This window comes from Nelumbo nucifera, chromosome 1 (assembly GCF_055504915.1).
Source record: "Nelumbo nucifera cultivar China Antique chromosome 1, China Antique-T2T, whole genome shotgun sequence".
In the NCBI taxonomy this organism is placed as follows: domain Eukaryota; kingdom Viridiplantae; phylum Streptophyta; class Magnoliopsida; order Proteales; family Nelumbonaceae; genus Nelumbo; species Nelumbo nucifera.
Genome location: NC_142649.1, coordinates 56,935,426 through 56,996,373, shown reverse-complemented (window position 1 = coordinate 56,996,373; position 60,948 = coordinate 56,935,426). Strand labels below are relative to the sequence as shown.

Here is a 60,948-nt window from a genome sequence, read left to right as displayed (position 1 = left end):
TTAGTAATAATTGGTGATAATAATTATAATTAATAATAATTCGTATTATTAACTAATAGTAATTTAAAATACTAATAAATAGAAATAATAATAATTATAATTAATGAATGGTAATTGTTAATAATATTAATTATTAATTAAGAGTAATTATGAATATTAATAATTATTAGTATTTTTAATTATTATTAATTAATAATAATAATAATTATTATTAAATTAATAATAATTATTATTATCACTAATTATTAATTATTATTAATAATAGTAATAAGTAATAGTAATTATTAATTGTTAATAATAATTATTAATTAATAATAATAATAATTAATTAATAATAATAATTATTAATTAATAATAAAAATTATTAATTATTAATAATTAGTAATGTTAATGATTTAATATTAATAAGAGTTAATTATTAATGAGTTACAAAAATTTATTAATGACTTATTAATTAATAATTAATAGTTAATATTTTTTAATTAATTATTAACTAATATGTTAATTAATAATTAATTATATTTATTAGCAATAATTATGAATAATTATTAATCATTATACTATTTTTTAATATTATTTTTATAAATTATATAAACAAATTTCAGATATATGGTTAAAATAGACATTTGACAATTTGTAGAATTAAGAATTAAGAATTAAGAATTCACAACAACGTTCTCTACATTTAGAGTTTAGAGAAAAAAAATGTAGCAAACGGACAAACTCTTGAAATACGAAAAAATTAGGGCGAGTTTTACTTAAATAATATCTCTAAAATTATAAAAAATTATTAAACCACGTGTCAATTTTCATACTCTGATGTCGACGTCGACAAAAGTCTCTCTCTCTCTCTCTTAAAGAAAAACAGACAGGAGACGCACCCAACCGACCGAAACGAAAGAAAGCAAGCTGAAAGAACGCTAAAATCTTTAACCTTTTCTTCCCGCTTTCTCCCTCTTTCGTATCTTCAGGGAGATTTGCTTCTTCCATCTTTGTTTCAGTGCTCCTTTTCTTGGGGTTTATGTGTGTTCTCGAAGCCCCACGTGGGTCTTGTATGGCGTCTCTTCTTGGAGTTCCCATGGACGGCGAAGCCCTGGATTCTGACGGTGAAGCAGAACAAATCGATGAAGGGTTTACTTGCTGTATCTGCTTGTGAGTTTCTTTTTCCTTCAAGAGCTCTGTCTCAATCCAGTTATTCTTTTCGTCCACAAAAGCTCATTATAGATTTTTTTTTTATCTTGTGTAAATAAGAAAAGAAGGAATGGAAATGCATTTGGGGTGATTCTAATTTTTTGATATATATTCGTATAAGATGAAGTAAATTGGTTTCTTGCTTGTTTCTTGTTCAGCTTGAATTTTGAGCGGGAGTTCATAGTTAGGGATTAATTAATTCTACTTATCTCAGCCTTCTAATATGTTCTCTTATTTTGTTGATTTGCAACTCAATTTGGAAAATAACTTGAATTTCCAGGAATGGAAATGAGTGGTCTTTGATTTCTGGACATCATGCATGAGGGGCTAGAGCTCTGGTGCCTAGGCTGAACATTTCATTCAGATGCATTTGTGACAGGCTACTCTGTAGCAGACATTCTAGCTAGAGGAGGTATAGGGAGGTGAACGTCTTCCCCTTGCATAATCGAGAGTATAGACAGTCCTGTTTTGGTCTTTTCTTAGTTAATGCTTTGTCAACCTAAACTTTGATTGGGAATTTTCAGAAATAGAAACCCGGGACCAAGTGGAACAAGTAATATAATTTTTTTGTGATCAATAAAAACAAGTAATATAATGAGTATTGAGTTTATTTTCCTTACTCAGGTACTGAGGCCATTATTGTAAATTGGACACCCGGAGGATACCTATAGGGGGATTCTCTCATCTTGTGTTAGGATGAATGAAGGTTGAATCTAGGGGCTCTTGGAGACCATGTTACCATATTAGAAATTCAAGATATATAGTGAACTCCTTGATCCATTGGTTTTTAAATCAGTTAACTTGATTAAGGACAAACTAATGAAATAGGGAGTACCAAGGAATGGGCTATACTTGGGGGTTCCATTGCCAAGGTGAGAGCTAACTTGGAAATGGAAGTAGATCATATTTGGAATTTTCCGAACCAATCTGAATCTGACCCGATTTCTGCCCTACTTGATAGTTGTGTCCAGAAATGGTTCTGGATGAGGCATGGGTAAGAGAACCAGTAGAACCTATATTCTGCCTATCAGAAGTAGCTTGGTATGCCTTGTGAAGTTTCTTCCTTCCTTGAGTAGGTTTGCTTCTACACTCAGTCAAGATGAGCCCTTAACGTTTACTTTAAACACAATAATTTTGTTTCTTACAAAGAGAAGAAGTACGCCCAAATTCTTTGCATTCATGACATTGAACATGAGAAAGGTCATGTGTGCTACCACCTTTTCCTTTTGTTGCATGAGCAACAATGGCCGTGTCATTGTCTTTCTTCCCTTCAAAGATAGTTTGAGTAGTGATATGAGTTTCTTCTCTCAAGAGCTTTCCTAAAATAGAGTCCATATCAGCAATGACCCCTCTATTAAGGATACTAGCACAAATCAACTCATATTCTGGACCTAGTTTCATAAGAAGCTGCATAACCTTCCTTTCATTGTTGATTTTTTGAAACTTTTTATTGAAGGATAATTGGTAAAATATATAATCACTAAATCAGTCCAAAGGGAGAAGAAACCAACTTAGTACTTTTCAATTTTCTTGTCTCATTAGTGTAAATGAAAATATCATGTTCAAGTTGAAACTTTCAGGCACATGGTTTGTTGGTACACCCTTTCTCAGTGCTCTCTCATTGCTTTAGCAATTTAAAATCCTCTAAGTTGACATGTAATGATAGTATCCATCGACCCCAACAGCCAAGAAATGATTTTTTGCATTATCAACCTCCCATTCTTCCAAGTCATATCCAGATTTTTCATCCAATTTGTTTCTTGACCCATCAAAAAGGTACTAAAGTCCTTTCCCCTTGACATAGAATTGAAATTGGAAAGGCCACATGCTGTAGTTGGCTCCATCATACCGGATAAAGATCAAGTCATCCTTATCTAAAGCCATGAACTCAAGCACCAAAAGGAAATACCAAGAATCTTGAACAAGAGAAACCAAATATGATTATTGGAGATCAGAATTCCCTCAAAAAAGGCCTGTAAGACAAAGTTCAAACATCCAAAACACCAGGGAGTTAACAGAGAGGGTAGACAGAATGGTCTCTCCCTTGAGAAAAAAAGACACCCAAAAATACCGTGCTAGTGTTGGAAATATGGTCTGAAAGTGGTTATAGTTGACCAGCAGAATCTGTTTCCTTTGAACACATGATTTGTGAAGCTCCTACTTTACATAAAAATAGTAGAAAAGTGTAGAAAATCTATTTTGATATAAAATCTGTGTAAAAGAGAAGGTTTTTGTAGAGAAGAAAAGAGGAGAGAAATTGAAGAGAATGGGAGAAGTCAAAATTAGGTCTGGCCACCCCTTTTATTAGCTTATATGCTCACAAATAAAAGCTGAATACAAAGACAAATATGCCCTTAGTAAGTCGGTTACTTGTAAAAACTAAGTAAACACTCTTAACTTAAACATAAACTAATGGGCCTTGGGCCCAATAACTCTCTAACTATGCTATGCAAATAAAAACAAATGATATCAGCCCAAAATTCAACACTCCCCCTCAAGTTAGGAATAGATGTCACACATTCCCAACTTGCGTAGATCATGCTCCAACTTGTTTTTTGCAACACCTTTTGTAAGAACATCAGCAAGCTGCAAGTCAGATGCAACATTGGTAAGCACATATCTCTGGATGCCACCCTTTCCCTTATAAAGTGTCTACCCACTTCCATATGCTTTGCCCTATTATGCTGAACTGGGTTGTGGGCAATGTCAATTGCTGCTTGATTGTCACAATATAACATCATAGGTTCTTCGGTCTCAATTCTAATACCCCCTAACAAGGGATAGACCTAGAGGAGCTTTGAGACACCATGTGCCATGGCTCTATATTCAACTTTTGCACTTGACCTTGTCCAATTTAGGCACCCTGCCCAATCAACATTTGTGTAAGCCTCTAACTTCAAATGTCCATGGTCAGCAAGCATCATGTCTCTACCTGGGTGTCCCTTCAAATAGGAAAGTATCTTGTCAATGGCCTCCGAATGTTGAACGCGTGGGGCATGCATATATTTACTCACCACACTTACTACATAAGAGATGTCTAGCTGTGTCATACATAAGTATAGCAACTGGCCCACTAATCTCTGATGCCTTCCAACATCCTTCACTAGCTCACCTTTTGAAGCATTTATCTTGTGGTTTTGATCAATGGGTGTATCAGCTGCCCTTGCGTCAAGTTTTCTTGTCTCCTGTAGTAAGTCCAAAACATACTTTCTTTGAGAGATGAAGATCTCATGCTTGGACCTTGCCACCTCAAATGCCCATAAAGTACTTCAGCTCCCCAAGATCCTTAATTTCAAACTCTTTGTGCAGGTTCTTCTTCAAGGTATCAATTTCACTTAGATCATTTCCTATGACTACAATGTCATCCACATACACTATCAAAAATGACACCAATGATTCCCTCCTTTTCACAAATATAGTATGATTAGATTGGGTTTGAGTATAGCCAAATACAACCAATGCACTTATAAACCTGTCAAACCAAGCTCTGGGTGATTACTTCAAACCATATAGAGACTTCTTTAATCTACATACATTTCCTTTAGCCACATCATTGTAACACTAGCTGGAAGATCCATGTACACCTCCTCTTGCAACCCATTAAGAAAAGCATTATTTACATCAAGTCGAAAGAGGGGCCAAGAGTATATAGCTGTTAGTGATAGAAGAATTTGGACTTAACTCATCTTTGCCACTGGTGCAAAAGTCAACAAGTAATCTATGCCATAAGTCTGAGTGTACCCTTTTGCAACTAGCCTCGCCTTGTATCTCTCTATACTTTCGTTAGCCTTGTACTTCACTGTTTAAACCCATCTGCATCCAATTATTTCCTTGCTATCAGGTAGATCCACAATCTCCCATGTTTGATTTTTATTTTTATTTTTGATAACTATTCTCTTGTCTAGTTTTTAATCAATGTTTTAATTTCCTCCTGCATAGCTGTCTTCCACTCAGGTTTGGAGAGAGCCTCACTAACACTCTTGCGTATACCAGTATAAACACATAGTCGAGAGAAGAAAGGAAGGAGATAATCCACTGTAGGAAAGATAGTGTGAGATGCAATGAGTAGTACACTTCCTCTTCCCTTTTCGGAGTGCAATAGGGAGATCTAGGTCATCTACAATGGTGTTAAGAGCATGGGTAGTGGTATCAATAGGAAATAAAACATCAGAGGAAACAAAGGGCATATCTGGATCTGTGTCAGTTGAACCTGGAATCTTCGATTAGCTGATAGGGAGTGACGTGGGTTCCTCTATTGTGGAATCAACCTCCCTGTGCTGTTGTAGGCACTGTCTTGTAAAACACTAAGAGGTAGGACTTAATGGAGGTGGTAAAGTGGGTGGAGTAGGTGGGTTAGACACTGGAGTGGACAAAGGAGCTGGAATAGGAAGTGGTATAGATTGTTCACTTCCTTCCACAAAACACTCCCCCTGAGAAGAATCCCCCGAGAAAAAAGGTGTGGACTCAAAAAGGTGATATCCATAGTAACATACCGACTCCCGGAGACTGGACCATTAGCCTTTGCATCTCTTCCAAGAAGCCCCACTCCACATGATTGTACGCCTTCTCTATGAGTGGATTTCAAATGCAGTTAGGTGCTATAGAAATTGGAAAAATCTTCAGTTCAAGTGTCGAAAATTTTCACAAGGTTGAAGGGGGGGGATTGTTTATGCTTTTGTGGTTGGGCCTAACAAGAAGGTAAAGAAAGAAAGTAAAGAAGGCTAACAAGAGAAGAGTATGGGACCACTCTCTCAATGGTGGTGGTGTAGAATTGTCAAGGTTGTTTCTTGGATGGTATTAGACTATAGTAGGGGATCACTCTCTCAATGGTGGTGGTGTAGAATAATCAAGGTTGTTTCTTGGATGGTATTAGACTATCAGTTGGAGATCAGTGCTTTTGTTTGATCTTTTTTTTTGTTTTTTTTTTGGAGAGTAAATGAAAATTCATTAATAAAAAAAGTGAAATACAATCCAATAGGTGCAAGATGTCACCATAGCACAGACATCAAAATAAACTCTGTTCAAGAGCAGAAACTAATCCAAATTACTACAGTTGAGTTTCAAGAATGTTCCAAAAATTCTCCTCCATCTCTGATATGCTGATTTGATCAAAATCTGGTAGTTCCCAAACCCAGTCCAGTACTAGCTTCCCAACCAGAGCTACTAGTGTTTTGGTGCTTTTTGATTTGTCATCAAAGAGTCTTCTGTTTCTTTCATTCCATAGGACCCGGCACACTGCAAATGGAATGCAGCTCCAAACTATCCTTTCTTTCCTGCTCCCCCTAGAGTATATCTTGGCTGATATACTCTCTCCCAAAATAACGAGAAGTAGAACCTCCAAATAAACTTTGCTGTCTTGCAAGTGTAGAACAGGTGTAAAACAGTCTTTTTTTTTATCAGCAACTTAAAGAATATTATTAGAACTTAAAAGGAGAACAAGAAGTTGTTAGAAATAACACCCAATACAGCAAAGTCCCACCACCCAACTAACATCGAGTCCAAAATAAATGATGTCTATTCATTCCTTGTTTAGCTAATCCATCTGCCAAACCATTAACTGACCTCCTAACCCATCTTAACTGGATTTGCATGTCTTGACAGCATCTTGAACCGCATAAAACAGTTTCTTCTCCCATCCAGCATAAAACAGACACTTGCCAAGCAGATCCCTCTACTTTTTAGATGGTCAGCAGTTAGTATGCTGTCCAAAGCAACTAACCACGTGAAGACTTCCACTCTAGGTGGAATAGGGTTCCCCCAAATCCCTTCCACTTGATCTGAGTTCAGCTGATCCTTCACCAATGCCAAGTAGAAAGGCTTCACAGAAAACACCCCATTCCTGCACTCTTTCCACCACATCCTATCCCTCAAAGAGGGTGAGGCATCAATTCTCTGAAGCTTTTCCAGCAGCTGAACACATTCTACTACCTCCTGGTCCAGCAGAGGTCTTCTAAACTTGGGGCACTAAACAATCTGATCTCCCCTCATTTCAAAGCATTGGTCAACCTTGACTTGATCCTAAGTCAGCTTGTAGAGCTTCGGGAAGACCTCATAAAGCTTCCCTGCTTCACACCATTTATCCTCCCAAAATCTTATCCTTGACCCATCACCCACCTTAAAGCTAACTGAAGTTTTAAACACTTGATTGAACTGCATTATTCCTTTCCATACACTCACCCCCATAAGAAGTTGAGACCTCCCTTGATTCCCATCCAAATCTCACCAACCCATATTTCTCAGCAACTACCCTTCTCCAAAGAGACTCTCTCTCTCTCTCCCTTTCCTGCCCAAACCTCCTCAGCCACTTTACCCAAAAGGGCCTTGTTGAAAGCTCTGACCCTTCTAAATCCCAGGCCACCTTCCCCTTTTAGCCTACACACCTTTCCCCATTTTACCAAATGGAATTTCTTTGCTCCCCCTACACCTTCCCACAAAAAATCCCTTTGTAACTTCTCAAATTTTCTGTCACCTTTGCTGGAACCTTGAGTAGAGAGAGGTAATACGTTGGTATGCTAGAGAGAACACTCCTGACTAGTTGATTCTGTCCCCCAAGGACAGATATTTAGCTTTCCAACTCTCCAGCCTTTTCTCCACCCTTTCGACTATTGGCCTCCATATTTCTTCTGCAGAAGCTTTGGGCCCTATTGGAAGACCCAAATACCCGAAGATTAATTGGAATAAGAGTTTGTTGGTAGGCATTAATATTCAAGAAGATGTGTTGAGATCAAGGTTTAAAATGTCGATGTCGATGGAAATGTCGCTTACCAAAATATAGGACATATGTCAGAAATGTCGGAAATGTCGAGGGGAAATATTGTAAAAATTAGAGACATTGTGGAAATATTATGAAATGTGTGGAAATATGCAAAGATATGATAAAAAAAGCATTTATACATATTTCTAGACTATTATCTTATTCCCAACCATTATATAAAGCTAAGAAACTAAGATCAATAACAAATTAGTAAATGACAATTTACTGATTTATTATGCATTTTGATGTTTTTACAAGGTTATCTGATATTTTCTTTTCTTATTTTTAGTTCTGATTTATTATAAATTCTAATATATTTATTTCACACTAGTAAATATAAATACATTTATTCTGATTTTTTTAAATATTAAAGGTATAATACATTGTGTTTTATTATAGATTTAATAAACTGATTCTCCTTTGTGTAGTATTAAGATTATGATAAATTCTGATTTCTTATAAAACTTAAATGAATTTATTAAGATTTTTAATACTAAATTTATAATAAATTATGATTTAGTATAAAATTTATTAAATTTATTAAATTTATTCTGATTTTTTATATTAAATGTAGAATATGATTTATTATAAAATTTAATAAACATTTTCTGATTTTAATAAATATTTTAAAAAATACTAACTAGTTAATATTTTATTACTTGAAAAATATTTTATGTTTTATATTATAAAGTAATTAATTTATTCTTTTGTTTTTATATTTTGTTAATTATTTTTATAAATATTTTATTTGAAATATTAAATGGAAATATTAATGGAATAATCTATATTGATATACTGTATTATATTAATATAATATACTAATATATTATATTTTTAATGTACATTAGTTGACATCTTGTCGACATAATAGGAAAAATTGTATTTTTTTTTTGGCTATTTGGACCGATTTGGTCGACATTTCCGAAATATAGGAAATGTCAACCGACATAATGTAATTTTTATATTACCATCCATTTTCATGTCGGTGAGACTTGACATCGACATATGTCGGGCGACATTAGCGACATTTGAAACCATGGTTGGGATATATGGCTGAGGACTGGTTGGGAAGGAAATCCAAGTCTGTCTGGAATTGGAGGAGTCATAAGAGATAGGGAAGGAAATCTGGTAGCACTTTTTTCAGGACCGGTGGGGAATGGAGACTCTATAAGGGCTGAACTGTTTGCAGTCCTACAAGGTGTTCAGATTGCAAAAGGGATGAACTTGGAAAACCTGGTGATTGAAGGGGATTCCAAGGTGGTGGTGGTCTAGTTAAAAGACCCGGATTCAGTGATATGGTGCTATCGAGACGAAATGAAGAAATTCAAATGGTTAACATAGTAGATGAGCTTGATTATACAATGGGTGGGAAGGGAGGCAAATGCTATGGCTGATTCATTAGCTAAGCAAGGGGCAACTAGGGATTAATTGTTTTGAGCTCAGCTGTAATTTTTTGCTGTCTTTTCTTTATGAGTGAGGTTGCATCTCGTGCCTCCATTGGGGAAGCTTGTAACAGTTGCTTATCTTTTTTGATTTAATAAAAATTTAAAGAATCTTTTACTTACAAAAAAAAAACTGTAGGATAGAACAAAATGTTATGGGCAATCTATGTACAAAAATTGCATTTCTTTGGGTGGGAGAATTATTCTGATTAAATCTACCTTGACTAATCTTTTGATTTACTTCCTTTCCACCTTTGTTTGTCGTGGAGATCACTAGGAGAATTGCCAAGAGAAAGAGGTCACTAGGAGAATTGAAAAGATAATGGACTTTTTGTGGGATCTGGGGATGTTAAGGACCATATAGTTAAGTAGGAAAATGTCTGTACGAGCAAAGATCAAGGGGGGCTAGGGATAGTGAACTTGGTTATAGGAACACTACTTTGTTGTGTAAGTGGTTGTGGAGATTGCCTTTGGAACCAGATAGGTTATGGAACAAGGTTTTTGTGAGAATTCATGGATTGATTAGCAATGGTTGGGATGTAAGGTTTCCCCTAAGGCCTCCGTTGCCATTCCTTGGAAATGATTTAAAAGGCGCGCCTAGGCACACAAGCGAGGCACATTTTAGGGTATGCGCCTTGCCTAGGTCCTAGGTGCACCCCTTTCAAAAGGCGCATGCCTGGTGCGCCTGATGCGCCTCGCGTCTTAGCCTAGGCGTGCGCTTTTTTAAAATTATACACTGTTTGCTTTTTTTAGTCTAATGGTTGGGTCAGGGCTCCGCCCCCGGACCCCCGACCATGCCCCTCGAGGCAAGCCCGAACAAGTCCATGTTAGGGTCTTAAATTCTTATTTCTCACAAAAACTTCTAAAAAGGCAACTAAAGTTTAAAACCATTATTTTTTATGTGAGAAATAAGAATTTAAGACCCTAACACGGACTTGTTCGGGCTTCCCTCGAGGGGTGTGGTACAAAGGCAACTCATAGAATTAAGAATGCAATATGTTTTACATCACATTAGCTACTTAAAGTAATGCAATTTAGGAAAAAAAAGAGATTGTGGGTTTTACATGCTTGAAAATGCTTTATATGTTTGCTTTTATTTTTAAAATTTCATTTGAATACGCTTTACATGTTATGCTTATGTATTTTAATTTTAGATAATAGGTTTTTCAAAACATTTATTTCAAAATTTAAGTTTATATTTTTTATTAACACTTTGTTTAATATTTTTTTTTTGCATTTTTTTTTAATTTTTAGCATTTGTTTTTTGTAATTTTGCACCTTGCTTCAAAAAGGCGCATGCCTTGCCTTGCGCTTTGTGCCTCAAGCACAAATTGGCCCTTGTGCTTCTTTTGCGCCTTGCGCTTTTAAAACACTGATCCATCTCCGACATTCTCCCTTCTTAAACCATATTAGGTATGATGCTGGGATTGGTAACAAAATCTTGCTCTTTGGCTTGGGGATGCTTTATTAATGTACCCACCTTATATATTCTCTCCTCATATGAACTGGATCCTATCTCCAAATATTGAGCTCCCTCTTCTAGTGAGGAGGCTTAGGATTTTGGCCTTAGAAGAGGGCTTAGGGAGGGAGAGTTGGAGTCTTTGGCAGAGATGCTGTCCTTGTTAGATATGGTTTTCTTACACCAGTCTTGTTTGGATGGAAGAATTTGTTTAGCCTCTTCTTCTGGGTTGTTTTCCTATGATTCTTCTTTGACATCTTGGTACACTCTTTTTCTTATGTAATGACTTTGTTCCTTGTGAAAGAGATTGGAGCAATCCTGTGCCACCTAGGGTCAACCTTTTTGTTGGGAAGTGGTTCTTGGTAAAATTTATACTTGTGATTTGCTCCAAAGGAGGCCTCTTTGTTGCCTCTCTCCCCATACCTGCATCTTGTGCAAATCCACTCATTCAACATTCACATTTTGCTACACTCCTTTTAGCCTAAGTGGTATTCTTCTATCACACAATATTCCTTGTGAGGGTTGATTATTGAACCTAGGTAACAAAAGAGGTCATGTTGAGATATCTCTTGGTCTACAATCCTAAATGTTTGTTCTTCCATTTAACACTGAAATCTTCCACAAGCACTTCCTTTTACCCCATTGCAATAAAAGTTTGTATACACCCTGTATGCAACAGAATATCAATTAATATTAATCGACCACAATTGGTTTCAAGAAAACTGTTGGAAGGGTTAGGATCCATCATATGGATGGCTGAATCATGCTAGATGGCTAGGTGAAATTTCAAAAATTTCCTACTCTTTTTGGGAGTCGAATTCCTTATGTTTTGAAAAACTGTATTTTTCAGGATTGGTCTTGCACTGAACTAGACAAGATTTGAAACCAGACAGAGGGAGATTTGTACTTGATACAGATTACCACAAACACAGATCCCAAGGTGGGAAGTTCACGCCCAAATCAGTCCTAAAATCAACCTCCACTGAAGATGGCGTAGTGTATAGGTGAAACTGATTCAACAACACAATTTTCATCAAAATTGAGATCCAACTGTTTGGATCGAATTGAGGATGATGAACCTGATATTCTCTGAATTTTTCTTGCAAAAATCAGAGGAGAATTGATCTAAATCAGTCCCAAATAGTTGATGTCAAACTGGGAAAAAAACTAGGAGACAAAAGGGTGCAGAGAGAAGCAGAAATTGCAAAAATATGAAGCTGTCTTGGACTGGTCCGCCCCCTCCTCTTTTATAACCTCTTATGGAGCTATCTCCTAATTTAATTAGGAGATTATCCAGATCTAAATTAGATCTGGACTCTAATTAAAGATATACCGTATCTTCTTATAAGATTAGGTGCTTCATACCCAGATTCGTCCCTTGGCACATGACAACTTAGTTAATTATATTAATTATGGGCCTTAGGCCCATCAGCTATAAGGCTCACGACCCAAGGGTGTTGCATGGCCAACTTAGGCTTGATTTGTATGGAATGGGACCCCACAATGACCTCACATAAGTGCACATGGGTTCGGCCCAATCTTTGTGAAAAGGCTTAGCCGAATTCACTACTAAACGCAGTGAACCCCTGAATACATCACTATGGGTTCAATATGGGCCCAACATTTACACTTAATTGATCATTGAATTCAACCATCCTATGAAGATCCAAGGATAATGGACTTAAGTAAGATAAAACACATAAGGTAATCAGCCTTGTAATGGTCTCTTACACTTAACCTCTCGACCCATAATGATCACAACACTGCTCGACAAGGAAGGACCTCTCCCTTGGCTGCAAGCCTGCAAGGTACAATGTCACATTCTCTGCTCGGGTGAATCTCGGGAATTAAAACTTTTTTGCAAATATATATATATATATATAATCATATAAATATATTTTGCAAAACCAAATCTCAAACACAGTTGAAATTCACTGTCGGCAATTTAGGTTTTTTTCAGAGAGAGTGTAAGCCCTATCATTCACTTCGTCCGACAAAGAGGGCGACCTTATCACTATGATCACCCATTCAGATGAATTCTTAGACTGCCCCAACATACCTAGGTTTTGACCCTTAATGGATCTCACTGATTGGCATATCAAAGACTGCCAAATCCAACACCTAGTGAAATACCATAATCAAGTCTAGGGGTTATATGTAATTTTCCAGCTTTGCCCATAAATCTCCTAGGTCTAGGGCATAACTGGAAAATGATCCGAGTTCAGTGTTTCATCCAAACACACACTGCATGTGCATTGGGTCTAACCCTAGTAGTTGAGACAAGCTACCCCAACGGCTGAGAACATTCTAAACTAACACAAGTCTCATAAGTGTCTAGTTTAAGGGGTAATTGCATGAGATTTATTAAGCGAAAGCTAAACAATAGAAATGGTCCTTTACAAAAATACCCCTTATAGTTTCATGGATTTACTAAAATCTACCCTATAGTTAAAACTTTACTTAAACACAACTTATAATTTGCAATGGATTTAATCAATCTTCTATTAGATGATAGTGGAAAATGACAGTGTTGACCCTAATGTTCATTTAGATGAATTTAATCAAAAGAAAATAAAAATAAAAATACCATTTTTGCCCTTTATAAGACACGGGCAAAAATGGTATTTTTGCCCTTTATATTTAAAATAATATAATTTTTAGTATGGAAAAGTGGGAAATTTTCCATATTTCTTAGTCTAAAATGCTTTATATCATAAATCTAATTTTTAAATTTATTTTTTAATAATTGCACTATCATTTTTAAAATTAAATTTAATTCTTAAGTTTAAATCTTTTGAACCGACTGACCAAACCAAAAAATCGACCCAAATTGATACAACTTGAGTGTGTTGGTTTTCACAAAAGGCCAGTCGGTTTCAGCTGACCAACTCCCCAACCTGACAAGGTCAATTTGGTTGGCCAAATAGCCTATGACCGAACCGAACCAACTCATGAACACTCATAATTTCAACTAAATTAATAGTCTCATCTCTAATAAATAACAATAGTTTAATCTCCAATAATTATTGAAGATTTATAGCAAAAATACACAATTAGTGAAAATATACTGATAATGAAAAAAATACAATAATTACAAAAATACAATAAGTACTAAAAGTATATTAACTAGTCAATAAATAGTACAATCTCTAATAAATAATAATCAATAAGTTATAACAAAAATACAATAAATTAAATTTAAAAATTTCACTAACAGTAGTTTAATCTCCAATAATTATTGAAAGTTTTCTATTAAATAACAAAACAAAATAAATTTATACATAATCATTGAAATACATTTATCACAAATACAATAAATAATTACTGAAATACAATAACTATTAATTTTAGTATATATAATTATATAATAAATATAGATTAAGAGTTTAAAATTATTATTAATAAATATTAATTTTTTTTGAAAGTTATTTTCTCGGATTATTACTTGATATAAATGAAATTGATACAACTTGAGTGTGTTGGTTTTCACAAAAGGCCAGTCGGTTTCAGTTGACCAACTCCCCAACCCGACAAGGTCAATTTGGTTGGCCAAATAGCCTATGACCGAACTGAACCAACTCATGAACACTCATAATTTCAACTAAATTAATAGTCTCATCTCTAATAAATAACAATAGTTTAATCTCCAATAATTATTGAAGATTTATAGCAAAAATACACAATTAGTGAAAATATACTGATAATGAAAAAAATACAATAATTACAAAAATACAATAAGTACTAAAAGTATATTAACTAGTCAATAAATAGTACAATCTCTAATAAATAATAATCAATAAGTTATAACAAAAATACAATAAATTAAATTTAAAAATTTCACTAACAGTAGTTTAATCTCCAATAATTATTGAAAGTTTTCTATTAAATAACAAAACAAAATAAATTTATACATAATCATTGAAATACATTTATCACAAATACAATAAATAATTACTGAAATACAATAACTATTCATTTTAGTATATATAATTATATAATAAATATAGATTAAGAGTTTAAAATTATTATTAATAAATATTAATTTTTTTGAAAGTTATTTTCTCGGATTATTACTTGATATAAATGAAATTCGTTATTTACAATGTTATATAAAAATATTAAATTATTATTAATTTCAATATTACGTCATAATTAATTTTCTACTTTTCAGAATTTTTTTAAATTTATTACATAATTTCTTTATTTTAACTATTTAAAATCTAGTTATGTTAAATATTTTGTTAATTAAAATACCCAGTTATTTAAATACTTAAATAATATGTAAAATATTTAAATTTTAAAATATTTATTTATGGAATTTAATTATCCATAAAATCATAATTTATACTATTATTACATAATTTCATTATTAATTTTGTAATATATTAAATTATTATTAATTTCAATATTATGTTATAATTATTTTCCTGCTTTAAAGAAATTTTTTAAATTTATTACATAATTTCGTTATTGTAACTATTTAAAATCTTGTTATGATAAATATCTAGTTATTTAAATATTTAAATCATCTATAAAATATTTAAGTTTTTTTGTTATTTAAATTTTATTTATTTAAAACTATTACATATTATTAAATATTTTAAAAACATTTAAATTGATGATCTGGAAAAACATAATTTAAATTGTTAATACATAATTTCGTGATATATTTTGTAAAAATATAAAATTATTTATTAGATAATTTCGTTATTTTAACTATTTAAAATATAGTTATGATAAATATTTAGTTATTTAAATATTTAAATAATCTATAAAATATTTAAATTTTTTTGTTATTTGAGTTTTATTTATTTAAATTTATTATATATTATTAAATATTTGAAAAGAATTTAAATTGATAATCTAGAAAAATGTATTTTAAATTGTTAGTACATAATTTCGTGATATATTTTGTGAAAATATAAAATTATTTTTGTGTTTTTAATAAATATTTTAAAGTTATTATATAATTTTTTTAGAATATTTAAATAATTCTTAAAATTTTTAATCCAAACTTTCTTTAGATAAATATAGATAAAAAGTGGGGGAGGGGATAAACAGGAATTAGAGATAATTTAGGAGGGAAACTCTGTACTAAATTAGAGATAATTGTGGAGATGAATAGGAATTAGAGATAATTTAGAAGATAAATAGGAATTGGAGATAATTTTAGAGAAAGTGGGGGAGGTAGTTTAGGATAAATTTTAGGAGAAGAGATTATTTAGGTTATTGGGAAAGTGCATCTTGTTTGTTGTTTAAAAAATGGCATGGAATAAAAAAACAAAAATTCAAAAAAGGACATATATATATACCAATATCAACATGAAACAATAATAAAAGAAACAACTGTAGCTTCTTCTCTATTTTGTATAATAAAAAGAAACAACTTAGTGTTCAATCTTATTACCTCCACTAGGCATTTCGGATTCCACTTTGAAGATGCTCAGCTCACAATATCATCCATTTCTGGGTCTGCTTTTACAAATCTATCTACCAGACCAGACTGGCATCCAATAACTGTAGGTGCTGTACTTTCAAACCTCTGAAACTACAACTTTTAAACTTAATGATTTACTCATTTCAAAAAACATAGGTGCAACTTTGGTGACATCAAAGAGATTTTTAAGACAAGGAAAGAAGTAGAGAAGGAACCATTCAGGCCATCACAGCTAGAGTGATCCAGTGGGTCAAGTCTTTGAGCAGCTTTGATGACATCTCCACAAATGACTTGCTTAGGAAGTGGAAAGAGGTGGTAGACTCCTTTCTCCCAAAAGCTATTATCAGGCTGATTTGGTTCCCACCTCCTTATGGGTTTGTCAAATTGAGTTTCGATGGCAATAATGAGGGGAATCCAGGTCCTTTTGGCATTGGAGGTGTTTTTCGGAATGAGGAGGGAAGAATTATAGCTTAATGCTCAGGCCCAATAGGTGTGGGAGATTCATTGAGGACAGAAATCATGGCAATGATGGGAAGAATTCAAAAAGCGAAGGAGCTGAGCATTAGAAGACTGATTATTGAAGGGGACTCTAATTTGGTAATAAACTGGCTGCAAAAAGAAGATATTGGTTGGCGGAACTTTATCAATGAAAGAAGAAAGTTCAAATGCTTAACTCAAAATATAGAAATTCAGCAGCAATGGGTAAAAAGGAGTGCAAATGCTTTTGCTGATGCTTTGGCAAAGCAAGGGGTGGGAAGGGATCAGATATTCTAGGCTATGCTGTAAGCTATGTATTTCAATGTCACCTCGGAGAAAGCTAAGAGAGTTTATCTCTCTATGTGGTGCTCCATTGTATTTTATCTTTATCTAATGAAAATTTCATGTTATTGATAAAAAAATATAGGTGCAATAGATGATGAGGTGTTGAGTCCTAGTGAAGCTTCCCATCTCTCCCTCGTACAAACTTTAGTGTTGATTACTCCTTTGGTCCTTTCTTTTGGTGGCTTATCAAGTAGTTAAACAAAGAGTGTGGGCTTGGATGAGCTGGCCTAGAGTAGATCATATAAACAAATATAAATAAATATTTGTTTGTAAATAGATTTGAGGGTGGGCCTTGGTTCAATGGTTGGGTTGCTCCATTTCGACCTGGGTGACTAGGGTTCAAATCTTGGAAATAGCCTCTCTATATGTCAGGGGTAAGGCTGCGTACATCTGTCTCTCCCTAGACCCCGCATTGGTGGGAGCCTCATGCACTGGGCTGCCCTTTTGTTTGTAAATAGATTTCTAGCTGTGGATGGATCAATTTCGAATTCATGAGCAATGGGTTACCCCATTGTAGGTTGTTGCAAAGGAGGAATTGTAGAGTATTAGAATTCTACTCTTACGGGTTTAGTTCTGTAGTGATTAGTGAAAAGAAGTGTCTACCTGCATCATTATTTTATCACATCTGTCATTTCCTTTTCGATTTATCAATTGAAGTTTTCTTCTGGTTGATGTTTTTTCTTGATGAATATTTTCTTCTGATTGATGTTCAACCTGTCTAATGGTAAATTGGTAATTTCCTTTTTATATTTACAGGGATCTCCTCTACAAGCCAATTGTACTTGGTAAGAAGGTATATCGAAGACCATATCTTAAAATGGAATTATTACTTTACTAATTTTATATTTATATTATTGCAGCATGTGGCCACATTGCTTGTTTCTGGTGTGTTCATAGAGCCATGAACAGTATGTCGGGATCCCATTGTCCAATATGTAGGTGCTTGTATAATCATTTCCCTAGTATCTGCCAATTGCTTCATTTCTTGCTCCTGAAGATGTACCCCGTTGCCTATAAAAGAAGGGAAAAACAAGTTCTAGGTAAGCTTTTAACATCGGAGTATTACTATCTTCTATTTCTTTTCCCTGTAGTTTTTGATGTACTCAATATCTGGATTTAGTGCTGCTCTACTAACAGTGTTTAGGAAACCGGATCGGTCCTGCCAGTCAAATTGGTTGAATCATGACTTGGGACCATGGTTGGTTCGGTCACACCCCAATAACTGTATTTGCTAAAAAACTGGTGAAAGCTGGTTGACTGGCCAGTTTAACCATAAAACTAGTGAACCGGTCCTGGTTTTATGAAACCACTCGGGTCCTGGAATTATTGAAATTTTAAAATGTGTTTAACAAGACTTGAACCCATGACCTCTTATTTTCATATATTGCTTAATTACCACTAGTCCATCTCTTTACTTGTGTTATGTTAATTAATGACACTCTTGTACATATTACTTTATTAAGCACATATTTTAAAGAAAATGTAAATTAAGAGACTTGAACCATAGTCATCTGCTTTAATAATTAAGGAACTTGCCATCCATCCATCATATTTAAGTATATTAAAAGTTGTAAAATATATTATAGATAGTATTAGAATTCAGCCTGCCCTTGAATTCTGTTAGAGTGATAACAGCAGAAATAAGAGAAAGAGGAAAAGAGAGGGAGAAGAAGAAGAGAAGAGAATAGAAGGGGAGAAAGGTCTGGTTCGAACAAGAGAGAAAATCAGTCTCCCATTCGGCCAGATTTGTTTTTATATTTCAATTAATCTGGAAATTACACCTTTGCCCCTACTTAAGTGAGGGACATAAGAACTAACATAACTTTACACATCAACAACTTAAACATAAGCATAAAGACAAAATTACCCCTACATAGTTGACATTAACAGATAGATTTATATTACCCTTAACCCGTAGTATATATATGTATATGCCACATAATCATGGTTCGGCCCCAATTGAACCTCTAACTCTTGAACCTCTCCCCTCTCCCGGTCTGGTTCTCTGAACATTGTCTACTAGTGGAGTTCTGCTATTGGCTCATACAGTTAGCTTTCTTGAAGATTTGCTATTGTGTTTTCTTAAACATGACATTTCCATTATTGTGCCTGGAATCATTTTGTGGATTGTGAGTCTCCATTGCATGGGTAGTTTCCTGAGCTTCTTTTTTTTTGTTTTATGTGCAGATACGTGTAAGCTATCAGTTCTTATGTTTTGTTAAATGATTTGTTGGGGTGGTTTGATAAATAATGGCCTGTCCCAAAAATGGTGTGGCCATATGTAGCAAGACTTTCTTTTTATATTGCTAGAAGTTTATTTTTGGCAAATGAGTTCAAATTTGCTCCATAATATTTTTTTTTGGAAAAAGGTAACGTAATATTTATTTATTCAAAAGCAGCACATACAAGCTGGGATCAGTCCCAAAAAGGCAGACTGATCAACACAGCAATTACATACTCCACCAAGAACTAGAACGAAAAACAACAGACAAATTACAATTTCTAAACTCCTCAGAAACTGACACCCAAGAGATTAACTTGCCCACAACTTTCTGGATTAAATCTTCTGGACTTAAGGCCTTATTACAGAAAAGCCTACTATTCCTCTTGGACCAAATGGACCATAAGACAACACTAGGAATAGTCTTCCACACTATCTTCCTTTTCTTGTTAAGACCATTGATGTTCCAGCAACACAAAAGCTCTTTTACTGATCTTGGCATAGTCCATCTTAAGTTCATGGAGCTGAAAAAGTGGTTCCACAACTGAGAAGAGAACGGGCAGTGAATGCACAGATGGTCAGTAGATTCAGAATTGTTCCTACACAGACTGCACGAAAGGTCCAAAAGTTGAATGCCCCTTCTCACAAGATTAGCTCTAGACAGACATTTATTCAGAACCATAGTCCAGACCAGGAAGTTGGATTTAGATGGGCTAATAGGATTCCACACTTGAGAACAAGGGAAATCAGTGTCACCCTTTCTACAAAGTTTGGAAGCCAAAGAATTGACAGAGAAAACACCATCTGGATTCCACTTCCAATACCACTAATCTTCTAAGCAGAAATCAACCTTTTGAGACCGAAGAATAGTCAACATATTCATTATCTCTTCAATCTCCTAGTCGAAAAGATTCCTCTAAAGGTAGGGGACCAAATAACTGAATCTCCAGACAAGCTGCAACACTCAGCAACAGAAGCCTCTTGGTTAGATGCACACTGAAAAAGGGGAGGAAAAGATTATATTGCATTGAACTCGGGAAATAATAGACTTGCATCTGTCAAGAGAACTCAGTTTTCCTTGAGCTGTTTAGTGATAGGAAATCTCAAAGGAAGTACTTATTTACCTCTTGTGGGAAGTCGTGTAATTGGCACCAAGGTTTAAAATGTCGATATCGGTGGAAATGTTGGTTATCCAAATATAAGAAACATGTTGGAAATGTCGGAAATATTGTAAAAATTATAGACATGGTGGAAACATTGTAAAATATGCAAAATTAGAATGATATTTTATGAAATGACAAAAGAAGCATAAGCACACCTTTTGAAATTATTATCTTGTTCCAAATTATTAAACAAAACTAAGAAACTAAGGTTATAGACAAAAGAATATGTTTTGAAGTTGCCCTTTTAACCTTAAGCTTTAGAACTTCATGATAGAATTAGTTAAAGAAAAATTTAAACTCATAGAAAATGTAAATGGTTGTAATAGATCAACCAAATAATCTACTACAGAAACAAAAACTATTATTTAACTTCATGTTTGGAATGAATATTGAGCTAGCTCAAAGTTGTAATCATGCAAGTTAGGTGGACAATAACTTGTTACTTAACATATCTACAATATTGTCACCAACTTATGTTATAATACTATCTCTTGTACTCCACATAGTACTGGTAGTGTTCACTAGGGAATATGTCAATTCTAGTATAATTTTATGTTGCTACCCATGGAAGTGAAAATGGAAATATGTCGTGGATACTATCTCTTGTACTCCACAAAGGTCTGGTAGTGTTCATTGGGGAAATGTCGCTTCCAGTAAAATTTCGTGTTGCTACTCATGGAAATGGAAATATGTCGTGGAAATATTAGGGAAATTAGGGACATTTTAAACCATGATTGGCACTTGATAAGTAGTTGCTACAAACGCAAAAACCAACTCCAAAAGACACGGAGCTCTAACAATAAAAGTACGAACAGAAACCAGAGAACAGATCAACAAGAATTACAAGTATTACAAGTTCCCCCGGTCCTGGACAGCTTGATTCAAGGTTATTCTTCTGTACCCCAGCCTTGGTTAAGAAGTGTTGTGCCTACCGCGTTTTTAACTCCTAGGTACCCATTTGAATGAGCTATTCCATAAGGAACCCAAGTGTTGTGCCTGCTGCACCAAAGGTGGACTAGATCCTGCATCTTCAACCAGCATATTAAATTTTGACAATCACTTTTCACCTCCACATTTTTAACTTCTTTAGCCTCATCAATTCCAACCCCTGAATTAAAGCTTTCAGTTCAGCCTTTTGAGAGTTGCCAAACCCAATAGATCCAGAGTAGCTTAGTAGGATACACCCATTGCGATCTCTGATTACACCCCCAATTGGCTGCATCTATCAACATTCAAGTTGAGCTTACAATTATGAAAAAAAAAAAATTCAACTTGAGTTTATCTATTGTTGGAACACATCAACAGACCACCCTCTTTGGTCTACTGTCCTGAAAATCAGCAACGGTTTTCCATTCCCCTAACATATCATTTGGAGAAACACTTTTTGAATTCTTTACTCACCATGGCCCAGTAGGCAGCTCTAATCATAGTTAGTTCAATTAACTCCTCCTCCCTCCTTTTCTTCTCCTCAATGATTCTGGCATTCCTTTCTTGCCGGACTCCAAAGTACAGAACCTCTAACACATTGCCATAAAACTAAACATCTTTTTGACTTCTGTTGGAGGCACCCAAACACGCCCCCAAAAGAGATAAAAAGTGAACCCAAGTTGTGTTGCAAAAATACAATGCAACAAAAGAGATGGTTGGTGGTTTCCCCATTTCTAAAGCAAGGGACACAAATATAAGGTGAGAAACACCCTCATAGGTGTTAATGATTTGTATGGCAGCTTCCCAACAGAAAACCTTTACTTTGGGAGGAATAGGGCTGCCCCACACTTCTTTAATTGGGAAAGAGTCCGGTTTAGGAGGTTGATGAAAGGTTTGGAAAAAAGAATCACAAGAGACAACCCATTATTGTTAGGTTCTGTTGAAGGCATTTTTTTAATCCAAATAATATTTAATAATTTAATAAACCAAATAAGTGGGTTGGCTAGTCTGCTAGCCAAATCATCAAAACTATAAAAAAGTATCCCATATGAGAGTTCCCTCTCCTTAAGTGGGAGGGACAGGTGTCTTTCATCTAGGAGGAGGAGGTAGTTACATAACTACTCAACTCCCTATTTAAGCTCCTTAAGGGGAAGCTAGACATGGACACTCTCTTCAGGGAAAATTTTCTCAAGAGATTCTTAAGAAAAGCAAAGATAAAGAGAGAAGAAAAGAGAAGTGCTCAAGGGAAGGCAGGGAAGGAAAAGTCTCACTAGTACAGGTAGAAAAAGGAAAGTCCTCTCTGTGAATACTTCCTATATATGTCTTCTGCTATGTATCCTTATTTCGCTCTCTTATATTTTCACTTTTGAGAAAGGAAATAGAGGGAAATAAACCATCTACAACCAGGTGCCTCTACTTAGTTGATTGTGATCCCACTTTCAAGACAAAGTTAGGGATTAAACCATCTACAGTCTAATTCTCAAGGGCTGATTATGGTTCCCTTCAAATGAAAATGAAGAACAGAGGGATAAAAACTGTCTACAATCAAATATTCAGTTTGATTGACTATGGTTCTGTTTTTGTATGCAAAAAATCCAAGGATTAAGGCTGTCTACAGTCAAAATTTTATTTGATTGACTGCAGCTTATTATGAAGAAAGGAGTGAGAAGGAAATTTTCTTTGTATCAAAAAGAAAAGAACGAAATGTATTGTTGTATAGTTTCTCAATATTTTCTTTTTCTTTCTTCTCATTCTTGTACACTTAATGTAAAAGAAACACAAATGAAAAGTTCTTTTTAAGTACCCTATTGTTCTTTTCTTTTGTTCTATGCATTCATTTCTTCAAGTCAGAATCAAAAGGTGTTCTCTACTTTCTTGTGGAGATGTGATTAAGGGGAACAATCCGTATGATTCCCTGAATGGGCCTTACCCAAAATAATAAAAACTCAATCACTTGATTGACTGAATTATGTTGTGTGAGAATTTATTAAAATTTTCACAGCAACAAGTTCGCACACTCTCTCATCCACTTCTAAAGGATTAAAGCTTATTTATTGGAGAATATCAAGAAGAGAGGTCATTTCACCCATTTCTTACTCACTCAAGGAAGGCTCTTCTCAAACCCAAAGCTCACACGGTCACACCCACCCTCTTCCATCATGTGTTACTAGGTCAGCAATAGGTTTATTTTTAAGGGTAGAGAGGTTATAGATTCTTGGAAAGGCTTGACAAAAGGCAGCCATTGCCCACCAATAGCATCATACCTTATATGTTGCGAAAAGGTTGGGAGTAAGGTCATAATTGCTTTCCATGAACTTTTTAGAGTGGGATTTTTACAAGACCAGAAGTCCAACCATTAGGATGAAGACCATGGATGCTTTTAATAAGCAAATTCCACAATGCCTGAGGTTCATTAGGGAATCTCCATAACCACTTACCTAGAAGAGCCATATTTCTGATTGCCCCCTCTTACAGCCTTACCAAGTTTTTTCTTTTGATTCTTTGTCATCACTTACTTAAATTCACCTGCATCATCCATGCATCTAATGCATTTCTATATTATAACTACTTGGAATGAAAACACAACTTCTTGCTTAGTTCCATCTTCCACTATTCAATTTAAATGAATTTCTGTCATGGGCTCCTGCTCAAGCTTGAATATCGTTCACAATTACTATTAGCAATACAATTGTTTCTCTGTGCACATGATCAAGTATTGTTATTCTCCTTTATAATGTATATGTTCTCGTTCCTTGTTTCAGAGGAAGAAAAAACACAGGATTGCTTCTCACCTCACATTGATGATCATTTGTCTGGACAAGAATTAAATCTCCTTGGGTGTACTGCACATTCTTCCGCCATGGGTTCTCAGATCATCTTTTCTATGGACACTTGCTCAGCAGGGAAAATGAATTCTTCTGCCACTGCAGTGCCATCAGAGCTTGATACATCATTTCATGATACTTCTATTATTATTCCTAAAGAAGGTTTTGCAGACAATTTTGAAGCCAGAAGAAATCTGCCTGTTGAGAAAAATAAAGATGACATTAATGGTGGAACTTGCAAGAAGATATCTTTGCTGATGTGATGTGTCCTTCATGCAAACAACTTCTCTTTCGACCTGCAGTTCTTAATTGTGGCCATGGTAATCTTAGCAGTTAGCACCAATCTCACGTTGTACACTTTTGGAAAAACTGAATTCCTATTATTCTTGTTCTGATGTTTTCTTTTCTTCAGTGATTTGTGAATCTTGTATAGCTATCGATGTGGATGAAACACTTAGGTGCCAAATTTGTCAAAGTCTGCATCCAAATGGATGTCCAAAAGTATGTTTGGAGCTTCATAATTTTTTAGAGAAACAATTCAATGTGGAGTATGCACTAAGAAGAGAGGCAGTCCAGGACAAACAAGTCCATTGTCAAAGTGGGATTCCATCAACTAGTATGTTTCAATTGCTTAAAGTGTTCTCTTTTTATTAATGATGCTTAAACAACTTTGTATTGAATCACTAATTTTATTGTAAAATTTTCTTTTTATTTTTTTCTCTTCTTTCGTGGCTTTTTTCTTGAATGAGTTTTTTTTTTTTTTGAAGCATTATTAGACGTACAAGTAGTATTTTTTTGATAGTATATCTAAAAATTTTATAACATAGAAAAGGAAAGGTAGAGGGCCTTGTGGCCAAAGCAAAAGCAATCAAACTAATCATCTGGAAAGTTACTGTTATTAGTAAAAATCAAAATGACTATAAGTTGTAGTCCTATTAGGAGTTTCCAATTCGGGTTTCTAACTTGATTAGAAGTTATCTAACTTAGAAACCTTTCTAATCATAATAGAAACAAATAATATCCAAGCCCATTCCAAGTTTGACCCAAATAATCCAATTACCCAATTCCTAGTCAAACTTGGTATAGGCCTTATAGGACTAGTCAAACTAGTCCTAGTATATGTAGGGAATTGGATCAATTCACTCAAATCCTTTCATTAAAAAAAATTTGACTAACCAATTAGACCTGAATCATGTATGGAGTGGGACCCGCTAAGTCCTCAGTCCTCACACAGACACTTAACCATATGGGTTCAGCCCATGCAGAGAACCACATGGGCCAAACTCACTAGATCTACCTAGTGAACCTCTTGTCCAATCTAATTGGGCTTGGAATCGGCCCAACACTTAAGCATAAGTGGGCTTTGGGTTCAGCCACCCTATGAAGCTCAAAGCCAATGAATTAATATGAGAATTAAGCCCATCAGGTTTCAGCCCATAATATCTATACACTACTCATAGGGAAGGACCTCTTCCCTGACTGTGGAATGTAGTGTCACACTCTCTTCTCAGATGGATCCGAAGAGTAAAACCTTTTGCAAACCCTTTCATAAAATAAATTATTTATAAATATAAATACATTTTGCGAATTAACTTCAAAACACATGTTGGAATCCATAGCCGACAGTGTTAGGTTTCCATAAAAGAGAGTGTAAATCAAGACATTCTCTTTGTTTGACTAAGTGGCCGATCCTGTCACAATGATCACCTACTCAAGTGATATTCCAAACTGCTCCCACATACTCAAGTATTTAACCCTTAGAGGATCTCACTAGTTGATAGATACATCAAAAGTAGCTAAATCCAACACTTAGTGAATACCATTATCAAGTTTAGGGGTTAAGTGCAACTTTCTAGTTTTGTCCATTTGTCTCCAAGGTATAGGGCATAACCAAAAATGGTCATTGTTCAATGTTTTAGCAAACACCTACTGATTGTACCTTAGATCTAACCCTAGCAATTGAGACAGACTGCTCCACCAATTTGGCAAAACAATAGTGTCAGTCTTGGCAAGATAAATTCCCCAAGTTTATCCAATAACTGAGGACATTCTAAACTAGCATAAGTCTCATAATAATTATAAAAAAACATGTCTAATTGTTAAAGTTTGACCTGCCCTAGAATTCTGTCTTGTTCGTTGAGTGTAAAGTAAACAGCAAGAAGTAGGAGAGGAAAGAGGAAGAGAGAAAAGAGAAGAAAGAGAGAAAGGCTGGTTCGAATTAGAGAAAAAAGTTATCCCTAGATTCGGCCAGACCTGTTATTATATTATTAACTTATTGGAAAAGACTTAAGTGCCCTTCTTTAAGTAAGAGGCACTCGAACTAACATAACAGTACACATCAACATTCTCAACAAGTACAAAGACTGAAATACCCCTTCATTAACACCACTAACATTCCCCCTCAAGCTGGTGAGTATATATCATATAATCCCAGCTTGTTACATATGTAGTCCACTCTCCCCCGACTCAAACCTTTTGTAAACAAGTCTGCCCACTAGTTTCCCGTACTAACATATGCAGTTTCTATCACCCCATTCAGCACCTTCTCTCTCACAAAATGACAGTCAACTTCGATGTGCTTGGTTCTTTCATGAAACACCGGATTGGATGAGATATGAACCGCTGCCTGATTGTCATAATAGAGCTTCATTGGAGTACTGATGTCATATCCTATCTCCTGTAGAAGGTTCCTCAGCCACACTAATTCACAAGTAGTATGTGCCATGGCCCTATATTCTGCTTCTGCACTGCTTCTTGCCACAACAGTTTGCTTCTTACTTTTCCACGTTACCAGGTTACCCCCCAGAAAGGTGCAATAGCCTGTGGTAGATCGTCTATCAGACATAGAACCTGCCCAATCAGCATCGGTGTATCCTTCTACTACCAGTTTTCCACCACTCCTATACAGCAAACCACGACCAGGAGCTCCTTTCAGATACCTCACAATCCTTAGCACTGCATTCCAATGTGGGACCAAAGGTTTCTGCATGAACTGACTCACCACACTAACCGCAAATGAAATATCTGGCCGAGTAATGGTTAGATAGTTTAGTTTGCCTACAAGTCGTCGGTATCTGCCAGGGTCTTCAAATACTTCACCTATATCACTGCTCAGCCCCGTATTTGTTTCCATAGGTGCTCAGCCGATTTAGTACCCAACAACCCTGTTTCTTCCAGTAAATCAAGCACATATTTCCTCTGACACAAATTAATGCCATGCTTAGATCTTGCTACCTCTATGCCCAAAAAGTATTTCAACTTGCCAAGGTCCTTTGTCTGAAAGTGTTCCTGTAGGAATGCCTTCAATCTGTCAATGCCCATTTTATCATTCCTAGTCACAACAATATCATGCACATACACCACCAATATTATTTTGCCTGCCGACGAGTCAAAACTGAAGACAGAGTGATCAACTTGGCACTGTTTCATACCAAACTTCTTGATCACCTCACTGAACCTACCAAACCATGCTCGAGGGGACTGTTTAAGTCCATAATTAGCCTTCTTAAGTCTGCATACCTTACCATCCTCCCCCTGAGCAACAAACCCTGGTGGTTGCTCCATGTAGACCTCCTCGAGCAAATCACCATGCAAAAAAGCATTTTTGATATCTAGCTAACGGAGAGGCCAATCATACATAGCTGCAAGGGAGATGATGACACGAACTGACCCTATCTTAGCAACTGGGGAGAATGTCTCTGTGTAGTCAATGCCATAGGTTTGGGAGTACCCTTTGGCAACCAGCCGCGCCTTTAGGCGCTTAACACGACCATCTGGCAAGTACTTAACACTATACACCCACTTACAACCGACAGCCTGCTTCCCAGGAGGGAGAGCGGTAAGATCCCAAGTGTGATTATAATCCACTCTGGAGAGGTAAGGGCTTCCTGGACATCCTTAGGAACAACCACGGAGGATAACAAAGAGATGAACTAGTGATGGGAGGCGGAGAGGTGGGTAAGTGAAACAAAATTGGAAATTGGGTGAAGGGTGCAAGTACGTTTACCTTTCCGGAAGGCAATAGGAAGATCTAGGTCGGAGGCTGGTGTCGGAGCTGGAGTTGGATCTGTCGACGGTGATGAAGCTGGAGGAGCTGCAGCCGGTACACACGGGCGATGTGTATACACGTGACGGATGGGTGGACAGTCAACCGACGGTGGCACCGGAGGCAAGGACGTAGGCATGACTGGAACCAGAGGAGGTGGATCAACCACAGGAAGAGGAGGAGGTGGTGATGTGGAGGGAGCAGCAGCACCGGACCCCACGAAGAATGGAGTAGACTCGAAGAATGTAACATCAGCACATACCAAGGAACGACGAGAACTGGGATGATAACACTTGTACCCTTTCTGAGTTCAGGAATAGCCAAGGAAGATACACTTTAGGGAACGTGCATCTAACTTGTCAGTCTCGGGACCCAGATTATGAACGAAGCAGACACACCCAAATACCCGAGGAGAAAGCGGAAACGGAGACATGTCGGGAAATAAGACACCCAAATGTCATTTGGACATTCAGGTAGTCAGTAGATATCATGACACTAGGTTTACTATCACTATTATCTGCCATTGCCGAACTCCCTTATTACTGAATTCTGAGCACTACACACTGCACACTACACACAGACACTTCATCGAAATCTGCACACTGATTTCAACAGTAATAAATGCTGAGAACTGCAACACCACAAACCCTACTCACCGAAATCTGCACACTGGTTTCAGCAGTATTAAATGCTGAGAACTGCAACACCACAAACCCTACTCACCGAAGTCTGCACACTGATTTCAGCAGTATTAAATGCTGAAAACTGCAACACCATTAAGTAGACACTATCGCCCTTCGAATCACACGCAAACCAGAATAAACCCTAGCATACTGCAATCTGAAAACCCATCATGCGAACTGTACTACACGTCTCATGTATTCCATAACAGATAATATGCATAAAAAAAAAACTTTACCTCATCGCCTGAAGGCCAACCACACGAAGGGCTGAGACACCACTGCACCACACGTACCAGTCCTAACTAGGGCTTAGAAACCACAACAACCAATCACCAACGACACAATCGGAGGCATAGGAACCTCCTAGGGAAGAGGGCGATCACTCCTTTTCAGCCCTTTTCCCAGTCTCCAACTCACAGTTGAGAACCCAAGAGAAACCCTAATTCGAATGCGCAGAAGACAGAATTCTAGCAAGTCTGATTTGTTGAACCTCGCTCTGATACCATGTTAAAGTTTGACCTGCCCTAGAATTCTGTCTTGTTCGTTGAGTGTAAAGTAAACAGCAAGAAGTAGGAGAGGAAAGAGGAAGAGAGAAAAGAGAGGAAAGAGAGAAAGGCTGGTTCGAATTAGAGAAAAAAGTTATCCCTAGATTCGGCCAGACCTGTTATTATATTATTAACTTATTGGAAAAGACTTAAGTGCCCTTCTTTAAGTAAGAGGCACTCGAACTAACATAACAGTACACATCAACATTCTCAACAAGTACAAAGACCGAAATACCCCTTCACTAACACCACTAACACTAATAAATGTTCAGTTTAAGGGGTAATGCACAAAAACATGCCAAACCATACATGAAATTATAATTATATGATTTTATTCACTAATAAATGTTAGAATACTTCAATCCGATTGGAGCTGAGGGCATAGACTGTTTAACTCTCTCTACAGACTCGAAACAAAATGTCACTCACTCAATCCTAATCCCACATAACCAATGGCTAAACAAGCAAAAGACCAAATTATATCAAAATTTCACACAAGCCCCTCTTCCTCCCATAAATACATACAAGTCCCCAAAATTTATCAACATTAGAAGTATACCCCTGTAACCTCCAACATGACCCACTCCCCACTTTCCAATAAAGAAACCATTAAATCAATGAATTGAATTTCATAATCTCCTTCTAGACACTTACCCCATAAGAAGTCCTCACCTCCCTTGCATCCCACCCAAAGTTCACCATGTGAAGAGTCCCAATGATGTATCTGTAGAAGAAATGAAGGGTAGTTTTGTAATTCTATTGTATTTTATTATCCTTACTTGTACTGTAATAGGCATGTACTTTAGTGTACAACTCTTTTATTATCTTTGTAAGGACAATCTTTTCTAGGTTGGTTCGATCTGATTGATCAACCCTAACAGATCTAAACCTTTGTGTCATCTCTTGCTCTTTCACCTTCTTACAAACTGACATGGTGTCAGAGCAGGTTGCTCTTTGATCCTTATCTCTTCTTTTTTGATCAGTTTGAGAACTACAATCATTGTAGATTGACTCTGGACTGTTTCGATCTCTCCAGAGACCTTTTCTCTGTGTTTCGCGCATCTAGTAAGAGAGACTTCATTAGATCTCTATCGTATGACATTAGTTTGAAGTAAGAATTGAAAGCAAGTGTCGCCTAGGCCTTCTCATCATATTCTGACTTTTTCGTTGAGATTCGAGAAGTTTTGAGAGAGATCTATACATCTCTTCTGGGAGATTGCATCTAGACTTTCCTTTTTTGAACTGTGTATCCAGTTTTCTCCATTTGCTGGAACTTGGACAATTTTTGGTGATTGTAAGAGGTTTCTATTATCAGTTTTTTTGACTCTCTTAGTTTGATTACTACTTTATTGCTTGATTCAATCAGTCTTTACTTTGTCTCCTTTTCATTATGGCTCTTGAAAATAATGAATTTATTTCTGTCAAGTTCGATGGGAGCAACTATGCTCTCTGGAAGTTTCATTTTCAATATTTTGTTGAAGGGAAAGGCATGTGGGGTTATATTGATGGTTCCACTTCCATGCCTGATGCCAATGATGTCAAAGGGCTGAAACAATGGAGAACTGAGAATGCTTAGGTTACTTCATGGATATGTGGGTCTATCTCAATGGATGTTAGTATTCCGATGAGAGGTCTCAAATCAGCCCATGACATGTTCGAATACCTTGAAAAGGTATATCAGCAATCAAATATGTCTAGGCAATATCAGATTGAAATTGATATCTTCTCCTATGTTCAAGGGGAGAAGCAGATTTAGGAATACTATGCATGATCTTTGGACTGAATACGAATTGGCTCACTTTGGGGATCTATCTATAGGTTGTTGTGTGAAGACTATGAAGAAGCATCTTAGTAAGAGAAAGACCATGCACTTTTTGATGCACCTCAGACCTGATTATGAAACTCTACGCTTCAGTATTCTCAGTAGAGAATCAATGCCTAAACTTGGTGCAATTCTTGGAGAGTTGTCAAGGGAGGAAATTCGTCTTCTTACCTTGTCCGCACTAGATCAGAAGAAGGAACATGGGATTGATATAGTGTTTTTGGCTACCAAACAGAAGGGTAAGAAAGACTTCTCGAAGATGTAGTGTTATGAATGCAAAGAATATGGTCACGTGGTATCCCACTGCAAGAAGAAAAACTTTTATACCTACTACAAACAATAGGAACATATTATAGTGGAATGTCTGACTAGGCCTCCCAAGAAAGGACAACATAAGGCTTATCAGGCCTCAAATGAATCTGTCTCTATTGATACTGCCGCCTCATCATCAACTTACAAGCTAGATGCTCAGGGAAATCTGACTGAAGAAAAGATTCATGAGCTCATGTTTTCAGCTATTCCTTCTGCTTTTTTTGCTTTTGGACTGGCTGGTAAGTTTGCTTATTTGTGTTCATCTCCTTGTCACATGTGGATTATTGATTCCGGGGCCTCAAATCACATGATTGGGGCCTCCTTTGGTCAGTCTCCTAAACTTTGCACCTTTGACAATCATATTATTACTGCTAATGGTGATTCTCTGCCTGTATATGGTTGTAATGATTTATCTTTATCCACTACTAAGACCAAACCCTTACATCTTCCCAAAACTTTCTTTGTGCCTAAACTGACTACTAGTCTAATCTCGGGTTGGCAACTTGTTGATGATGGTAATAATGTCTTATTTACTCGTGATGGTTGTTTTATTCAGGACTAGCAAACTAGGAAGCCGAAGGGGAAGGGGTGTAGGTTTGGGAGGTTGTTTGCTTTTGATTCGAGACTAAGTGAGCTTCATCGGATTTCTTATTTGCTATCTGTTACTCCTAGTTCTTCTATTTCTTCCTGTAATAATGTGTGGCACTTATGGCACAGACGTTTGGGTCACACTCATGTTAAAAATTTGGATTATTTATTTTCCTCTGGTTGTTTGCTTATGAACACTTCTTCAGTTAAAAATGTTGATAAATCTTGTTTAACTTGTTGCTATAATAAAAGTCATGTTTTACCTTTTCCATCTTCTACTGAACATGCATCTACACCTTTTTACCTCATTCATAGTAATGTGTGGTCATCTCTAGTTGTTTCACGCTTGGGTTATAAGTACTTTGTGTTATTCATTGATGACTGTACTCGTTACACATGGGTTTATTTTCTTCGAAAGAAATCAGAAGTCTTCTCCATGTTTAAGAACTTTCATGCTATGGTAATGATCCAGTTTAAAAGCACTATAAATATTTTGAGGTCAGATTCACGGGGAGAGTACTATGATGGTGAGGATGGTGAGTTTCAAACATATCTTAAACAACACGGTATTCAGTCCCAAAGATCTTGTCCTGGTACTCCTCAACAGAATGGAGTATCAGAGCGCAAGAACTGTCACATTGCTAGTATGGTGAGATCCTTGATACAAGACTCTCATGCTCCCCTTACCTTCTGGGTGGAGGCGATCTGCATTGTTGTTCACCTCATCAATATTCTTCCAACACCTATTCTTGGAAATTCTTCTCTCCATCAGTCCTTATTTTATCGCCCACCATACTTAATGGCTTCGGATGTGTTTGTTTTGCCCATCTCCCACCCCATGAACACACCAAGCTAATTGCTCAATCAACTATGTGTGCTTTTATGGGATATAGTACGAAACACAAGGGGTTTCTCTTTTATGATCCCAAAGTCCGTCGGTTGCACATTTCTCGCAATGTCATCTTTCTTGAGAATCTTTCATTCTTTGAACATATAAGTAAATTGCCTGCACCATCCATTTCTATTCTTCATAACTTTGGTTTTACAGGTGATTCTCCTTCATTTCGGCCTCTTCAGATGTATTTCAGGAAGCATCCAGTTTGCCCATTGCCTATGCCTCCTCCACCTCAAGCAACAATGACTGGTCATTCATCTCCATCCAACACTACTATAAGTACAAATTCTCCTCTCGAGGATTTACCTTCATCTATTCCTTTGCGTCGGTCATCTCGTATTTCTCGTCCACCTGATCACTATTGCTTATTTTCTAGTCATATCTCCTTCTCAGTTGTTTTGTCATCCACAGATATTCCTAAGTCTTACAGCGAGGCCGTAGCAGTTGAGCATTGGAAAGATGCTATGGATTTAGAGGTTCAAGCTTTATTGGAGAATGATACATGGGACCTTGACTCTCCTCCCCCAGATGCTTCCATAATTGGTAGCCGATGGGTTTACACTATGAAACTACTTTGGATAGATATAAGGCCTATCTGGTTGCTCAAGGTTACAAGCAAGAGTATGGAATTGACTATGACGAAACTTTTGCTCCTGTGGCCAAAATGACAACAGTTTGTTTTCTACTAGCCATTATGGCACTCAAACAGTGGACAATTCACTAAATGGATGTCAAGAATGCCTTCCTCCATGGAGAGTTATAGGAGACGATTTATATGAAACCACCTCCTGGCTACTATGACAATCCTTGGTGTGTAAACTGAATAAATCTCTATATGGTCTTAAACAAGCTTCATGAGCTTGGTTTGATCGCTTCCGTGCAGTAGAGTTGGAGGTTGGTTTTTAGTAGAGTGCTTCAGACTACTCTCTTTTTACTCTCAAGTGAGCTCAAGGGTTGACTCTTCTTTTGGTCTATGTTGATGACATCCTTATTACTAGAGATGATGTGGATGGTATTAACAAACTCAAACTTCTGCTTAGTAACTCCTTCAAAATGAAAGATCTTAGGCCAGTAACATACTTTCTTGGACTTGAAATTCAAAGAGGTCATTGCGGTTACTTTATCAACCAACAAAAATATGCTTTTGCTTTGGTGACTCTTTCTCTCTTGATTGACTCCAAACATGTTGATACACCTTTGGAGCTTAACTGTAAGTTGAGTAAAGATGAGGGTGATCTCCTCCCTGATGCTACCCTGTATCGACAACTTATAGGTAGTCTTATCTACCTAACCATGACTAGATCGGACATTTCCTTTGCGGTTCAGATTGTGAGTTAGTTTGTTTTTGCTCTACGTTAGCCCCACTATTCTGCAGTTCTCTGGATTGTTCGTTATGTACAAGGTACACTATCACATGGCTTATTTTTCTCATCCTCTTCATCCATACAGCTCCGAGCTTATGCAAATGCAGATTAGGCAGGTTGCCCAATCACTTGTCGCTCTACTACTGGTTGGTGTATATTCCTTGGTGATTTTTTATTTCTTGGAAATGCAAGAAACAACAAATGGTTTCCAAATCATCTATTGAAGCCGAGTACAGAGCCATGTCCTCAGTATGCAGTGAAATAATCTGGCTTAAGGCATTACTTCATGACATGAATATTGATCACTCATATGCTATTCCTCTGTTTGCTGACAACATGAGTGCAATCAAGATTGCAACTAATCCCGTATTTCATGAGCGCACTAAACATATTGAGGTGGACTGTCACTTCATTCATGACTTTCTCCATGTGGGTCACATCTTTCTTCCACATGTTTCATCAGGTCTATAGCTTGCAAATCTCTTCACCAAAGCCATGACCAAAGCCCAACATAAATTTCTTGTTGACAAACCGATGCTTATACCCCAACATCAGTTCGAGGGGGAGTGTAGAAGAAATGAAGGGTAGTTTTGTAATTCTACTTTATTTTATTATTCTTACTTGTACTGTAATAGGCATGTACTTTAGTGTACAACTCTTTTATTCTCTTTGTGAGGACAATCTTGTCCATTTTCCTAATATTAATATAAATACTTCTTTTATAGGTTGGTTCGATCTGATTGATCAACCCTAACAAATCTGAACCTTTGTCTCATCTCTTGCTCTTTCACCTTCTCACGAACTGATAGTGGCATATTCTGTAGTCCCCATAAGATGTCCTCACCTCCCTTACCAAGACCTTCTTTGCTCCTAAACTTACTACTAACCTTATTTCAGTTGGTTAATTGGATGATGAAGGTAATATACTAACTTTTTCCTAGGATGGTTGTTTGATTTAGGACCGGTGCACTAGGAATGTGAAAGGGAAGGGGTGTAGGTTGAGCCCCTTGTTTGCACAAGAGTTTGAGAAATCTCAACCAGCATCATCCTCTACTTATTTGAGCTTTTCTTCATTGAGTCCTGTTTTGGGTTAAAGAAATAATGTCTGGGATTTATGTCATAAACGTTTGGATCACCCAAATCTTGAAAAACTTGAACTTTTGTTTGACTTTGGCTTCATTAGAACTAAAATTCTTTCTATGAAAGCTTTTGATGCATCTTGTGTTTCTTGTTGTTTAAGAGTTGTAATTTTCCATTACTCACAAAGCTGAACATGCTACTTCACATTTTGAAATTATACATAGTGATGTATGGACTTCATCTGTTGTTTCACATTTGGGATACAAATATTTTGTATTGTTCATTGATGATTGTATCAGGTACGCTTGGATCTACTTTCTCAAACACAAGTTAGAAGCTTTTCCAACCTTTGTATCAGGTACATTTGGATCGACTCAGGGGGAGAATATAGTGGAGAATTTCTGGTTTAATTGAAAAATAATGGCATACAAGTTCAACGGAGCTGTCTCAACACTCAGCAAAATGGTGTGGCAGAACAGAAGAATGGCCATGTTCTCAATGTTGTGAGGACTCTTCTGCAAAAGTCACATGTGCCTTCCTCATTTTGGGTGGAGGCTACTAGTACTATAGTGTATCTAGTTAGTTGTATTCCTTCATCTGTTCTTGCTAGCATGTCTCCTCATTAGAAAATGTTTGGTTGCCCTCCAGATCTTTCCCATATTCATGTTTTTGGATGTCCATGTTTTGTACATCTTCCCTTTCATAACCATTCTAAGCTTTTAACTCAATTTATTATGTGTGCCTTTGTGGGATACAACCCTAATCACAAGGGATTTCTTTGTTATGGTCCCTTTGCCTGTTGTATTCATATTTCTCGGATTGTGATTTTTCTTAAGCATATCTCTTTCTTTTTGGGAGTAGCCAAGTTATTTACACCTTTTGTTTTTGTTTTGTATGACTTCGACTCATAGGATGTTTCATCTTAAACTGTTGTGAAGGATCTTGTCGTCTTCTCTTGTAAGCGAGTTCATGGTCCAATGCCTGCACATTCGACCTCCTTCCTCTCGATCCAAATCCTTCATCCATCCCAAACAACTCTGTAAGTGACACTCCTATTTTAGATCCCTCTGTTGCTCCTATTCCTCTGCGTCGTTCTTCCCGTATCCCTAGCCCACCTAATCCCTATGGTTTTCCTTCAAACAATACTTCCTTTTTTGTTGTTTTTTCTTTTACAAATATTCCCTGTTCGTACCAACAGGCCATTAGTAGTCCTCATTGGAGAGATGCCATGGATGCAGGGATTCGGACTTTGCACAAAAATGACACATGGGACCTTGTCCCAACTCGTTCAGATGGCTCTATTATCGGGAGCAAGTGGGTCTACTCCATCAAGTTGAAATCTGATGGCTCTCTAGACCGATACAAAGCTTGACTTGTGGCTTAGGGCTATACACAGGAGTATGGCATTGACCATGAGGAGACATTTGCTCCTGTGGCCAAGATCACTATAATTCATGTTCTTTTAGCCCTCTTTGTAGCACACTCTTGGACTATTTCTCAATTGGATGTGAAAAATGCTTTTCTACATGGGCATCTAAAAGAGACTGTATATATGAAACCCCCTCTAGGGTATTGTATTGATCATTCCCTCATTTGTCGGTTGAAGAAGTCTCTCTATAAGCTGAAGCAAACTCCTTGATCATGAAGGAATGGGAGATGCGAAATTTCAAAAATTTCTCTCTCCCATCCGGGAATCGTATTCCCTAATTTAGAAAACTGCATTTTCAAGGTTCGTTCTTGAATCAAAACCGGACCAGATCTGAAACCAAAAGGGAAGAGAGGGATATACCTAATACGAAGTAACAGTAACTCCCAACGTAAGTGTTCACGCCCAAAGAAAAGACTAAAACCCGCCTCCACTGAAGATGACACAGTGTATGGTGAAGCAGGATCAGCAGGATGGTTCTTCAGCAAGAACCTGAATTCTTCAGTAAGAATCGAACAAGGGCAGGTGGGCACGACTTTAGATTGTTTCTTCTAGCAAGAAACAATATCAAGAACCTTTCTTGATCAGCTCCACAGGTGGAAATCGAACTGGGTAGGGGCGGCAAGAACTGGGGAAGAATTCAGCAGGTTGCTGAGAGTGTGTAAACTGAGGAATTCACCCCTTATTTATAACCTTTTTTGGATCAGCCTCCTAATCCAATTTGGAGAGAGTTTTTTGATCCAAATCTGATGTTTGGATCTGGACTCTTAAATGGATAAGACTTATCTTATCCTTCAGCTAATCCTGATCAAGGTGTCATCAGCATATTGGAGATGAAAGATAATTATCCTCTCATTTCCAAATTCCAATCTTAAAACCACCAACAGCCCCTTATTCACTCCTCTGTCCACCAACTTACTTAAAACCTCCAACACTAAGACAAAAAGCATAGGAGAAAGGGGATCCCCTTGTTCAATCCCCTTGAATTGTGAAAGAATTTTATTGATACCCCATTCACCAAAATTGAGGACACCAATGAAATGCACACAAACATCCAGCTCTTCCATTTCTCCCCGTAGCCCATCCTCCTTAAAACTTCTTCCAAGGATCCCCATTCTACATGATCATATGCCTTTTCCAAATCAGTTTTGCAAATCACTGCACCTTCCCCACTTCTAATTCTTGTGTCCACACACTCACTAGCGATCAAGACCCCATCCAAAATTTGATGCCCTTGAACAAATGCCAGTTGAGTAGGACCCACCACCAAATGAAGCACCTCTTTCAGCCTTGCTAATTGCACCTTGGCAATAATTTTATATGGGCTCGAAATAAGGTTTATAGGCCTAAAATCCCTTACCTTGGCTGCACTAGCAACTTTGAGAATAAGGGAAATGAAGGTTGCCCCAACTTTTCAAGCTTCTTCTCCATCCATAACTCCCTAAACATCTCCAACAACTTTTTTATGATGTTCCAGAACATATTATAAAATGCAATATTGAAGCAATTCGGCCCAAGCACCTTCTCCCCCTTCATTTTCTTAACCACATTCCACCCCTCTTCCTCATCATACTCTCTCTCTCCAACCTGACCTTCAACTCCCCATCCAATTGCAGAGAATCCTGCTCCCCCAAGTGACAAATTCTTCTAGGTAAAGCTTTATAAAGGTTCCCATAAAACTTTCAAATCTCTTTCGCTAATTCCTTTTGATAATCAATAACCCTACCCCCTTCTTCCAGCCTCAAAATTGTATTTCTTTTCTTCTTCTTCCTCTCACCAATAGCTTGAAAAAATGCAGTATTTTTATCCCCCTCTTTCAGCCACTGCACCCTAGCCTTTTGCCTCCAAGAGACCTCAAAATGAATCAGCCTCTCCACCTCCTCTCTCAGCTTTCCTCTTTCCACTTTACCTTCCCTAGATAAGTTATCTTCTTCTTCCAGCCTGTCTAAACACGCCATTCTCTCCAACACCTCCTTTTTTCTCATCTCCACATTCTCAAACTCCGATCTGCTCCAAACCCTCAAATCTTCTTTTAATTTTTGCAATTTTTTCATCATAGTGAAGTCAGTGGAACCCTGAAATTGATAAGAAGACCATTTTTGCTCCACGAATTCTAAAAGTTAGGGTGCTCCATCCACATATTCTCAAATCTGAATGGTTTTGGGTCTCTTATTCTTATCAAATCCCTCAGCAAGACTGTCTTATGATTAGAGATTGAGAACACACGTGTTTCTTGGACCAAATTCTAAAGCATCAACTCCTATTTCCCATTAACAAGAAATCTATCCAGCCTCCTCAGAATAGGGGAATCCTGCCCCTTTTGTCAACCAAGTAGGTTTGTACAAGAGAGAAGAAGACAGATTTCTGGGGTTAAAGAACTGAATAGTTCGGCCCAACCCCAAGAGCCTCAATATAAAGATTAGTAAAATAATAATATTTACAGAAAATCCCTTGAAGGGCTAAAGAGAATAACAAGAAACTACAAGATACAATACAACAAAGACTATAGTAATATGGTACATTAGTGAGACTCTTCACACTCCCACTCAAACTGATGCAAAGGCATGAGCATCGGTTTGCTTACAAGTAATAAGTGTTTGCAACTTGCATTTTGGAGGCAATATGAGGGAGAGAGATAGAGCCCACAAGAAGCAGGTCACAAATAAAGTGGCAGTCCACCTTAATATGCTTCGTCCTTTCATGAAAGACAGGATTAGAGGCAATCGTAATAACACTAGTATTGTCTGCATACAAAGGTATGGGTGTAGGAGAGGTGTGGCCCAATTATTGAAATAATGATTGAAGCCAAACAACTTCACTACAAACAAATGAAATTGCCTTGTACTCTGCTTCCGTAGAGGACTTGGAAACAGTTTGTTGTTTCTTGCATTTCCATGAGATTAGAGAGTCACCCATGAAGACACACCACCCAGTAGTGGAACAACGTGTGTTGGGGCATCCAGCCCAATCTGCATCAGCATAGGCATATCTGAGGAGCCAGTCATGTGGTCTGAAGCTCCAGAATCCATTACCCAAGGTGAAGGTAAAGAACTAGAAGCAAGACAAGCAATACCTGACTTCACAAGTGTAGCAGTGGCAGAACTAGAAGAGGTGGACTGGCAAAGCTTTTCATACTCCTCATGTGAGATAGAAATTGTCTTTATCCTTATCAATATTTGAAGTAGGAGCATCTTTAGTCACACTAAGACTCCCAAAATCATCTTCCACCCATGCTTGGTTAGCCCAAGAAGATGGAGGGCCATGGAGATCATAACAAAAGTTGACTGTGTGACCTTCTCATCCACAATGTTAGCACTCACGGGCTGAATCACGGCCACTACCACTACAACCACTACCACCCCTTGCACCACCAAACTCTCTACCACCTCCTCATGCACCTCTGGGCCCACGGCCAAAACCTCTCACATTTCCTCTACCTCTTCCACGCATATGTCTACTAGGAAAACCTCCTCTGGAAAGCTGCTCTCTCTAAAGGTGGGGGATGATCACTATGTGGATTTGAGGCTCTTCTTATGCAGGAGAAAATCTTAGACAATGATGGAAGATCACTGCTCCCTAAGATTTGGGCTCGCACTAGTTCAAATTCAGACCTCAAACCAGATAAAAATCTTGCTACATCTAGATGTTCTCATTGTTCTTGTTGAGTCTTCAAATCAGTGGATAGGGGTTGATAAACATTGAGTTCATTCCTTAAGCTTTTTAGAGAAGCATAGTATTCTTTAACACTTTTATCCCCTTGTTGAAGAGAAAAATAGTCTTGGTACAACTGGTAAATTCTTGTGACATTGTCTTGTCCAGAGTACAATTGCTTGGCATGGTCCCAGATTTCCTTGGTTGTGTCTAGAAACATAAGATTTACACTAATGTAATTCTCCATACTATTCCAAAGTGATGTCATAATTTGGGCATTCTCTTGTACCCATTCATTGTACCCTTTTGATTCACTTTTCAATGGACCCTCCTTGCACCATAGTTAATTGAGAAGTCATGAAATCTGATTGCACAACAACCTAGTGCTACCATTTGATGAAGCCATGAGTGAGAGATCACTGATTTTTCACCTAGGCAAACTGTCAAACAGCTGGTATGCAACTACTGTAACACACCTTTTTCTTTAGGAAAAACACCAAGGATCATTAGACCTCTACTTTAAAAACACTTGGGAAAGATTGCTTACTTATCACAAGGTGCCACCACAACACAAACCACTAGAAAATCACCATACATTGAGGAGCACCTACCTCACAACTTGAAACATCACAAAGCTGCCCTCTTCGAACTACTGAAAAGTGGGCTTCTAGAAAAACACCACCAACTCACACAACACTGCAAGTTGAGGCATTAAAGCCTCTTTTCCGAGTGGGTGGTCTGTCCTCTCAAGTCCTCTTCCTTTCCAACAAAGAATAGAGAATATTCTCTATTCCTAGGGCACAAAAAGTTGAGACGTGAACAGTGCCGCGAACAATACAGTCGACCTCAAGGCTCTGATACCATGTTCCAACTTTAATAAAGTAAGAAAAAAGTGAAGAAAAGGATAGAAGAAAGAAAGAGAAGAAGATAGGAAGAGAAAGGGAAGGGAAAGAGAAGAAAAGGAGAAGAAAAGAGGGAAGACTAGAAAGGAGAAATCTGTTCACCTTTCCTTACTGTCGACCCAGGTTGTATTAACATTCTACTAAGGCTGAAATGACTACAATACCCTTAGGAAAATTACGGCAGTTATAAGAGAGAAAGAACAACATGAAAAAGACAATACTGCCCCTGTTAATTGCTTCTAACAATTCTGACACATAAAATAGCATTCTATATTTTTGCATATTTCACAATGTTTTCACCATGTCTATAATTTTTACAATATGTCCATACAACGTTTCTGACATTTCCAACATATTTCCCATATTTAGATGACTGATATTTCCACTGGCACTGGCATTTTGAACCTTGGGTCTATGTAGACAATTAAGAATATAAATTGTTTGATTTTCTTTAGATATTTCTGAGAGATTTTAAACATCATTAATCTCCTCATATTTGGGACATATCTGCAGTAACAAAAGTCAGCAGAAACCACAAATTGTCCTCTGTTAATTGTCTGAAGTGTTTATTTCCAGGTTGCCTGTTTTTCCCTGTTTGAAGTGTTTATTTCCTAATTGTATTTTTGACATTGCCCCACAAATTGCCCTCTGTTAGAAACCCACCTTTACTTGATGCTTGCCTAGCATTTTCTAAATGAGGTATTTGCTTTTTGCTTTTTAGGTGAAAGAGAAGCTTGGCCATCTAAAATAGACAAGAACTTCTCATGGTTGGCTGAGTACGGGCCAAAATTTCATCTTGGAGTTGGTTGTGATTCTTGTGGGGTAATTTCTTAATGTTAATCATCTTTTTCTTATTGAGTGATGTAGGTCTTTGTTTCAAGAATATGATGCCAGGCCCTTTAATTAACCAATGTACTGATGTCAGACATAATGAGTCATGAATGCCAGTAAAGGATATGTATTGGAAATTACCAAATCCATATCCATGTTCTCAATGCTAAAGTTATGTATTCACTTAATCTGACCTTTCCAAAAAAATCTGACTTGTCTAACATAAATTAGTAACAGCTTATAAGCAAAGAAAATTTGGAATTAGAGGTTGAATACATGAAATGCCTGTTGAGAAATGGGCTGATTTATATTTCTTTTTATTACTCTTTATTGCTATTTATTGGTGCTACCCACTTTGGGGCATATCAATCTTTTCATTTAATTTTGTAAATCATTCATATATTGTGAATAGAACGGGGTGCTCAGTCCCATTCTCTCCTCTCCATCATTCACTTCTCATAATAAATCACTCGTATATCATTCATATATGGTGAATAGAATGGGGTGCTCAATCCCCATGAAAGTTTTCTCTCCTAACTGATTTTTCTTCTCATCATTCTCTCCTTCTCTCCATCATTCACTTCTCATAATAAATCACTCGTATATGTAAAGGAGGCTCTTTTTGAGGTCACTGCATGCAGTGGCAGATTATGCATATTAATATTTTGTTGAGTTGTGACCCTTGTTCCTTGAAGTAGTGAGGTTGACAGAGATTTTATATTCTGTAATGAAAGGAACTTTAGATTTGCATACCAATAGAATTGAGAAACCAGAATAGGTGTCTGAGGATGTGGTTTCCTAGTTCAGTTGAAAACATTGCTTCAACCTAGTCAGATTCAGTGTAATACTTTTGAACATGGTACAATTATCGCAACCGTTGATGCACATGTCTGTTTTATTTATTTACCTTCCTCTTACTCAAGGATGTGCATGATCCATATGTTATAGCTTTATTTTCCAACTATTTTATAAGAATGATTTGAAATACATTAATATCTTAATTTATACCTGCAGGTTCTTCCTATAATTGGAGACAGATATAGATGCAAAGATTGTGTGGAGAAAATAGGTTTTGACTTGTGTGGAGACTGTTACAATACAAGTTCCAAGCGTCCAGGCCAATTCAACCAGCAGCACAAACCAGAACACAAGTTTGAACGCATTAGGTTAAATTACAGGCTAGAAACTGAACAGTCAGATGATGGTTCTGTTGTTCCTGTTCTCTCCATACATGCTTCAGAGGAAAGTGAGAATGCTTCAAATGCTCCCAATGATAATGCCCCAGAAGTTACAGATAATGCTACACGTGTTACTGTAGATGATTCTACTGAGGATCCAGAAGGCACAGGTTCCACCATCTGAAATTGTAGCCGTTCTCCTTTCTCCTCGCCAATCCTATTGGTGGAAAAGCGGGATGGCACTTGGAGATTTTGTGTTGACTACAGAGAACTCAATAACCGGACTGTCAAGGATAAATTCCTTATTCCCATTGTGGACGAGTTGTTGGATGAACTTCATGGTGCTCAGTATTTCTCTAAACTAGACCTAAGGTCGGGATACTTTCAGGTCCAAATGGCTTCCGAAGACGTTGAGAAGACTGCCTTCAGAACTCATCATGGCCACTTTGAGTTTTTAGTTATGTCGTTCGGTCTCACAAACACCCCATCCACATTCCAGTCCTTGATAAATGAGGTATTTCAGTCCCACCTTCGCAAATTTGTTTTAGTGTTCTTTGACGACATTTTAGTCTACAGTAAAACTTGGATAGAACATGTGCATCATCTGAGGATTGTTTTTGAGCTCCTGTGCCAACACAAACTCTTCCTTAAACGGTCCAAGTGCTCCTTTGGGGAGCGCCAGGTTCTTTACTTGGGTTATGTCATTAACGGGCAAGGTGTAACGGTGGACAGTTCCAAAATTCAAGCAATCAAGGAATGGCCCAGGCCCAAATCCGCCAAGGCCCTCCGCGGTTTCCTCGGTTTGACGGGATATTACCGCAAATTTGTACAAAATTATGGCTTGCCGGCTGCCCCATTAACTAACCTACTGAAGAAGAATGCCTTTCATTGGGACGATGCAGCCGATGCGGCTTTTGCAAGTTTAAGGGATGCCCTCTCCACCACTCTAGTTCTGCAATTACCGAATTTTGATCTCGAGTTTATAGTTGAGTGCGATGCATCCGGCATAGGGACTGGTGCTGTACTACAACAACAAGAGCACCTGATTGCCTTCTTCAGTCGTAAACTTGCTGATCATCATTTAAAATTGCCAGCCTATGAGCACGAATTGATCGGGTTAGCTAGAGCAGTCCAACAATGGCGTCCGTACTTATGGGGAAGGTCATTCGTCGTCAAAACTGATCACTATAGCCTCAAGTACTTGTTAGAGCAGTGTCTTACCACTTCTCCCCAACAACATTGGATTAGCAAGCTGCTTGGGTTTGATTTTCGGGTCGATTACAAGGCAGGATCTTTAAATCGCGTCGTGGATGCATTGTCTAGGCGTGACGAGGACACCATGCTTCTTTGGGGGATTTCGCGACCCCGAGTCACCTTATTAGACGACATCAAGAAGGTGGTGCTACAATCAACGGAGTGGACGACCCTTGTTCAGCAAATTTAGACCGGAACTGTCGACCCCAATTGGTCCCTTCAAGACGGGCTTGTGATGTATAAAGGTCGGGTGCATCTTCCAGCCGATTCTCCTCTAATTCCCTCCATCATCTCCGGTATTCATAACTCCACCCATGAAGGCATTCAAAAGACACTGTATCGCGTCCAAGCAGATTTCCATTGGCAAGGTATGAAGGCTTCTATTAGGGACTTTATCCAAAATTGCTCTACTTGTCAACAACACAAATGGGAAAATCTGCATCCTGCTGGCCTTCTTCAGCCCCTTTCGATCCCAGCACAGATATGGGCCGATATCTCCATGGATTTCATAGAGGGACTACCCAAGGTTGGGGGAAAATCGGTTCTTTACGTGGTGGTGGACCGCTTCTCTAAGTATGCCCATTTCATTCCTCTGTCACATCCGTACAGTGCTACTTCTGTCGCCCATGTCTTTTTCACCCACATTTTCCGTTTACACAGGTTACTGGAATCGATTGTCTGCGACAGGGACCCGGTTTTTACTAGTACCTTTTGGAGGGAATTGTTTTGGTTACATGGTACCACTTTATCTCTTTCTTCCGCTTATCATCCTCAATCAGATGCTCAAACTGAGGTGGTGAACCAAACGATCGAAATGTATCTTTGTTGTTTTGTTGGGGATCAACCGCGATGGTGGGTTGATTGGCCTCCTTGCCTAGTACTGCTATAACATTGCCTATCATTCTTCCCTAGGAATGACACCTTTCCGGGTCGTCTATGGCCTTGAACCTCCTCGTTTGTTGTCCTATTAACCTGGTTTTACTCGTTTAGAGGAGATTGATCGTTCCCTACAAGAGCGAGATGCCCTTCTGGTTGAAGTTTCTCTTCGCTTATAGCAGGCACAACTACGCATGAAGCATGCCTATGACAAGCATCATTGGGAATTGTCATTTGAACCTGGGCAGTTTGTTTGGTTGAAGCTTCAGCCTTATCGACAGCGCTCCTTCAGCTGCAGGGCTGCTCCTAAATTAGCTCCTAAGTTTTATGGACCTTTCAAGGTTTTACGGCGAATTGGTACGGTTGCATACCAGCTGGAACTGCCAGAGCACAGTAGGCTCCATGATGTCTTCCACATTTCCTTGCTCAAGCCGTTTCTGGGTATCCCTCCTGACAGTGTTCCCCCCTTACCGCCCTTGAAGGACGGCAAACTCATTCCCCAACCTTGGACTATTGTTCGCTCCAGAATTAATCGAGGTGTTCTTGAAGTCCTGGTGGAATGGGCCAGCTTACCATTGGCCGAAGCTACCTGGATCCCTTTGACTGAGTTTCAAGACACATTTCCTAGATTCGAGCTTGAAGACAAGCTCTTAGTCCGGGAGGGGAGTAATGTTATGGACGCTTTTATTGGGAAACAGTATCGCCGCCGACAGAAGCAGTAAAGGGTGTTTTCATCTTATCTAATTCAGTTCTCATCTTATCTAATTCAGTGTTCTCATCTTAGTGTTTTCATCTTATCTAATTCAGTGTCTATCTTATCTGTTTTCAGTAGTATAGATCAGTAGGGAGTCTATGGATTAGTAGGGAGTCTTATCTGTTATTTGTTCTTATCTAAATTCAGTAGTATAGATCAGTAGGAGTCCTCCAAAAAGTAGGATTCTTATCTTCTTGTAATCTCCTATTTAAAGGAGCTAATGATATTCAATAAAAGCATCGAATTTCTCAGTCAAGACAGAGTAGAGGAGAGTTGGTGATCTCTTGGACAATCACCATTAAGGCGCCAAGATAGGTACCTCAAGAAAAGGGAGGAACAAGGGGAAACAAGAGGTTTTCCCCGTTGACCGACCTGTGACGAGATCCTATTCGCGGGCCCTTAACATATTATGAGATGATAGTTTTTACTGCACTTTTTAGTTTGATATAAGTGCATTGATGATTGTTGGCGATGGAGTGAAAGAATGAAGCTGGAAATTGTAGTCATATGGGTAATTGGACGCAGAAATGCCATCACTTTAATTAGCAACCTCAGCTTGTTTAATTTTATGATATTTAGATGCACTCCCAACTGCCACATGTCCCATGTATACAGTGAGTGACTCAGAGTCACATATTGCTTAAAAGTCATTTACTTGCCCAAAAAAAAAAAAAAATCTTAAAACTCTTTCTTAGGGGAGTGGATGAGAGGATAAAATGATCAGAGCACTTTGGGGCTAGAAAATACTTTTTTCTTGTTCCTTTATAGTTGGGTACTCGGCCCAGTGTGCACAACTGGGCATGCTTCGTTTCTGTGACCATAGAAAAAGGAGCAAATGTAAACAAAACAACAAACTTTCGTAGGAACAGACCTATGAAAAGATAAAAGAAACAATATTCCCTTGTCTTCTCTAGGCCAATCATTCGAATACGGTGGTTTCCTCTCATGGGTGTTACCTACTGTTCATTCTCTGACCTGGGAAAAGGATATTGCCTCGAGGCTTTGTTTGGTCTCTAGCACACTGCTACTGTCCAGTCAGCTTCCTTGTTTCCACCATCTTGATTTGCTTTTGGCCTTTTCCATCTCCTAGAAAAGGTTACGACTCCCCATACACGCAAATGTTGATCAACAAGGTAAATGTTGTTTTCCAAGTCAATTCATGAATAGGCCCTCAACAATGACTGCACTCCCTAAGAAGATTAATCACAACAATCAAAACTTATAAGCAAAAAGCAGTTTGTTATTTATATATTATCTTAATCTTTAGGCAGAAAGTTAATGCATGAAATCTGGGTTCTCAGATTGCAAAGTAGATTGTTCATGTTTCACAAAGCACACTTTTAGCCATAACTTTTCAATTTTCATTTTCTTTATTGTTCCTGACATGGCAGGAAATGCAATCGGCAGCAGTGTATTGAGAGAGTCTGGTAGGAGAAAGTGACTTGAGGAGCATATTCCAATTTTGCCAACACATACACTGAAAAGTTCCACGATTTTGAGCGTTCTTTTGGCTGGTTGGTTTAGCTTTCCTGGATAAGTTCATGTACAACTACAGGAATGCGGAAGAAGCCAGCAGTGTGGCTGACTTTGCATAATTCAATGGGTTTGTATTTTGTAAAGATAATGCTATGGAGAGTTAGACCATCTGATTTGATATAATCTTGATAGTTGAAAGAAAAAAAAAATCTACTTGCACTTACAGCAATCTACATAAATATCTTCATGACTTCATCTCACTTACAGTCATTTATAGACATACAGTTTCATTAGTAAGGAGGTTGTGAGCTCCTAATGGCTGAAACTGAAAATGGGTTTATTATAATGCATGCAAATATTGTATTATTTAATTATTTTATCCATTAAAATACAAAGTAATAAGTCATTCAGTTCAGCCATTATCAAATGGCCCCTTTGTCATCAACCTCAGCTATTTTTGTCTATAAAAATAACCACTTTCTTATCTCTATTATCATCTTCACTAAAATTGCCTTGGACACATGATATACTTCGTTACTAAATGGATCAAATAAATTCTCAGAAGGTTTAACCAGTTATACAACACTTTCATCATTCAAAGGATGAGCCAGCACAAATGACAAGTAGGGAAGATGTATCCCATGGCACTTGTAGGCAAGGTTCAAAATATTGATATGCCTGATACGCTGGTAGAGGCGTATTGGGCAGTATAGGTAGGTTTATTTATTTTTTATTTTTTATTTTTTTTAAATCTAGTTCAGAGGGACCAGTTTAAGGTCTATTCACCACCCTCTGAACCGGTCAAAACTCGGATACGGGCTGATATGTATCAACATTTTGAACCTTGCTTGTAGGGCGAGCTCTGTGGAGAATCCCATTCAAACTTATCCATACTCCCTCATTCGAAGTCTCCATGTTATCACCTATTCTGAAGATCAGCACTCCCCAATTATTAGTGCTCCATGTATTGCATATTCCAAAATCAGTACATAATAAGGTATAGTACGATACATACGATACCTTTGAACCTTGATAGATGTAAAAAATTCTAATGGTCCAAGCAAAATCCACTGTTTTTAATGCTATGTTGAATTCTGGCTTGTTGGATTGAAGATATAGAATCGTATACGTGAAACTAGAAATTGATGATCCTTTGTCAAAAATAAAAGAAAAATAAAAAAAAGGGAAAATTACTGAACAGTACTCTGAAATTTGGGGTTGTGTCAAATCAGTTCCCAAACTTTAAAATATGTCTTTGCCTAATAGGTCCTTATCTTAGCTGACTGTTAATCAATACCGTCACATGACATCATGTGTGCATTAAATAATTTTAAAATGGCAAAATTAATCTTTATAATATTTTTGACCATTTTACTCATTTTATCTGAGTGCTAGAAGAAGAAAATGGGAAGAAGGGATATAAAACTGGACACCGATCAAGGTACTACAGAGACACGTTTTATAGTTCGGAGACTGACTTGACACAACCCCCAAACTTGTGATCCTACCCCATCCTCTCATGGGTGTTGTAATTGTAATCCGAAAAACAAAGTTTGCACAGATTTGAGTGAGCATTATTTGAAAGACAGCTTTTCGGTAAAGAGGGTATCCAAATTCAATTAAGCTGTCTATGAAGATGGTACTTTGGGCACACCCCACTTGATAAAGGGAGTACACCTCTAATTTAAAGCCCAAGAGGCCAAGACCATAAAAGCATCTCTTCAATTTTTGACAAGAAAGGGGCTATCTTGCATTCAAAGGCATCTTCTCAATTTTTGATTGCACACCATTCTTGCATATTCTCTGTGGTACTTGAATTTGGAAATTATAGAGAGGCATAGTTGGTGATAAAAAGTAGCTTTTGTGCTAGGGTTGTATAATTGCACTGAGAATAGTGAAATTTTTGACATTTTCATAAACAATGTTGAATTTTATGTGTTCTTCTCTGTAATTGCATTATCTTTCTTTTTTTGTTTCTTGGTTTCTGGCCAGTTAATCAAAATGGATTGCTTTTGGGGGTTTTGGCAAATCAAAAAAAGAAAAAGGTGTTGTGCATTCCATCACTTGAAACTTAGATGGACCTCCGGGTTGAAAGGAGCAAGCAATGCAATATTCAATTCAATCCAAGTTCAAGTACTGATCGATTGGTTAAGAGTTTGTCTGAGATGAACTTAATGGTGCACATGTTAGGAATCCCAAGAAGCCAATTTGCCTCTAATTTTGTGCACACTAGAGAGAGAGAGATTTTCTGTATTAAATTCTTGGGAGTTGGGAAGTGGGATTGGTGAGAGATGAGCAAGGTTCACGTGTGTGGTTGGTGGGGTCCGTTTGGTTTTGGCTGAGAGCCTGAAACTAACAAAGAAAGCGTGTTTGTTAAAATTGATTGTTTATATGATTAGGAGGGCCTCAGCTCTACTGCTCTACTCTCTACTGGGTGGACAATCATTGGATTCTTTCTTCTATGATTCTCTTAATTACTTTTCTTTAATCTCTTTAGTCTTTCTCATTGTGTCAGTCTTTTCTTTGCTTTTCATGAGTGGTGAGGTCCCTGGCATCCAACTCTAGGCCACACCCCAAATCATACTTTGGACTTTTTAGGCTTCTCAAATAATGTGCCGCATATTCCAACCAAATCCCACACACCCACACAGATAAGGAAGTGTTTGGTATGTTTCCTCACAATCATTCTAGTGATGATCCTCAGAATCCACTGTGTTTGGATGTGCAGGAATCACCCATATGATACCCATCAACTGAGTTGGCATATTTCTCATCAAGATCCATATCTGATATGTGTATTCCTTCTTGTCATTACCTGACCCAAATAAATAGATGGGCAGGCATGGATCCAGATAGGATCCAAGTCCATATTTCCCATCTGGATGCAGATCCTGGATTTGGATGGATCCACTCCAGATTGGGCCCATCTGAAGACAAAGTCTGCATAATACTATAGTCATTTTGGCCCGGGCTTGTGATAAACAAAATAGAGGAGATCAAAAACATTCTCAGTAATAGGAGAAATTGATTTTTTTTTTTCATAAACAGAGGTAGTTATGGGTGTGATTTACCCTATCTAAAGGGTGTAATCAAGTTGACTTGAGCAGAAATTTGGCATATCCTGACATACTCAACCTTACGGGTGTAAAACTTGCGAGTTTTTTAACCAAACTTTTTATCATGCTTTTCAAAACCGGACCGAACTGGATGGCCGGACCAGAATAATCGGGAACAGATTAGGTGAGCGGTTCCATTTTTCCTAAAAACCGGATTCCCCCCAAAACCGTTGATTTTGGTTAGCAAATCGCTGAACCGGGTAGTTAATTGTTCGAACCGTTTGAGCGGTTTTGGCCGTTTTCTATTTTTTTTAATTTTCTTGTCAGAACGGGACAAGCGTTCAGTTTGAATGGTAGGACCGTTCGACCTGGTAACCGGACCCTGACCGGTTCGGTCACCGGGTTGGTTTAAAAAACCATACTTTTTATTGTTCGAATTCGAGTTGAATAACTAATCAAACTTATACTGAAACTTAAATTCGAATTAAGCCTAATTTAACTCCATTACACCCTTATTCTAATTTATAACAAGGTTTTTAAAACTGAACTGGACAACAAACCGGTCAGGGGTCCGGTTCCTGGGTCCAGCCCGTTCTGACAAAAAATTAAAAAGAAGGTCGAAAACGTTAAATGGTTTGAATGGTTCAACCATCCGGGTCAGCAGTTTGCTGACCAAATCAACGTTTTTTGGCAAAATTCCGGTTTTGAGGAAAAACCGAACCAATCACCTGACCGGTTCCCAGTTTTTCTGGTCCAATCCGGTTTTAAAAACCATGATTTATAATCCTTTTTGTCAGGCCCATCTTATAAATATATTTCAACATGTTTATTCGGCTGGTTGGACCAGTGACCTAGTGACCAGATCCTATTAACCTAGAACCTGCTAGATTGCAAAAGAGAGGAAAAAACGTTGATCGGATCAACAACCCATTTACCCTAATGGTTGAACCAACGATACGTTCAACCCATTTGTTGGGTTACTGAAGTTTTTTAAATCGTTTTTATTGTTATGGTGTCATGGTCAGACTATTGACCTTGACCAAAACGGTTGAACCGGTGACTATCACCTAGAGGGAAAAGCGGTTCTACTTTGCTTGTCAGTTTTTGAAACACTGATATTATAAACCTATGTCGTTCGGGATTTTCAAATCTTGGGATTGCGATGATTATAAATCAATTATTAATTGGTTCCATATCATAGACCAGAAGACCAAAACCGTCCCAATATTATCGGAATAATCGGGTCTGACCCGATTATCATATACTTGAGATCTATAATTATTATAATAAAAAATGTTTTTATGTTGATAAAGCAAGTGCATGTTTTTAACTAAAATTATTTTATATATCAATGTTTCAAAATAGATTCGGAATTGGAATCGTTTTGGTCACTGGTTTATAAGTTAGTAGTTCGATCATTCGATTTTAATGGATGGTTCGTTTCAGATTAAAAAATAATTAAAAAACAGTAAAGAAAATGTTGTTTGAGTCGAACGGGTAGATGATTTGAATGCTAAGGTTTAGCTGTTTATTGAATAAATTGATGTCTTTTAGCCAAAAAATAGGTTAAGGGTATTGAAATGGAACTGGTTTCCTAAATGGTTCCCAAGTTATCGATAGATCCAATCCATTAATAGTCCTATCACTTTTTTATTTTATTTTATTTTTTATATCTAAATTTTAAACGATAATCAATGAATTCTAGCTTTAACCCTTCAACCCTAAACCCTAAAACAATTTTTTCACGTTGGTTTTAGATGTAGCTCTACTCCTCCTTAAATAGGTGGGACCAGCATTGGCTAATGACTTTTAATAATATAGCCCATACTGGTTCAACAGAATTACTTCTTTTTTTCTAAAACCGAGATGAAAATTTTGTTTATTTCCAACAGACTTTTTGGTATTTATGTATATATTTTTTGGCCACGTGAAGCGATAATAATGTGGACAATTAATCAAAACCATGCACATATACGATAGACTGATAAATGGGACCCTTGGGAGTTGACAATTAAGACAGTTTTTTTGTCTCCCAAAGGCTCATTTCGTACACCTATTAACTATTGGTCAGTGTTGAATCTTTTCGGTTTTCGAATATTACTTTACTTTGTCATGTTATGTTGGGGGTGAGTTCAATTTGCTCATGTGAACGAAGGAAATGATCGAGGTGATAAGGGTGGGTAAGGTTAAAAGTATCGACATGTATCGGCTCATATTGGTTACTGGTTTAAAGGGTAATTAGATTTTAAATCGGTCCCTTTGAATTGATTTCGAAAAAGATAAGTGAAATATAAAAAAAAAGTATTAATACATACCGACATATCGGCCCGTGTTGATATTTAGAACCTTGAGAATAGGTCCTTTCCAATAGCTATACCACCATCCAAATTGATAAATAAGGATGAAGAGTGTAAATGCCGTTCAGTGTTTTTCAGTTTTATTTCATGTGTTTGATAAGAATGTATTTTTGTATTGATAATGACAATAAAATGCAAATTTTAAGTCATTTTTGCATTCTAATGAGAGCAAAAGTTTACATGTATATTTGCATCCAAAGAATTGGATGCAATTTTTGTACTCTAGTTGTTCAATGTAAAATAGGTGGATTAAATTCAGCTCGGGATTCTTGTATGCACTATCACAACTAAAAATCATTTGGCAAGATTACAAAACTAATCCAATAACCTGGATTAAACATATTTGTTATCAGAACATTATCAAACAAAATTATCCCATCTGATAATGAAATTTAGGCTGCATTTGGAAATGATGCAAATAAGTGTGAAAGTAAATACGTAGAGTGTAAAATGGTTAATATAAATTGCAAAGTTGGATTAATTTTGCACTAACAAATTTACCTTCTTACCAAACAGACTTTTAGCTGTAATGAATGCAAGCATGAATTCCAATAAAGTATATGTTTTTTTTTTTAATCAAAAGCCCATTTGAATGCAAATTTACTTCTTTTTTATTGATGTAATTTTACATCTTATTATCAATGTAAATATGCATTGGTTTGTCATTTGTCAATGCATAAATGTAATGTTGTCAAATACAAGCAAAAGTGAATTATCAGAGTGCAAATTTACTCTGAACTGGAATTTACACTCCATTTGCATTGTTTCCAAACGCATCCTTATGAGTAAAAGTGGTTCTTTAGATAAATAATTTACGGAAAAGCGAATGATCAGGTAAGAGGGTTTTTATTGATTCCTCCCACCTTATAAATCTGATTTATCCACTTGATAATAGTGACAAGTGGGAAATTTTATCAAAATACAAAGGAGTATTGTATCATACGTGAGGGTTTTGATAAATAAAACCAAAAAATCCAATAAAAAAATATGAGATCGATTAGAGCAAACCATAAATTTTTCAAGGATTTTAATTGAATTGCCAACTCAGCTGGCAAGTGTCAAAAAGAATGCGATTTTTACGTGGTTAGCCTGGACAAACCCAGACATTTCTGAACATACCCAAGGGCTTTTGGCTGCCAACAGAAGGGTATATAACTAGGAATCGTTGAATTACTACGTGACCCCACCAAATCAACGCTCTGCAGAGCTACAGCTTGGTAGGACCCTAAACCCAGTTGATTCCTCTAGTTTGGTCCATGCTCTCACGTCAAAACCAATATGACTGGATGATTCAGCTAAAGCCATGCCCAGCCAGCCATTTGTAGATTTTCTTTGTGCTTTTGTTGAGTTGTTTTCCTAAGAGCATTATGGGCCATTTTCACATCAAAGGCCCATAGCACAAGACCTTGGGTCATAATAGAAGCCCAATTATTGCAGAATTGTTTTCCAAGTTATCTCATTTTGTGAGTAATTTCTTCTTAACTAGTAACAGAAGTAAGGTTTTCTAATCAGGTCAAGTAGGGGGTTTCCTACACATAACTTGAAGTCATCATGTTGGATTAGGGTTAGGATTGGAGGTTCAACAACACAGGTTGAGTTGGGTTTATCTCAACGACCCGGCCCAGCTTATGGAAAGCCAAACAGCTAAACGTGGCCTGTTAGGGAGGGCTGAAGCATCCATTGAACTGCTTTTGGATAAGCCACTGAAAGAAAGCTTCGGTGGAAAGCCCTATTTCTAGCCAAAAGACAGCTATTTTGGGCTTTCTAGGGTTTTCACCAAACATACTAATGGGCTGTCTAGCCATGAGCACAGCTCATAAAATGCCTGCCCTAGTAGCAGAATGCCATCAATTTTCTAGTGTTAAAAGATGAACACATGTAGGATTCTCTTACAGTTACAGAATAGTAAGTGGAGGATAAGCTGCATAAATTAAGCCCTAAAAGGAGCTCTGGTTTTATATTAATTGCTATTTTCTCTTTTGGGCTAGTGGAAATCCTAACATGAACAGAATTCGTACATGAGTTTTGCTTTCCATTTCATTCATTTCTTTTGGCTAATGGATGGTATCATTAGGCATATTTTACTTCATTAGGCAACTGAGCTTGTAATGGCCCATTCTAAGTGTCCACTTGTTAGGAATCTGAAGGAGCCTTAGAGAGAGAGAGAGAGAGAGAGAGAGAGAGAGAGAGAGAGAGAGAGATCCAAAGTGTCTGTGATTAACTTGCTTGTTTATTTGTAACAATGCTGCACAAAAGCTGCAACCCATACCATATAAACAATGCTTAATGAATCCTGTGAACCCACTACCCGACAAACATTGGATTCTTTCTTTTTATGATTTTCTTTATCACTTTTACTTGATTCTAATCTCTTTCTTATTATACCAGCCCTTTCTTTCCACCAGAACTGGGGCTAACTGAACCATATCAATTGCTTATCTAGGCCAGTTCTAATAGGGACCAGTTTTTGAGGCCACACAAATCCCAATCCACCATGGCACGTTTTTGGTGTCCTGGATGCTAGGGGCTACTGCTAATGTTTCATCTGGAGTAGGGGCTTGGCTAGAAAGATAGTCGTCAGGACAGCCAGCCTTTGTATAAAAACTTTAGTCAGGCCTAGCTAGTCTATTATATAGTAGGACCAACATGAGTACAAGACAAATTCTAACCATCTTTTTGATAGATATATAGGGGTCCTTCCCTCGTGTATTGCAGGAATATAATACATTAAAATTTTTAAGGCATCCATATGAGAGTGGGCACTCCACTCTTGGGTCATAATGGACAACCCATGGTTTGTTTCATAAAATCATTTATTCTCTCCATGACAAAAGAAATTTTGTTTATACCTACAGATCTTGTGTCTCATTAATAAAGGGTTCTTCTGGCTGCATGGAGGGATGCTAGTTTAGATAATCCATGGCATGCATTGGATGGGGTTCCCCTCAGGAGGGTTGATAATTGGATAGTATTTTTCTGTTTGAACTTCACTCTGCACATCTGTGAAGCTCAGTCTTGGAACTGTTGAAATAAGATAACAGTGGAAGAAGACTAATTCACTTTTGTCATGTTGGGTAAGTCCCTTGGGCTTAATTTGCACATGTGAAGAGGGAAGGAGGTGAGGTGATAGAAGAAGAGCAAGTTGACCCCTTTGGATATATATATATGCCAATTCAGCTGCTGAGTATTAGCAAAAACTTGTGATTGGACTTGTGATCCTGGGAAATTTTAAACAAACCCAAGAGAATCAGATTTTGGTTGTCTTCAGATGGATAAAGATTGAGGACAGGAGTGCATAAGATGGCCCTACCATATCAGCTCACTGCAAAGCTATAGCTAGGACCCACAATTGATCCAGTGATGAGTGGATCCCTCCTTAAAGTTTTAAGAATCTCTTGTGTCAAAACCAGCTTGATTGGATGGTTCAACCAGGCATTTGTAAAATTTCTTGTTTTTTTCTTTGTTTGTATTGGGCTCTCTTCTACTTTCATCATTCCAAAGTGTGCACTGGATCTTCCTTTTCCCATTGAAAACAGTGTGAATTGTTGGAACTATGGAAAGAAAAGCCAAGACATTGTTATGGGTGTGGACCACTAGCACATTCATGGACCCGAATCACCAAGACCTTGGATAATAATACAGCCAGAAAGATTTTCATAATTTGGAGTTGTTCTTCAATTTTGATTGAATCCACCCACTAAGAAGTCATTTGGTAGCTACTAAGATAAATTCCCAAAGCATAATGAAAATATGATCTTAGATTTAAGAATGGCTTAAATTTAGGGTTATGTTGTTGTTGGTATGTAATAAAACTTTTTAATGGGTAAAATAATCACACCCCAATTAAATTTCTGTTTGCTTCATCTTTCAAAAATTAAGTAGGTTTAAGTTTCTGACATACTAAATGAAACATTTTAAGATTTGGAATAGTTTCCACATTCCACTTTCAGCTCCTATTTCAGCGGTTAGCAAATGCTATCTAAATCAGGCCTACCCAAAAACAGATGGCCTACAAAATACAGCCCATTCCTTGTACATAAGATTCGCATCCCATTTTGTCCATTTTCTTTAAGTTAAAAGGTGATATCTTTTTGCTTAGTTTGTTTGTCAATGATAGCAATGTCATCTCCAAGATGATAAATGTTGTAATATATAAAGGAAAAACAGCTCAACTCAACCCAGACTTAAACCCAACTATTTGGGGCTGGCTACATGAATTCTGTCCTCGTTGTTGTGAACTATCAAGATCCCTTTTTTTTTATATCGGATTATATAAGCCAGCCCATTTAATACTAAGCAGTATTGTGCACAGTTACATGAAATATACTAAAAAATCAGCAAATAAATTAAGAAAAAAAACCATTTAATACTAAAACATTATGCTTCAAGGCATACAATAGAATGAGGTTCTGATCAAATTGTCGTCCATAAGAGCAAGCTTCTGTCACCATCACAAAAGGAGGAGCAAATAGATACAAAACAACCAGACTTTTGTGTAGGAAGAGAATTTTCAAAAGATCACACAAGCAATATTCCATTGTCTTCTTTAGGCCAATCATTCGAATGTAGTATTCATTAGCTTGCTCTATCTTGATTACTATTCATTCTCTGACCATTGAGAAAGATTGTTCCTTGTGGGTTTGTTTGGTTTATTGTACAAGATTATTCCCAGTCTGCCTCCTTGTTTCCACCCTCCTGCCTTTTCCAGCTATCTCAAAGGAAAAAAGTTACATCTCCCGTAAAACATGCAAAAAAGTCTATCAACAAGCTTGATTTTGTTTCCAAGCCAACTAGTGAATAGGTTCATAGTCCTCAAATTTCTAATCAGGATCGAGCTGTTTTGTTTACAACAAGGATTTCTGTTAATATGTAGATGAATAAGAGTAACCAATCACTCACTTAAGATAAATTGTTCACAAATTTTATTGAATAAGTGACAATAGCAGAATAGTTTGCTTGTATCTTCATTCATCAGATTGTACATATGCTGACAATTATATTCCATGAAATCCATGTTCTAGGGATAACATTACTGGTTTATGTTTCATCATTCTATTCTATTCAGCTACATCTTTCATCTTTTCAATTGTTGTTTCTGATAACCAGAATGCAATTGGCAGCAGCGTATGGAGTTGAGAGTCTGATATGGGAGAGCCACTTGAAGAGCAGATTTCAGTTTTCCCAGTAAAAGACTGGAACCTGCTGGATTTTAATTAAGAAAACTCTCTTGGCTCACTGTAAAAATTCTAATTTTCTTTTCCTTGACAAGCATGCAGACAACCAAGAGAAGTTAACTGTGCAACTGACTGTTCATGAAAAGAGCCACTCAGTTAGAACAAAGGAATCCTGTCCTGGAGCCCTCCTTTTTCCATAATGGAATTGCTTCCTGAAGATATGTCAAGGAGAACTGTACCATGTGATGGCCTTAACAGTTGAAAACAAAATGACTGCTTTTTGTTTGTAATAATTACTACAATAGGTAAAGAATTAAATGTATTCTCATTTGTATGATCTCTGTGTTACAAGAATCAAAGTGGGTTTAGATAGATGATTAAATCTCAAGGAAATGTGGAAACTACAACCTACCAAGTTCAATACCAAATCTTGGCAAATATGATCCTAACCCTTCTATGTGGTGGGATACTTGAGAGGTGTTCTTCAAAGTGAATTGTTTTTCTTGTTGCGAGTTCTAAAAACAAAACAAAATCAATCATCTGGTTTGCAAATAAATTGGCTCAAAACATGTTCTTTGTTGTATATATGTGTTTTTTGTTTCCAAAACTGAAACCAAACACATGTTCTTGAATTTCTAGTTTAATATCATGTTCCATAAATTATATAATTTGTATATTACACTAATAAAAAAAAAATTGTATAGGTCCATTGTTTGGTGTATTGGTAAAATTTCAGGCTGAAAAACATGAGAAAATGGGTCCAAAGTATGAAGTGGCCACTTTGTGCAAAAATGCTAGAAGTTAGGTCTATGTCCAGTCCACCCCTCCCAAAACCCCAAAGGCCCAAATAGCTGGGACCAACATTGTGTAATGGCCTTTTCTTACTCATATTAATTAGTACAATGCACAACATTCCCTAACATAAAATCTTTTCTCACTGCCTTATTATATTCTATATCCTTTTTTTTTTATCTTTTGTTCATTCTCATTCATGTAATTCTACCATCTCAACTACTTTTCCTTTTCCCACTTATCACCTACTACTGCTACCCAGAAGTTTCTCAACTGCTTTTATTTATGTTTTATCATTTCTACTTTACAACTCATCTAATTCATCATCTTACCCACAATTATTCATAGAAACACAGTTTCCTTGACTTTCCAGCATTTTGTTCTGCAAAGTTTAATTTAATCATTCATGGTGTATATGTTAGGCATCAATTAAACAAATGGGTTCATGTTGTATGTGAAAAACGAAGCGTGGACCTAAAGTCCAAATTAAACTCTTCCTTATGAGGCTTTTCTCTTTTCTTTCTTCTCTTTACCAACTGATGGTGGCTTAGTTGGTAAGCTGACTGGTTGTAGGTGAGATTTCGGATCAAATCCCTAGGGTTCAAATCTTTTCTTTCTTCTCTTTCTGTTTTTCTTTTTTTCTTTTATTGGCCCCTAGAATGAGCTCAAACCCAAATTGGATCTTTCCTACCATCTCGTGTGCCCAAAACTCCTATGACCAGCATTCTATCTGACGTACCCCCTTAATTACTATTATAAATTGGTTGTTCAAAGCTTCAAAACATTTACATGGTTTTGTTATTTTCCTTTTCAGCTATATTTTTGCCTTCAAAATTTTTGTTTTTTGGTAAGGACCTAAGAAACTGGTGTGTAGTGGAACCAGATGATGGCATCATGTGGCTAAGTCCAAAGTGAGGCATATAACATTTAAATGGCTCAAACTAACTAAATAAGCCTCATCTTTTTGGTAGGCCAGAGCCATGTTCCATTCAACAGCAAAGTTGAGGGGAACAGAATTTCCCTCTAAACAAGGCTCAGCACTCGATAGCCAATCAAGAGAAATCCCTTTGGCCCTCCAATATAATTCCATAGAGAGTGAGTTCCAAGAAACCTTTTCCTATGCTGTGGGCTACCACCAAGAGTTAGGGTTATCCAAAGTATAGAATAGATCACTTGTGGACTGTGGTCGATTCCAAGCACTCACACGTGAGGAATCCCAATGAGCCCTCTTCCACTTATACTGTCACACGTGTGTGTGTGAGTGAGTGGTAGGTTCCTTGTAAACCCACTACTACTATCATTGGTTTCTTAATTTATTTTATGATCTCTCATATCACTTGTACTTGAGTCTTTGATCACTTTCTTATTCTGTAACAAAAGACCTGGCCTCCTAATCCTAGGCTGCACAATTCATAGTTGAGATATTCTACTCCACATATTCTAAGATTTTCTTTCACCCAAGTATAAAATAAGAACAGGAATGTTAGTAAAAAAAGCTAGTTTGTATATGCAACTCTAATGTTCTTCACCCTATATAATTAAACAAATAAAGTGGGGTCCCACCTTGTAAAATGAAAGAGTTGCATAAACTAACTGTTTACCAAGAATATTTCTTTCATAAAATTAAAAAGAAAGAAAGAAAGAAA

General features: G+C 37.1%; 1 protein-coding gene across 1 annotated transcript; it reads left to right on the top strand.

Moving 5' to 3' along the window:
* The first annotated feature begins 833 nt into the window (after window positions 1-833).
* LOC104589377 (E3 ubiquitin-protein ligase PRT1) lies at window positions 834-48,152 on the top strand. Its single transcript, XM_088892252.1, is given in 10 exon segments — window positions 834-1,152; window positions 17,862-17,890; window positions 17,966-18,145; window positions 24,179-24,493; window positions 24,496-24,561; window positions 24,654-24,857; window positions 42,068-42,130; window positions 42,276-42,376; window positions 43,400-43,751; window positions 47,839-48,152. Coding segments are annotated over 9 exon segments (1,437 nt in total). The 5' UTR covers window positions 834-1,021; the 3' UTR covers window positions 43,748-43,751; window positions 47,839-48,152.
* Window positions 48,153-60,948: the final 12,796 nt, after the last annotated feature.